Here is a 72,089-nt window from a genome sequence, read left to right as displayed (position 1 = left end):
TCCAACCGTCTAAGCAAGTGAATGAGGTAGATATTTCTGCTCTTTAACAACAAATTTCTTGTTTAACTACTCTTGTTCGTCAATTAGCTGTAAACAATATGCAAACTATAAAAGTATGTGGAATTTGCTCGGTAGTTCGGCACCAAACTGATGCCTTCCCAACTCTTCAAGAAGAACCTATTGAACAAGTCAACATGGCTGGAGGTTTTCCTGGACAACCTCAAGGTAAGTATGATCTGAGGGATCACCTGAATCTTAGCTATGGGAACCCATAAGGGAACGAGTTTGTTCAGAATTGTCCCAATTTTCAGGAATATAGACAACCATTTCCTTCAATACAACAGTCAGCCCAAAGCTCTAGCTCAGGTATGAATCTAGAAGATATTGTTAAATCTCTTGCTACTAACACTTTACAGTTCCAACAAGAAACACAACTATTCCAACAATAGACAAGAGCTAGTATTCAAGAAACAAAGGCTAGTATTCAAAACTTGGAAAGACAAATGGGCCAACTAGCAACTACGGGTTGTCGGTTGGAAGCATAGAGTTCTGACAAATTACCCTCTCAAACGATTATTAATCCAAAAGAGAATGTAAGTGCAATTAGTGTTGAAAGTATGTCGCTGGAAAAGAATGTTGATTTAAACAAGGAAATAACTGCAGGACTCATTGCCAACAATGAAGAGAAGTCCCAAGGTAAGCTTTCATCTTTTTCTGATTATGAACCAGCACCCCCATTTCCTCGAGCTCTTTTAGAACCAATAAGAGGAAACTCAAATAATGATCTGTATGAGACCTTTCGTGAATGTGAGGCTAATAAACCATTTTTAGATTCTATGGAAAAAGTCCCTCGCTATGCAAATTTTCTAAAAGAGGTACGCACCATGAAAAAGAAACGAAATAATAAAGGAGTTGAGGAAGTGAAAGTGCATGAGAATGTCTCTATGGCTAGTCAAGGCAATCTTCCTGAAAAGTGTAAAGATCCAGGTATGTTTACTATCCCATGCATGATAAGTGGTGTTAAACTTGAAAATGCTATGTTAGATTTAGGAGCTTCTATTAATGTGATGCCATATCATGTGTATGCTTCTTTAAATCTTGGACCCCTGAATAAATCTAGTATAGTAATTCAATTGGCTGAAGGATCTACTACATATCCTAGGGGTGTGGTTGAAGATTTGCTTGTTAAAGTTAATAATTTGGTTTTTCCTGCTGATTTTTATGTGCTTGATATGGAAAATAATAATAAAATTTCTCATATTTTGTTAGGAAGGCCATTCTTAAAAACTGCAAAAACTAAAATTGATATTCACAGTGGTATGCTTACGATGGAGTCTAATGGTAGACTTGTGACTTTTAGTATTTATAATACCATGAAATCTCCTGGTGATGATAATTTTGAAATTTTTGTTGATTCTTTAAAACTTGTTAAATTTGATGAAATTGCTTCTATTGAAAATAAAGAAGAACCAAATAATAAATCATCTTTGAGTCCTAATCTGCATGAAGGGACTGTTTCTTTGAATACTCATAATCATCGAAGGTACTCAAAAAGACGATGGAAATTTAAAGAAATATCATAAGTCGAGCCACCGACGATAAACGAAGGCGCTGCTTGGGAGGCAACCTAAGGTGTGTTTGTTTCATTCTTTTTCTTTTATTCCCTTTTCTCATTCAATATCCCTTTTTCTGTGTTTTTTTATTCAACATTGGGGACAATGTTGATAATATGTGTGGGGGAGGGGATTTATTATTTGTTTGCTTGTCAAAATTTTAAAAAAAAAATTTACTAGTATTTTATGCAAAATAAGTATTATTTTGAAAAATTACTATATTTTCCTTTCTTGAAATTCATAACATGATTGAATAAATAGTTTGGCAAGTTGTGATTAGTTTGTTAGCATTTTCTGTTTGACATGTAGTGGCTAGATTAAGTAAGCAATAAACCTCTGAGTGTTTTGAGCCATTGACTGACACTTCGGTCTTATTTTCTTTCTATTGTGTGATTTTTCCATAATTTTGTTTTTCTAGAACTTGCCTTGATTCTCTTTTAAAGCTAATTAGACCATGCATGATTCAAGGGTGATTAAGGCCATTATTTGATTTTGAGCATCACTAGCCAAATAACCGGTTTGTCCTATGATTTATTTCCCCTTGTTAACCACTTTGAGCTTTATGGCCATTCTTTTCTTTACTTTGAACCACATTACAAGCCTTTTATATCTAAAAATAATGTCTTCACCCAACTGAATAACTAGCGGAGCAAATTTTGAATTATTCTTGTAATCTTTGTGAGGTTGTGAAGAATAAGTGTGGGGGAGATCACTTACTTTTTTTAATATGATTGAGAGTGAGGTGGGTTGTATCCTCATTGTTAATTTGTTGTTGGTCTTCTATGAAAAAGAAAACGAAGACAGTTCATGATTCAAAAAAAAAAAAAGTACTGAAATTGAAAAAAATGAAGAAATGGGAGAAACAATGAATATATGTTGAAAAAAAAAATGTTGCTGAAGATTTATATGAAAAATGATAAAGAATCAGTAGTTTCTTTTGAGTATGAAGTTACCTCTAAATAAATGAAGCAAGGGGAATTTCTGGTAATATTGAAGAAGTCCTTATTTTTGAGAATGATAGTTGAAGTGTCAATGAGAAATGCTTTGAAAGGAGACTGAGGGTGTTGAGCAAGCATCTTGGATTGTTTTTATTTATTTGCTCTACTAGTTTGAAAGCTTTTGTTTAAACTACTTTCCTAAAATGTTCCCTACCTTAACCCTAGCCCCATTACAACCTGTGAAAAGTCCTTATGATTTGTGTCATGCATGATTCTTGTAGTGGTGATTGAGAAGATATGCAAGCCTATGGTAGAACAATTTTATAGGAATGAACTTGAGTGAATTTATACCCATCAAAAACTTGAGTGATGAGTGATATTCCTGTGAGGGCTTACTTATTTAGTTATCTCAATTTTCAGACAGGAATGCTAACTTATTAATTGCAGGGTGCTTGAAATTGTTGTTCATGATATGTTATGAGTTTCAGGAGCTTTTTTTAATTTACTTCGCAAATAATATTTTTGCTTGGGGACAAGCAAACGTTTTAGTGTGGGGGTACTTGATAGGCACATTTTACACTCATATTTTAGGTACATCTTTATAATAATTTTGCATTAGTTATTTAATATTATTGTTGGTCCCAAAAGGGTGGCGAGAAGTCTAGAGGGGGGGGGTGAATAGACTTCTCTAACTTTTTAAAAACTTTCGCAAAACACACAAGGCAAATAACACTTTAATTATATCAACTCTAAGTAACAAGCATCATCAAGATAAACAACTTAGAGTGTGCAGCGGAATAGGTAGCGGTATAGTGTTATGCTTAATAGTGTGGTGCTCAAAGAGAGATTCTAAACATGCAATACGTTAGAAACACTTAATATGGTTCAAATATAATGTACGCAAAGTTTGGCTCGCATGCAAACGTGGGAACTATCAATCCCAGACATATAAAGATAAGCGATAAATCGTAATCGGGTTAGTTCGCAGTTAGAATAAGCATGCACAAAATATATGAGCAGTAAGTAAATGTAGAGAGAGATTTATAGTGGTTCAGAGGTGGTGTAATCCTCCTAGTCCACTCTTCTCCTTTTCACTTCAAGGAGGAAATTCACTTTTCTTCGATCACCCAGATACAATAGTGAATTAAGTGTCCAGCGACACTTCTCCGAGTGCTTCGCACAAAGCTACACTCCTCCAAGGTTTTTCGCAAGCTCCTCTTGTTACTCCGCCTTCCCGAGTACTTCGCACCAAGCTGTACTCCTACACCACGAGAACTACGCACAAAGCTACGTCCTCCAAGGGTTTTCACAAGCTCCTCTTGTTACTCTGCCCTTCACCACGAGTGCTACGCACAAAGCTACACTCAACCAGGGTTTTTCACTCTCTCTAGTTACTCCGCCCTCTTTCTACACTCAGTAGAGAAATCTACAAAGAGATGAAATTTTTCTCTCACTCAGACTTGAATTTAATCGTGTATAGCTCAATATATGACTTGATGATTGATTGGGTATTCTTTGAGTTTGTATACTACTCTTGTTCGTGATTTAAGTCATTTTGGTCTTCAAGTCTGCTTGGGCATTTTATAGCCAAAGAAATCTATTTTGCCCGTTGATCAACTTTCGATCTTGATCGTCCATTTTGAATTGTAGTTGATCTGATAATTTTGTCAACTTGATCTGCAATTGTAGGTAGATGTCATTTCTCCTTTTTGTCAGATGATTTGAATAAATTGCCCGTTGCCGTGTCTTGAATTTTGTAGCCTCCAAAATTTGAATAAGTTCGGCGCGGCGTGCTTGATTTTCTTCTCCTTCATAAATGCTCTGACATGTCAAGTTGATCAAATAATTTATCTGCTGATTCTTGCTTGAGTATAAAATAATTTCTCCGCGAATCAGCCTCCTTTTAGCGTCTCCGGTTCCACCGTAAAAACTTGATGTTCAGATGAAAATATATCAGATATTTTCTCCTTCATGATCCTTGTAAAATAATATACTGGAACCTCTATAAAAACTTCACTATTGTTCATGGTGAGATGCTCTGTTTCGAATTTCTAGCTTGGTTCACCATACTTGGTGTGTTTCTCCATATGGTGCATGGCTTTTGTGAGACTTGTGCATTTTACTTAGTCTCCATATTCTTAGCTAGTCTCTATTTTAGAGAGTCTCTTTTTCAAGCTAGTCTCCATACGGTTTTGTATACTTTGAGCAAGTCTCTCATACTTCTCCAAGCTAGTCTCACATATGATTATACGGTCCAAGCTAGTCTCCCATACGGTCTTCGTATACATTGAGCTAGTCTCTCATACGGTTATACGGTCCAAGCTAGTCTCTCATACGGTGGAGTTAGTCTCTCATACGGTCCAAGCTAGTCTCCAAAGCAAGCTTAAAAATTGCTTCACTTGAGATTCGAACTAAGGATCACTTAGCTTAGCTCACACGTGTTTCTTCCAACTCCTCTAGCATGGTTCTTGGTGACTTCTTCGCAACATAATTATGTTAAGCTATAATCCCGCTTAACATCGAAAATCAAAATATGATTTTCCAGACTTGTACATGGGTTGCATGATATGGGTGCACCATACTCCGTAGACTCAAACTGACTCAAATAGAATAAAAATGGGGACTACTTGATTTTTCAAAAATACATTCGGCTCATCAAAATTTACAATATATTCCTAACAATTTCCCCCTTTTTGATTATGCCGAAACTTATACCCATGTCATTTTGGCTTTGTCAATTTTGAAAAATAATTTCTTTTTAATCAATTTTATTTCGACTAGCCAATTGACGGGTTTAACAAAAATTGTGACTTAGAGATTTTAATTTTGGACAATCCTAAACGTATATTGAGACTATAACGCGGGGTTACGTATTGATTTTTATCTTTTAATTTTTCTTCCCCCTTTCAATTTTATTTTCTCAATTTGTACGTCTCACATGTAATTCCTAAGTCCAATTTTAAAATCTTGTGACATAAACACAAAATAAATAAATTAACTAAGACTCACTTAGTATGGTACGAATTAATATCATCATGCAATTTAAACCCATTTTAGCTTAGCATATATAAGATGTCAAAAGAAGTGTGCTAGCTAAAATATTTTTGTACACCAAAAATTTGAAACTGCCTTTCGAATTGTTACCTCCTTTTCAGCTTGTCATTGATGAACTCTCTTAGCTTCTTGAAATCATTCTCCAGCCCTTTGTTTTGATACGGTGCGGTCACTTGCCCGGTGATGTAGTTGCCATAAGCCTCTCTTATATTATCTCCTTTCAACACTCCGGCTTCATGCCAAAAGATGCATTCGTCAAGTGTTCGGCCATCACTCATTTGGTCACTTCGGTGTCCGAACTCCGTTTGAAGCTCTTGCAATTTTTGTATCCTTGTTGCAATTGGCTTCGGCATTTGCGGCATTGGAGCAATCGGCCTTGGTGGCAACACATCATGAGAAGTAGAACTTTGGCTTGGACAAGTTCCCTTGAGGTAATCAATCATACTCACACGGCTTGGAGCTCTTGGTGTTGTTGGCCGAATTAGCTCAACCAATGGTCCTCTTGGAGCTCGGGGTTGCGCATATGCTTGTGACACAAAATGACGTACCAATCCTTCCCCCTTTTCGGCAGCATCCATGAAACGTTGAAACCTCTTTGTGGAAGAATCTTGCCTTTCACGCACTCCCTCTAGAAGATCCATGTGAATACGCGATTGCATGAGTAAACCTTGTACTTGTTGCTCCAAAAGTTTGAGCCGCGACATAGTATCGGACCCATGCTTTCCCATGTCATTGAACAACTTCATCACATCTTTCTTCAATTCATCTTTGGCCGTGTCAATTTCGGTTTTTAATAGGCCTTGCCTATTAAACAATTGTTGAGCACGTTCCACCATCTCCTTGTGATAATCATCAAGCTTTGTATCCATTGTGTCCATCTTTGTTCTCAATCCACCCGAAGACTCTTGTACAATTGCCTTAACATCTCCAACAATTTCTTCTCTTAAGGCTTGAATATTTATCAATGGCTCATGTTGTACGGGTGCATTTGGAATTGGCAAAGGGTGTGCAAAATCATCTTGTGGTGTGGTGATCATTGTGTCGGCAAGATTTGCTTCGGCTTCTTCGGTGTTGTAGCAAATCATCAATGTGTTTCGGATCCTTGGATGATCTTGTTGATCATAAAACTCATAGGAAGGAGGCAAGGTTGGCAAATTTCTTGTTTCATCCAAGTTCAAAGAGATCCCTTGACTTGGTGCATTCCCTTCCTCAAGAATGGATCCCGTAACCTCCGTTTCGGGATGTGGAAAATAGGACTCAAAGCTTAAATCTTCATTCATATTTGCAGCTCCAAAATTCGCAGGATATGGATCAAATCCTAGGGGCCGTACATCATCACTTCTCACCAAGGATCTCTCTCCGGGTCCTCTTCGGGTATCTACTAAAGACATAGCGGTGGCACGGCGAATATGATTCGGATAAAATTCTCCTAAAGGCTCCTCGGTTGTGGCTTCAACCATCACTCCCTTTTCGGTTCTCTTCTTCCTAGCAAGCTTAGTTAAAAAGCAAGATTTAATCACCGAAAGCCGGGTAGCCTTTGCAAGATCTCTTGTGCTCAACCAACTCAACACAAATTCTTCATTTTCCAAAGTATTTGGCCCTATTGTTTTGGCCAACACACTATGGGTTCCCAATCTCCATGATCTCCAATCTAGTGTTCTTTTAAACTCCTCCAAGAGTACACTATCCGCTCCAATTGGAGATGTCTCATCATCACTTCCAACTTCAACAACATCATTCACAACAACATTCTCCTCAACTCTATTTTCTTCAACAAAACCGTGACTTTCAAGAATGGGGTGGTTCGGGTGGTTCGGGTTTTGGGTGGGTAAGGGTGTAGAGCTTGGGTGGCTATGTTGTTCCTCATTGGATCTCACGGCGGGAGAATTCGAACCTTCATTACTCGGCTCACGGATAAATTGTCTTAGATTTAGGAAAGGGTTGGGTGTTTTTCTCTTTCGGGTGGGTTTAGGTAGGCTTGAGGGTAAGGAGGGATTTTTAGGCTCATTTGAGTTGGGTGGCCGAAACAAGTAGCTATGGTTGGTAATGTGTTTGGCTTTTGTAAGGGTTACATTCTTGGTTCTCAAAATCTCACCAACGGCAAACCCGTAACCAATCTCTTGTTGGAACCATCCATCAACTAAAGGTTTGGCCTTCCTTATAGATTCACACAACCTCCCAAACATGAAAGCTCCCCAATCCACACAAACATTGTTCAAGAGAATATCCATAATCATCAATTTCTCCTTAGACAATCTATCACGGCAATGATAACGTGATTCTACACATTTATGAATAATATCCAACAACAATCCATAATCCTTCTTCAAGTCTCTTTTAACACCATTAACCTTCGGAGATAGCGGTGCGTTTGCATTGCGTACCTCGGCCCATATGGCATTGACATCATGCACATAATTTTCAACTCTCAAATTCGATTCAACAAGGTTAAACATCCTCCGAAAATCACCGAGATTAATTTCTACATCAACACCTTTGATCATAGAAATAATAGAGCCATTCTCTATTCTAGCATTCATATATAGTTCGGTCACTTCATCCTTATAGAAACCAACATATCTAAAAGTGCAAAAATTTAACAACCCACTAGATTCGAGAGAGTTGATAATTTTTACCCCAATAGATTTGTTCTCCACATGCTTGTTGAAGTCGTTGACATCAAGAATCATCCCGCTTAGCACACGGCTCGACCTTCTTGATCCTCCGGTTGTGAAAGATTCCATCTCCACTTGATGAGCATCCATTTGAGTAGAAAGGAATTTTTAGGAAATTTTTTGGGTGCAAAGGTGGATATTTCGGCAGTGAGGTCCGAAAATAAGGTAAGGAGGGATGGGTTTTTGTGTAGAGAGGTTATTTGGGTAGGATTTTGGGTTTGGGTGATGGGTTTTTTTGTGTAGAAGATTTTAGAGTAGAGAAATTAGAGTGGGTATTTGAGCAATGGTGAAATTTTGGCTTCTCCTTGTGCTTGAATTCCGGCCGGCGAGAGGAAAGATGGAGAAGAGTTTGAGTTCTTCTTGATTTTCTCTTTCTACCCGTTAGGAATGAGGGTGAAAGGGTGTGAAAATACTCTTTTGCCCTCTAGTGGGTAGAGAGAGAGTCTTGATCTCCTTGAGGATAAATTCGACCTTCCACATGATTTAAATTTGCCAGCTCAGATTTTTATACTTCATTTGTGAGTACATGGCGCCAAAAATTGTGCTTCAAATAACCACCAACCTGGAGCAAATCAGATAAAAAATATCTCGAAAATAATCTGTTAGTCCAATAAATATGCTCCAGATAAATAAAATTAATTCAATTTCATATTTCAATAAAGCTGATTTTCTGAAAAGGTTATCTGATAAAAATTGAACTGATCTCACAGATACCTAATATCTGTAAAATTACAAGTTCCCAAATTGGTTGACTTTTGCAATTGGGCCAACATTTTTGACTTTTGAAAACCAAAGCTTATGGGCATAACATTTCATCAGAATAAGCTTTCTTTAACACAAACCCAATTAGGCATCTAAAATTCCCCCTTAATTATATACTTAACATAATTAACCCAAAATAAAAGAAAATTCCCCCTAAATTGCATACTAATTTCAAATAGGCAAATTAGGCAAATAAATTACACAAATTAAATATTTCAAAAACAAGACAAATTAAATAAACGTACATAACATACAAATAAATCACAAAATTTAGGTACGTAGATTCCGTAAGATAAAATTATAACACATTTAGGTACATACAAATTATACGAAAACATGTACACAATTAAGCATATATCTTACGTACATGCCAAAACAAATTAAAACACATAAGACACATAAATTACATGCACAGAACGTATCAAAATTAACAAAAATTAAGAGTTTAGAAATTGCTTAGCTCATTTCGATCATTCCCATTTCATGCCTTAGAGTAGCAAAACGAGATTCACACAATGGCTTTGTGAGAATATCGGCAATTTGATTCTCCGTGGGAATATGATCGATTGTCAAATCCTTCTTTTCGACGTGATCGCGGATAAAATGGTGTCGAACATCAATATGCTTGGTTCGCGAATGAAGCACTGGATTTTGGGTTATGGCGATTGCACTTGTATTATCGCATAAAATGCTAACATTTTCGCACTTAATCCCATAGTCCAATAATTGTTGCTTCATCCACAAGATTTGTGCACAACAACTCCCAGCTGCAATATATTCGGCTTCTGCAGTGCTCGTAGCTATGGAGTTTTGCTTTTTGCTGAACCAAGAGACCAATCTTCCCCCTAAGAACTGGCATGTCCCTGAGGTACTTTTTCGGTCTATTTTACAACCTGCAAAATCTGCATCTGAATAACCCGTTAGTGTAAAATCTCCTTCTTTGGGATACCATAATCCCACATTGATTGTTCCTTTGAGATATCGGATTATCTTCTTGGTTGCAATTAGATGACTTTCTTTGGGCTTTGATTGGAATCTTGCACATACGCCAACCGAGTAGGATATGTCTGGTCTGCTCGCGGTTAAGTATAGTAACGATCCAATCATCCCTCGATACATCGTTTGCTCGACATCTTTTCCTTCATCATCTTTATCCAATTTTTGAGATGTGCTCATGGAAATTTTGACTGAGGATTTTCCATCTATGCCAAATTTCTTGATAAGATCTCTTGTGTACTTGGCTTGATTGATGAAAATTCCTTCTTCAAGTTGCTTGACTTGTAATCCCAAAAAGTAATTTAATTCTCCCATCATACTCATCTCGAACCTATTCTGCATGAGCTTAGAAAATTTCTCACATAAAGATTTATCAGTACTTCCAAAGATAATATCATCAACATAAATTTGTACTAATAAAATGTGATTATTTTCTTGAATTCTAAAGAGGGTTTTATCGACTAGACCTTTGGTGAATCCACAACTAATTAAGAACAATGATAAGGTGTCGTACCAAGCTCGCGGAGCTTGTTTTAACCCATACAATGCCTTCTTTAATTTGTAGACTTGATCACCAACGTCTTTTACCTCAAAACCGGGTGGTTGTTCGACGTAAACTTCTTCTTCAAGTAAGCCATTAAGAAATGCGCTCTTTACGTCCATTTGATATACCACGAAATTCTTGTGTGCTGCGTATGCTAGGAATATCCGAATTGCTTCGAGTCGTGCGACGGGGGCGAATGTCTCATCAAAATCAATTCCTTCTTCTTGTGAGTACCCCTTCGCAACTAATCTTGCTTTATTCCTACAATGACGCTGTCTTTGTTTGCTTTGTTCCTAAAGACCCATTTAGTGCCAATTACATTTTGGTGCGTTGGTCTCAGAACAAGTTTCCATACGTCGTTGCGCTTGAATTGATCTAATTCTTCTTGCATGGCATCTATCCAACTTGGATCGGCTAATGCTTCATTAATTTCTTTTGGCTCCAGTTGTAATAGAAAGCATGAGAACATTGCATCTTGTTGTTGATTCCTAGTAGATGATCGTGTTTTCACTCCGTCACTTGGATTTCCAATGACTAAGTCATGTGTGTGACTTCTTAGCCATTTTCGATTTGGTTGGAAACTTGTTGGATTCTCAGAGTTTCCTTCTTGTTGTGATTCCACTTGGTGTGACACCACTTGTTGTATATTATTGACGGGTGCTTCTTCGGGTTCAACTACTGGAGTTTCTTCTTGTGCAATTTCGGGTGCAACAGGCATGCGTGACATTTCGGGTTCCTCATTGTATATTGCCTCAAATTGGTGAATACCCATGTCACTTGATTCTTCTACTTCCTGCAACACATCATCTTCGACCAACTCATTAGAATTATTCAAATCACAATTACCTTCACCATTTTGCCATTTTTGTCGTGATTCTCGTTGAACACAACATGAATTGATTCTTCTACCACCATTGTTGATTTGTTGAATATTCTGTACGCTTTGCTGGTGGATGAATATCCCAAAAATATTCCTTCGTTCGCACGTTCGTCAAAAGTCTTTAATTGAGACTTTCCATTAACAAGTACAAAACATTTACAACCAAATGTATGAAAATAGGTGAGATTGGGTTTTCTCCCTTTCCATAATTCATATGGTGTTTTGTTATAGGACTTGTGGATTAGACTTCGATTTTGAGTATAACACGCCGTGTTGATAGCTTCTGCCCAAAATCTCTTTGGTAGTTCAGCGGCCGTTATCATGACTCGTGCGGCTTCTTTGAGTGTTCGATTTCTTCTTTCGGCTACACCATTTTGTTGTGGCGTTCGTGCGGCAGATAATTGATGTAAAATTCCTTGTGAATTGCAATAAGATTGAATTACTCTGTTCACGAACTCTGTTCCTCGATCGGTTCGTATTGTTGCAATCTTCATGTCTTTTTCGACTTGCAGTAGCTTCAATAGCTCTGGCAACTTTGATAAGACTTCATCCTTTTTCTTGATGAATATTGTCCACGTGTACCTAGAAAAATCATCAACAACAACCAAAGTATATTTCTTACCACTTATACTTACTGGGTCTACTGGACCAAATAAATCCATGTGCAGTAGACTTAAGGGTCTTGATGTTAACTCTTGAGCTTTGACTTTGAATGATGCTTTGATTTGTTTTCCTTTCTGGCATGCATCACAAATTTGATTTTTCTTGAACACAATGTTGGGTAGTCCCTCGACTATATTATTTCTTGCAAGCTTGTTGATGGTTTTGAAATTCAAATGATTTAGCCTTCTGTGCCATTCCCAACAAACTTCATTCGAATTATTTGCCATCAAGCATACGGATTCCTTCGTTGTACTCCAATCCACAACATACATGTTTTTCTTTCTTGATCCGGCGAGTACGACTTCGTTCGTAGATTCATCCTTGACTTGACATTTGCCTTTGTGAAATTCTACGAGATATCCTTTGTCGCAAAATTGACTTGTACTAAACAAGTTGAATTTTAATCCTTCGACATAAGATACGGCATCAATTCGTAGACCATTTTTCACAATTGCGCCGGTTCCTTTTGTCATTCCATATCGATCGTTTCCACCGAACACTACTTTTGGTCCTTCGATACTTTTGAACTCAACTAGACTAGTTTTATTGCCGGTCATGTGTCGAGAGCAACCGCTATCGAAATACCAAACTTCCTGCAAGAAAGATTAATTATTTTTAGGTACCCATGCTTGATTGGGTCCTGTTGTGTTAGTAATTTTTGGCATCCAAATCCACCTAGATCCCACTGATCCAAGAATAGGTGATCTGTAACCATTAAAAACATTATAATCATAACGCACTTTCGAATAATGATTCGGTGCGGGTTGGGAAGCTGATAGTTGCTTGACTCTATGAAACAAATTAAATCTGGACTTGGTCCATGGTTTATGTTCAAGCGACCAATCTTCTTCTGAGGGATATAATCTCCCAGCCCCAATTCTCGGAATTCTTCCCATATTCGTATGAGGTTTTATTGCACTAGACTCGTTGGTTCTCCTTTGAGATACAAATTTTTGCCTTTTAAAATTTTGTTGTCTTGCCAAAATGTCACTGTGTTGTTTCGGCCTAGCAACAACTTTCTGGGCATTAATTTTGTTTCCAACTCCTTGTCTCATTGTGCTATGTTGACTTTTTACAAATTTTACCACTGGAACTTTATTGATTAAAGTAGTGGTTGAATTAGTCAACTTTTGAGGGGTTTTAGAACATGATGGATCGTAGCCAAGTCCGGCTTTATCTCCAGCGGGTTTTTGCATGTTTACCATTTTATCCATTATTTTGGATGAATGCGTAAATGATGCAATAACTTCCTGAAGGTTATGTTCTCTAACCTCTCTAGCTTTGCACTCTTCTTGAAGTCGAATATTTTCGGCTTTCAATTTACTCATTTCATTTAGAGCATTTTGCAATTTTTGCGCCATTTCTTCCTTTTCAAGAATTAATGAATTATTGCGCTCTTTGATTTGAGTATGAGTGGCCATGACTTTTTGACAATCTTCCATAAGACTTTGAAATGATTCTTGAGTCTAGAAAGAAGTGTCAACTGTACTAAAAGAACTAAAAGAGCTAGAAGATACCTCTTCGTCGATTTCATGCGCCATATAGCATTCCTCATGTTCGGATGTCTTGCCCACTAGGCATAGTAGCGCCGTATCTTCTTGTGATGAATCACTCTCGTCACTAGATGATTCTTCGGATTCACTTGCTTCTAACGGATCGCTTATTAGTGCCTTCCGTTTGCCCTTTTTGAATTTCTTCTCTTTGGATTTGTATTCCACTTGTGGAGAAGTATTCAAATTTTTGTCCGCCTTGGGGTGTGGACATTCAGCCATAAAATGTCCAGGCTTTCTACAATTATAACACACGTTTGTGTTATCTTCGACCGGTTCCCTTCTTGATCTTCTATTTTCTCGAAAGAAATTTCCTTGTGGTGATCCTTTGTTCTTTCGCATGAACTTCTTGAATTTCCTAACAAATAAAGAAAATTGTTCGTCAGATAAAAAATCATTATTTGCAACTGACCTTGATGTTGAAGGTTGTTCGGCCATCAATGCGGATGTTCGTTCATCACGTTCTTCCTCGACTCGTGTCTTCATTTCGAACTCATACGCCTTAAGATCACTAAAGAGTTTATCCGTAGATAATGTCCTTAGATCTCTATGATCGCGCATTGCGGTCACCTTCATATCCCAATTTGTAGGTAGTCCGCGTAACACTTTGAGCGATATTTCTTTCTGGGTAATGGTCTTTCCAAGATCACTTATTTCACCAAGAATCTTGACTAAGCGTGCTTCCATGTCGGTAATACTTTCGTTAGAAAGCATTTTGAAATCTTCAAATCTTTTCATGGCGATGGTTAGCTTGTTGTCTTTTTCTTGTTCGTCGCCTTCACCGATGCTTATGAGCGTATCCCATATTTGCTTTGCCGTAGTGCACTTTCGAATCTTTGGGAATATGGTGTCATCGACCGCTTTGAATAAAATATCTTTGGCAATGTTGTCCAAATTATTTCTCCCTCTATCTTCCTTTGTCCACTCCATTTTTGGCTTTGGAATATATCGTGCAGCATCTGGATCTCGTGGAGTAGCAGTATTGGCTTCCATAATTTGGATAGGACCATTTGCGATGACTTCCCACATTTCATCATTTAACGCAGATAAGTGCACCTGCATACGTATTTTCCAATCACCAAATTTATCAAGTGAAAAAAGCAAATTTTGAGCAAGATCCATATCTCTCTTCATTTTGAAGATTTTGAGATCTATCTAGCAGTCAAAATTGACTCAAATAGACAACCACTCTGATACCACTTGTTGGTCCCGAAAGGGTCGCGAGAAGTCTAGAAGGGGGGGGGGGGGGGTGAATAGACTTCTCTAACTTTTTAAAAACTTTCGCAAAACACACAAGGCAAATAACACTTTAATTATATCAACTCTAAGTAACAAGCATCATCAAGATAAACAACTTAGAGTGTGCAGCGGAATAGGTAGCGGTATAGTGTTATGCTTAATAGTGTGGTGCTCAAAGAGAGATTCTAAACATGCAATACGTTAGAAACACTTAATATGGTTCAAATATAATGTACGCAAAGTTTGGCTCGCATGCAAACGTGGGAACTATCAAACCCAGACATATAAAGATAAGCGATAAATCGTAATCGGGTTAGTTTGCAGTTAGAATAAGCGTGCACAAAATATATGAGCAGTAAGTAAATGTAGAGAGAGATTTATAGTGGTTCAGAGGTGGTGTAATCCTCCTAGTCCACTCTTCTCCTTTTCACTTCAAGGAGGAAATTCACTTTTCTTCGATCACCCAGATACAATAGTGAATTAAGTGTCCAGTGACACTTCTCCGAGTGCTTCGCACAAAGCTACACTCCTCCAAGGTTTTTCGCAAGCTCCCCTTGTTACTCCGCCTTCCCGAGTACTTCGCACCAAGCTGTACTCCTACACCACGAGAACTACGCACAAAGCTACGTCCTCCAAGGGTTTTCACAAGCTCCTCTTGTTACTCTGCCCTTCACCACGAGTGCTACGCACAAAGCTACACTCAACCAGGGTTTTTCACTCTCTCTAGTTACTCCGCCGTCTTTCTACACTCAGTAGAGAAATCTACAAAGAGATGAAATTTTTCTCTCACTCAGACTTGAATTTAATCGTGTATAGCTCAATATATGACTTGATGATTGATTGGGTATTCTTTGAGTTTGTATACTACTCTTGTTCGTGATTCAAGTCATTTTGGTCTTCAAGTCTGCTTGGGCATTTTATAGCCAAAGAAAGCTATTTTGCCCGTTGATCAACTTTCGATCTTGATCGTCCATTTTGAATTGTAGTTGATCTGATAATTTTGTCAACTTGATCTGCAATTGTAGGTAGATGTCATTTCTCCTTTTTGTCAGATGATTTGAATAAATTGCCCGTTGCCGTGTCTTGAATTTTGTAGCCTCCAAAATTTGAATAAGTTCGGCGCGGCGTGCTTGATTTTCTTCTCCTTCATAAATGCTCTGACATGTCAAGTTGATCAAATAATTTATCTGCTGATTCTTGCTTGAGTATAAAATAATTTCTCCGCGAATCAGCCTCCTTTGAGCGTCTCCGGTTCCACCGTAAAAACTTGATGTTCAGATGAAAATATATCAGATATTTTCTCCTTCATGATCCTTGTAAAATAATATACTGGAACCTCTGTAAAAACTTCACTGTTGTTCATGGTGAGATGCTCTGTTTCGAATTTCTAGCTTGGTTCACCATACTTGGTGTGTTTCTCCATATGGTGCATGGCTTTTGTGAGACTTGTGCATTTTACTTAGTCTCCATATTCTTAGCTAGTCTCCATTTAGCTAGTCTCCATATTAGCTAATCTCCATTTTAGCTAGTCTCCATTTTAAGCTAGTCTCCATTCCAAGCTAGTCTCCATTCTAGCTAGTCTCTTTTTCAAGCTAGGAGTAGTCTCCTAGTCTCCATTTTAGCTAGTCTCTATTTTAGAGAGTCTCTTTTTCAAGCTAGTCTCCCATACGATTATACGGTCCAAGCTAGTCTCCCATACGGTCTTCGTATACATTGAGCTAGTCTCTCATACGGTTATACGGTCCAAGCTAGTCTCCCATACGAGACAAGCTAGTCTCCAATACAGTGAAGCTAGTCTCTCATACGGTGGAGTTAGTCTCCAAAGCAAGCTTAAAAATTGCTTCACTTGAGATTCAAACTAAGGATCACTTGGCTTAGGTCACACGCATTTCTTCCAACTCCTCTAGCATGGTTCTTGGTGACTTCTCCGCAACATAATTATGTTAAGCTATAATCCCGCTTAACATCGAAAATCAAAATATGATTTTCCAGACTTGTACATGGGTTGCATGATATGGGTGCACCATACTCCGTAGACTCAAACTGACTCAAATAGAATAAAAATGGGGACTATTTGATTTTTCAAAAATACATTCGGCTCATCAAAATTTACAATATATTCCTAACAATTATATTATAATTAATTCTTTTTATATACAATATATAATATATATAATAAATAATATATAAAACACCAATATATATATATTAGCCTACGTACTAGTTTACATATGCATTCTAAATATATATATTACAAAACTTTATACGGCAAAATATAATATTACATATGCATGCATGAAATTAAAACCATTCAAAACTTTATGTTTGAATTATTCTTTCCTTTGTACAGGAGTGCGGATATCATGCGGAGGAGTGCTTCAACGGCAAAAAAAAAAAAAAAAAAAAACGAAAATGAATGGTGGAGATTTTTAGAGTTTATTTTTAGGAGTAGTTAAATAGTGTAGGTTTTTTATTGTAAAATGTTCATTCTTTCCCTCTCGATTATTCTTTAAAGCTGTTATCAATGTCCAATCGTTGCTAATTTCTTTAGCTTGGTTTAGTGAATTGAATCCCCGGAATTGATTATGCTGTAAGATTATTTATTTATTTTGGTATATAATTTTTATGCATTTGAGTATTAAATATTCTTCTAAGTTATTTGATATAATTATTTGATATATTAGATAATGTTGTGCTAAAAATTATTATAATATTCAGTAGCAACTGAGGTTAATTATTGACGGCTTAGTGATAATTGGTTTCAGGAAGAATATTTTTCTAAATTAAATGCAACCGCTTGTGCTTGTGTTATTTAGTTTGTCGGTTTTCCTAGTTCCTATTGCTGCTATTAAATTAAATCTATAGCGCTTGTCTTAGGTTATTTAGTAGTTAGGGGTAATTAAACCGCATGTGCTTTAGTTACCTACAACTAAGGGAAAACGGAAATGAAATAATTTCACGACAAATATTCAATTGCATATTAATTACCTTTTGAATCAATGATCATTGTTAAATTCCAGTGGTGGATCTTTTCTAACCAAGGTTTTCTATTATAATTGCTTTCAATATATTATTTTCATTGCTCTATTCGTTCATTTACATTTCTTGTTTATTTAAATTCTCTTTTATTTAATCTTTATTCTCGTCATATTCCAAACCCCCCTACCTTTAATTTGAACACAAAAGTTAAACTAGTTACTCCTCGTGGGATCGATCCTTACTCCCGCTACTACGTTTGTAAGGTTTTAATTTGTGAACCTACGACAGATCGCCAAATTTTGGCGCCGTTGCCGGGGAGTTTTTCTTGTTTATTTTGTGTTTATCTATTTATTTACATGTTTTTTTTCTTTCCTTTTCTTATTCATTTGTCCCAAAAAAAATCAAAAAAATTTCTTTTCTTTCATTACTTTTACATAATTGTTGCACTATCTTTAACGGTTTATGCCTATAACTCGATCTGGTAATCAGGAAATCTTACCGTACAATCCCGAAATTGAAAGAACTGTACGCAGGTTGAGGAAAGAAGCTTTGAGGAAATTGGAGTTTAGTGATCTGGCTACCGATCCCCAACCTTCCGCCAATTCTAATTTAGAAGAGGAACCCATGCCTCAAAATCAGACTTTAAAAGAGCTTTGAGCTCCGAATTTAGATCAGCAACTTTTATAAATCACTTTTCCTGCTTTGGATGCTAATGTACAATTTGAATTAAAATCTGGATTAATTCATCTTTTGCCTTCTTTTCATGGACTTGCAGGTGAAGATCCTCACAAACACTTAAAGGAATTCCATGTGGTGTGTTCAAGTATGAAACCCACTGGGGTTACTCAGGAACAAATCAAGTTGAAAGCCTTTCCCTTTTCGTTAAAAGATTCAGCGAAAGATTGGCTATACTATCTACCCTCAGGGAGCATCACCACATGGAATACCTTGAAGACACTATTCCTTGAATGCAGTTCAAGGAATAATAAGTAAAGAAGGCAGTTCATCATTTCAATTGCTGACTCTTTCTCATTTTCTCATAAATTTTCAGCAATATTTTTTTCTTTCAAACATATATGCTCCATTTATCCCTTTTTTGAATTTTCCATACTTTTTTTTAAATGATGAACTGCCTTCATTTTTTCTTTTCCATAAAAGACCAAAACCACATTGGCAACGAAGATACAACCCACCTCACTCTCAATCATGTCAACAAAACAAACGGTCTCCCTAACACTTATTCTTCACGACCTCACATAGATTACAAGAATAATTCAAAATTTGCTCCACTAGTTATTCAGCTGTGTCAAGGCGTTATTTTTAGATATAAAAGGATTGTAATGTGGATCAACATAAAGAAAAGAATGGTCATAAAGCTCGAAGTGGGCTAACAAAGTAAAATAAATCATAGGACAAACCGGTTATTTGGCTAGTGAGGCTCAAAATCAAATAATGGCCTTAATCACACTTGAATCATGCATGGTCAAATTAGCTTTAAAAGAGAATGAAGGCAAGTTCTAGAGAAACAACATTATGGAAGAAATCGCACAATAGAAAGAAAATAGACCGAAGTGTCAGTCAATGGCTCAAAACACTCACAAGTTTATTGCTTACTTAATATAGTCACTACATATCAAACAGGAAATGCTAACAAACTAATCACAACTTGCCAAACTATTTATTCAATCATGTTATGAATTTCAAGAAAGGAAAATATAATAATTTTTCAAAATAATACTTATTTAGCATAAAATACTAGTAAAATATTTATTGAATATTTTTTTTTGAAAATTTTGACATAAGCAAACAAATAATAAAACTAAATACCCTCCCCCACACTTATTATCAACATTGTCCTCAATGTTTAATAAAAAAACACAGAAAAAGGGTTATTGAATGAGAAAAGGGAATAAAAGAAAAAGAATGGAACAAACACACCTTAGGTTGCCTCCTAAGCAGCGCCTTTGTTTATCATCATTGGCTCAACTTATGATATTTCTTTAAATTTCCATCGCCTTTTTGAGTACCTTCGATGATTATGAGTATTCAAAGAAACAGTCCCTTCATGCAGATTATTACTTAAAGATGATTTATTATTTTTTTCTTTTTCAATCGAAACAATTTCATCGAACTTGACAAACTTCAAAGATTCAACAAAAATTGCAAAATTATCATCACTAGGAGATTTCATGGTACCATAAATATTAAAAATCACAGGTTTACCATTAGACTCCATTGTAAACAGACCACTATGAATATCAATTTTAGTTTTTGTAGTTTTTAAGAATGGCCTTCCTAACAAAATATGAGAAATTTTATTATTATTTTTCATATCAAGCACATAAAAATCAGCAGGAAAAACCAAGTTATTAACTTCAACAAGCAAATCCTCCATCACACCCCTAGGATATGTAGTAGATCCACCAGCCAATTGAATTATTATACTAGATTTATTCAGGGGTCCAAGATTTAGAGAATTATAAACAGAATATGGCATGACATTAATAGAAGCTCCTAAATCTAACATAGCATTTCCAAATTTTACCCCACTTATAATGCATGGAATAGTAAACATACCTGGGTCTTTGCACTTTTCAGGAAGATTGCTATGACTAGCCATAGAGACATTCTTTTGCACTATCACTTCCTCAATTTTTTCATTATTTTGTTTCTTTTTCATAGTGCATACCTCTTTTAGAAAATTTGCATAGCGAGGTGCTTTTTCCATAGAATCTAAAAAAGGTTTATTAGCCTCACATTCACGAAATGTCTCATATAAATCATTATTTGAGTGTCCTCTTATTGGTTCTAAAAGATCTTGAGGAAACGGGGGTACTGGTTCATAATCAGCAAAAAAGGAAAGCTTACCTTGGGACTTCTCTTTATTGTTGGCAATAATTCCTGCACTTATTTCCTTGTTTAAATCAACATTCCTTTCCAGCGCCATACTTTCAACACCAATTGCACTTACATTCTCTTTTGGATTAAGCATCGTTTGAGAGGGTAGTTTGCCAGAACTCTGTGCTTCCACTCGACTTACCGTAGTTGCAAGTTGGCCCATTTGCCTTTCCAAGTTTTGAATACAAGCCTTTGTTTCTTGAATACTAGCTCTTGTCTCTTGTTGGAATAGTTGTGTTTCTTGTTCAAACTGCAAAGTGTTAGTAGCAAGAGATTTAACAATATCTTCTAGATTCATACCTGAGCTAGAGCTTTGGGCTGGCTTTTGTCTTGAAGGAAATGGTTGTCTATACTGCTGAAAATTGGAACGATTCTGAACAAACTGGTTCCCTTGTGAGTTCCCAGAGCTAAGGTTTGGGTGACCCCTCCATCCAGGATTATATGTATTTGAAAATGGATCATACTTACCTTGAGGTTGTCCAGGAAAACCTCCAGCCATGTTGACTTGTTCAATAGGTTCTTCTTAAAGAGTTGGGCAGGCATCAGTTTGGTGCCCAACTACCGAGCAAATTCCACATGCTTTTACAGTTTGCATATTGCCTACTGCTAATTGACGAACAAGAGTAGTTAAAACAGAAATTTGTTGTTCAAGAGCAGAAATATTTACTTCATTTACTTGGTTAGACGGTTGAACAAGTCTATTGCCAAATTGTTGAGAATTTGCAGCCATGTTTGCAATTAGAGTTCTTGCAGCGTCTGGTGTCTTGTAAACTAAAGCACCACCGCTTGCTGCATCAATCATGCTTCTATCCATTGGAAAAAGTCCTTCATAAAAGTATTGAATGAGTAATTGATCACTAAGTTGATGATGTGGCCAACTTGCACAAAGCTTCTTGAAACGCTCCCAATATTCATAAAATGACTCTCCATTGTTTGGCCTTATACCACAGATTTCCATTCTAATGTTGACCGCCCTTGAAGCTGGGAAATACTTTTCAAGGAACGCTGTCTTCAGGTTATTCCATGTGGTGATGCTCCCATAAGGTAGATAGTATAGCCAATCCTTCGCTGAGTCTTTCAAAGAAAAGGGGATGGCTCTCAACTTGATTTGTTCTTCAGTAACCCTTGTGGGTTTCATACTTGAACACACCACATGGAATTCCTTTAAGTGTTTGTGGGGATCTTCACCTGCAAGTCCATGAAAAGAAGGCAAAAGATGAATCAATCCAGATTTTAATTCAAATTGGACATTAGCATCCAGAGCGGGAAAAGTGATGCATAAAGGTTGCTGATCTAAATTCGGAGCTCCAAGCTCTTTTAAAGTACGATTTTGCGCCATGGGTTTCTCTTCTAGATTAGAATTCTCAAAAGTATAGAATTCTTCCTCAATATTACAAGAACTTCCCCTTGCTTCATTTCTTTAGAGGTAACTTCAGACTCAGAACAAACTGCTGATTCTTTCTCACTTTTCTCATAAATTCTCGATAACTTTTTTTCAAAATATATTCATCATTCCTTTCATTTTTTTTCAATCTTTCGTACGTCTTTTTTTTTTTTTTCAAATACTCATGAATTGCCTTTATTTTCGTAGAAGACCAAAAACAAATTGACAATGAAGATACAACCCGCCTCACTCTCAAAACAAATGGTCTCGTCCACACTTATTCTTCACAAACTCACGTAGATTACAAAAAAAATAATCCAAAATTTGCTCCACTAGTTATTCAGCTGGGCAAAGGCATTATTTTTAGATATAAAAGGCTTGTAATGTGGTTCAAGATAAAGAAAAGAATGGCCGTAAATCTCAAAGTGGGTTAACAAAGGAATAAATCATAAGACAAACCGGTTATTTGGCTAGTGAGGCTCAAAATCAAATAATGGCCTTAATCACACTCGAATCATGCATGGTCTAATTAGCTTTAAAAGAGAATCAAGGCAAGTTCTAGAGAAACAAAATTATGGAAGAAATCACACAATAGAAAGAAAATAAGACCGAAGTGTCAGTCAATGGCTCAAAACACTCACAAGTTTATTGCTTACTTAATATAGCCACTACATATCAAACAGGAAATGCTAACAAACTAATCACAACTTGCCAAACTATTTATTCAATCATGTTATGAATTCCAAGAAAGGAAAAATATAATAATTCTTCAAAATAATACTTATTTTGCATAAAATACTAGTAAAATATTTTTTTTAAAAGTTTTTTGTTTAAATTTTGACATAAGCAAGCAAATAATAAAACTAAAAATTTTGACATAAGCAAACAAATAATAAAACTAAATCCCCTCCCCCACACTTATTATCAACATTGTCCCCAATGTTGAATAAAAAAGCACAGAAAAAGGGTTATTGAATGAGAATATGGAATAAAAGAAAAAGAATGGAACAAACACACCTTAGGTTGCCTCCCAAGTAGCACCTTTGTTTATCGTCGTTGGCTCGACTTATGATATTTTTTTAAATTTCCATCGTCTTTTTGAGTACCTTCGATGATTATGAGTATTCAAAGAAACAGTCCCTTCATGCAGATTAGTACTCAAAGATGATTTCTTATTTTTATCTTTTTCATTTTCATTAGAAGCAATTTCATCAAATTTAACAAACTTCAAAGAATCAACAAAAATTGTAAAATTATCATCACTGGGAGATTTTATGGTATCATAAATATTAAAATTCACAAATTTACCATTAAACTACATAGTAAGCATACCACTATGAATATCAATTTTTGTTTTTGCAATTTTTAAGAATGGCCTTCCTAACAATATATGATTATTATTTTCCATATCAAGCACATAAAAATCAGCAGGAAAAACCAAGTTATTAACTTCAACAATCAAATCCTCAATCACACCCATAGGATCTGTAGTAGAACCATCAGCCAATTGAATGATTACACTAGTTTTGTTTAGGGGTCCAAGATTTAAAGAATTATAAACAGAATATGGCATGACATTAATAGAAGCGCATAAATCTAACATAGCATTTTCAAATTTCACACCACTTATCACGCACGGAATAGTAAACATACCTGGGTCTTTGCACTTTTTTGGAAGATGGCTTTGACTAGCCATTGAGGCAGTCTCTTGCACTTTCACGTCCTCAATTCTTTCATTATTTTGTTTCTTTTTCATATTGCGTACATCTTTTAGAAAATTTGCATATCGAGGTACTTTTTCCATAGAATCTAAAAATGTTTTATTAGCCTCACATTCACGAAATGTTTCATACAGATCTTTATTTGAGTTTCCTCTTATTGGTTATAAAAGAGCTTGAGGAAATGGGGGTACTGGTTCATAATTAGAAAAAGATGAAAGCTTACCTTGAGACTTCTCTTTATTGTTGGCAATGTTTCCTACACTTGTTTCCTTGTCTAAATCAACATTCTTTTCCAGCGACATACTTCTCACAGTAATTTCACTTACATTCTCTTTAGGATTAACAATCGTTTGAGAGGGTAATTTGCCAGAACTCTGTGCTTCCACGCGACTTACCGTAGTTGCTAGTTGGCCCATTTGTCTTTCCAAGTTTTGAATACTAGTCTTTGTTTCTTGAATACTAGCTCTTGTCTCTTGTTGGAATAGTTGTGTTTCTTGTTGAAACTGCAAAGTGTTAGTAGCAAGAGATTTAACAATATCTTCTAGATTCATACCTGAGCTAGAGCTTTGGGCTGGCTGTTGTCTTGAAGGAAATGGTTGTCTATACAGCTGAAAATTGGAACGACTCTGAACAAACTGGTTCCCTTGTGAGTTCCCATAGCTAAGGTTTGGGTGACCCCTCCATCCAGGATTATAGGTATTGGAAAATGGATCATACTTACCTTGAGGTTGTCCAGGAAAACCTCCAGCCATGTTGACTTGTTCAATAGGTTCTTCTTGAAGAGTTGGGCAGGCATCAGTTTGGTGCCCAACTACCGAGCAAATTCCACATGCTTTTACAGTTTGCATATTGCCTACTGCTAATTGACGAACAAGAGTAGTTAAAACAGAAATTTGTTGTTCAAGAGCAGAAACATTTACCTCATTTACTTGCTTAGACGGTTGAACAAGTCTATTGCCAAATTGTTGAGAATTTGCAGCCATGTTTGCAATTAGAGTTCTTGCAGCGTCTGGTGTCTTGTCAACTAAAGCACCACCGCTTGCGGCATCAATCATGCTTCTATCCATTGGAAAAAGTCCTTCATAAAAGTATTGAATGAGTAATTGATCACTAATTTGATGATGTGGGCAACTTGCACAAAGCTTCTTGAAACGCTCCCAATATTCATACAATGACTCTCCATTGGTTTGCCTTATACCATAGATTTCCTTTATAATGTTGGCCGCCCTTGAAGCTGGGAAATACTTTTCAAGGAACGCTGTCTTCAGGTTATTCCATGTGGTGATGCTCCAAGAAGGTAGATAGTATAGCCAATCCTTCGCTGAGTCTTTCAAAGAAAAGGGGAAGGCTCTCAACTTGATTTGTTCTTCAGTAACCCCTGTGGGTTTCATACTTGAACACACCACATGGAATTCCTTTAAGTGTTTGTGGGGATCTTCACCTGCAAGTCCATGAAAAGAAGGCAAAAGATGAATCAATCCAGATTTTAATTCAAATTGGATATTAGCATCCAGAGCGGGAAAAGTGATGCGTAAAGGTTGTTGATCCAAATTCGGAGCTCTAAGCTCTTTTAAAGTACGATTTTGCACCATGGGTTTCTCTTCTAGATTAGAATTGGTGGAATCGGTAGCCAGATCACTAATCTCCAATTTTCTCAATGCATCTTTCTTCCACCTGCGTATAGTTCTTTCAATTTCCGTATAGTACGGCAAGATTTTTTGATTAGCAGATCGAGTTATAGGAATTAAAAAAAAAAAAAAAGAAAATATATTGCAGCATTTATGTAAAAGTAACGAAAGAAAAGATTTTTAAAAATTTTTTTTTTTGGGAGAAATGAAAAACAAATAAACAAATAAAGAAAAATAATTAAATGAACACAAAATAAGCTAGAAAATCTCCCCGGCAATTTTCTAGCTTATTTTGTGTTTATTTATTAATTTATTTGTTTATTTGTTTTTTCTCGTTAATTTGTCCCCAAAAAAATTCTTTTCTTTCATTACTTTTACATAAATGCTGCAATATATTTTCTCTTTTTTTTATGCCTATAACTCGATCTGCTAATAAAAAAATCTTGTCGTACTATGTGGAAATTGAAAGAACTATACGTAGGTGGAGGAAAAAAGCTTTGAGAAAATTGGAGTTTAGTGATCTGGTTACCGATTCTACCAATTCTAATCTAGAAGAGAAACTCATGGCGCAAAATCGTACTATAAAAGAGCTTGGACCTCCAAATTTAGATCAGCAACCCTTATGCATCGCTTTTCCTGCTCTGGATGCTAATATACAAATCGAATTAAAATCTGGGTTAATTCATCTTTTGCCTTCTTTTCATGGACTTGCAGGTGAAGATCAGCACAAACAATTAAAGGAATTCCATGTGGTGTGTACGAGTATGAAACCCACAGGGGTTACTGAAGAACAAATCAAGTTGAGAGCCTTTCCCTTTTCGTTGAAAGATTCAACGAAGGATTGGCTATACTACCTACCTTCGGGGAGCATCACCACATGGAATAACCTGAAGACAGCGTTCCTTGAAAAATATTTCTCAGCTTCAAGAGCGGCCAACATTAGAAAGGAAATATTTGGTATAAGGCAAAACAATGGAGAGTCATTGTATGAATATTGGGAGCGTTTCAAAAAGCTTTGCGCAAGCTGCCCACACCATCAAATTGGTGATCAATTACTCATTCAATACTTTTATGAAGGACTTTTTCTAATTGATAAGAGAATGATTGATGCTGCAAGCGGTGGTGCTTTAGTTGACAAGACACCGGACGCCGCAAGAACCCTAATTGCAAACATGGCTGCAAATTCTCAACAATTTGGCAATAGACTTGTCCAACCGTCTAAGCAAGTGAATGAGGTAAATATTTCTGCTCTTAAACAACAAATTTCTGGTTTAACTACCCTTGTTCGTCAATTAGCAGTAGGCAATATGCAAACCGTAAAAGCATGTGGAATTTGCTCGGTAGTTGGGCACCAAACTGATGCTTGCCCAACTCTTCAAGAAGAACCTATTGAACATGTTAATATGGCTGGAGGTTTTCCTGGACAACCTCAAGGTAAGTATGATCCATTTTCTAATAAATATAATCCTGGATGGAGAGATCACCCGAACCTTAGCTATGGGAACTCACAAGGCAACCAGATTATTCAGAATTGTCCCAATTCTCAGCAGTATAGACAACCATTTCCTTCAAGACATCAGCCAGCCCAAAGCTCTAGCTCAGGTATGAATCTAGAAGATATTGTTAAATCTCTTGCTACTAACACTTTGCAGTTTCAACAAGAAACACAATTATTCCAACAAGAGACAAGAGCTAGTATTCAAGAAACAAAGGCTAGTATTCAAAACTTGGAAAGACAAATGGGCCAACTAGCAACTACGGTAAGTCGAGTGGAAGCACAGAGTTCTGGCAAATTACCCTCTCAAACGATTGTTAATCCTAAAGAGAATGTAAGTGCAATTAGTGTTGAAAGTATGTCGCTGGAAATGAATGTTGATTTAGACAAGAAAATAAGTGTAGGTAACATTGCCAATAATAAAGAGAAGTCCCAAGGTAAGCTTTCTTCTTTTTCTGATTATGAACCAGTACCCCCATTTCCTCAAGCTCTTTTAGAACCAATAAGAGGAAACTCAAATAATAATCTGTATGAGACCTTTCGTGAATGTGAGGCTAATAAACCATTTTTAGATTCTATGGAAAAAGTACCTCGCTATGGAAATTTTCTAAAAGAGGTACGCACTTTGAAAAAGAAACAAAATAAAGAAAGTGTTGAGGAAGTGAAAGTGCAAGCGAATGTCTCTATGGCTAGTCAAAGCAATCTTCCTGAGAAATGCAAAGATCCAGGTATGTTTACTATTCCGTGCATGATAAGTGGTGTGAAACTTGAAAAAGCTATGTTAGATTTAGGCGCTTCAATTAATGTCATGCCATATTCTGTTTATACTTCTTTAAAGCTTGGACCCCTGAATAAAACTAATGTTGTAGTTCAATTGGCTGATGGATCTACTACATTTCCTAGGGGTGTGATTGAGGATTTGATTGTTTACGTTAGTAACTTGGTTTTACCAGCTGATTTTTACGTGCTTGATATGGAAAATAATAATAAAATTTATCATATTTTGTTAGGAAGGCCATTCTTAAAAACTGCAAAAACAAAAATTAATATTCATAGCGGTATGCTTACTATGGAGTCTAATGGTAAACTTGTGAATTTTAATATTTATGATACCGTGAAATCTCCTAGTGATGATAATTTTGCAATTTTTGTTGATTCTTTGAAGTTTGTTAAATTTGATGAAATTGCTTCTAATGAAAATGAAAAAGATAAAACTAATAAATCATCTTTGCGTACTAATCTGCATGAAGGGACCGTTTCTTTGAATACTCATAATCATCGAAGGTACTCAAAAAGACGATGGAAATTAAAAGAAATATCATAAGTCGAGCCAACGACGATAAACAAAGGTGCTGCTTGGAGGCAACCTAAGGTGTGTTTGTTCCATTCTTTTTCTTTTATTCCCTTTTCTCATTCAATAACCCTTTTTCTGTGCTTTTTTTTTTTCAACATTGGGGACAATGTTGATAATAAGTGTGGGGGAGGGGATTTATTATTTGTTTGCTTGTCAAAATTTAAAAAAAAAAAATTCAATAAATATTTTACAAGTATTTTATGCAAAATAAATATTATTTCAAAAAATTATTCTATTTTTCCTTTCTTGAAATTCATATCATGATTGAATAAATGGTTTAGCAAATTGTGGGTAGTTTGTTAGCATTTCCTGTTTGATATGTAGTGGCTATATTAAGTAAGCAATAAACTGTGAGGTTTTGAGCAATTGACTGACACCTCGGTCTTCTTTTTTTTCTATTGTGTGATTTTTTCCATAATTTTGTATCTCTAGAACTTGCCTTGATTCTCTTTAAAAGCTAATTAGACCATGCATGATTCAAGTGTGATTAAGGCCATTATTTGATTTTGAGCCTCACTAGCCAAATAACTGGTTTGTCCTATGATTTATTTCCCCTTGTTAACCACTTTGAGCTTTATGGCCATTTTCTTTCTTTACTTTGAACCATATTACAAACCTTTTATATCCAGAAATAATTCCTTCACCCAGCTGAATAACTAGTGGAGCAAATTTTGAATTATTCTTGTAATCAGCGTGAGGTTGTGAAGAATAAGTATGGGGGAGATCACTTACTTTTGTTAATATGATTGAGAGTGAGGCGGTTGTATCTTCGTTACCAATTTGGTTTTGTCTTCTATGAAAAAGAAAACGAAGACAGTTCATGATTCCAAAAAAAAAAAAAAGAAAAAAAAATTCTGAGCCAGGACCAAACTCTTCTTTTGAGTATGATTGATGTTGCTGAAAATTTATATGAAAAATGAGAAAGAATCAGCAGTTTCTTCTGAGTCTGAAGTTACCTCTATATAAATGAAGCAAGGGGAAATTCTGGTAATATTGAGGTGGAATTCTATATTTCTGAGAATGATAATTGGGTTGAAATGTCAATAGGAAATGCTTTGAATGAAAAACTGAGGGTGTTGAGCAAGGGTGTTGGATTCTTTGTATTTATTTGCTCATCTGGTTTGAAGGTTCTGTTTAAGCTACTTTCTTAAAATGTTCCCTACCCTAACCCTAGCCCCATTACAACCTGTGAAAAGACCTTATGATTTGTGTCGTGCATGACTCTTGTAGTGGTGATTGAGAAGATATGCAAGCCTATGGTAGAGCAATTTTATAGGAATGAACTTGAGCGAAATCTATACCCATCAAACACTTGAGTGATGAGTGATATTCCTGTGAGGGCTTACTTATTTAGTTTTCTTCATTTTCAAATAGGAATACTAACTTATTAATGGCAGGGTGCTTCAAATTGTTGTTCATGATGTGTTATGAGTTTCAAGAATTTTATTTTTAATTTACTTCGCAAATAATATTTTTGCTTGGGGACAAGCAAATGTCTTAGTGTGGGGGAATTCTAAATTTGGCGAGCTGTCGTAGGCTCCCAAATTAAATCCTTACAAACGTAGTAGCGGGAGTAAGGATCGATCCCACGAGGAGTAACTAGTTTAACTTTTGTGCTCAAATTAAGGGTATGGGGGGTTTGGTATGAAAATGATAATCAAAGTAAATAAACAAATAAAGCATTGAAAATAATATATTGAAAACACTTATAATAAAAAACCTTGGTTAGTAAAGATCCACCACCGGAATATAACACTAATCATTGATTCATAAAGTAATTAATATGCAATTGAATATTTGTCGTGAAATTATTTCATTTCCGTTTTCCCTTAGTTGTAGGTAACTAAAGCACACGCGGTTTAATTACCCCTAACTACTAAATAACCTAAGACAAGCGCTATAGATTTAATTTAATAGCAGCAATAGGAACTAGGAAAACCGACAAACTAAATAACACAAGCACAAGCGGTTGCATTTAATTTAGAAAAATATTCTTCCTGAAACCAATTATCACTAAGTCATCAATAATTAACCTCAGTTGCTACTGAATATTAGAATAATTTGTAGCACAGCATTATCTAATATAGCAAATTATTATATCAAATAACTTAGAAGAATATTTAATACTCAAATGCATAAAAATTATATACTAAAATAAATAAATAATCTTACAGCATAATCAATTCCGGGGCTTCAATTCACTAAACCAAGTTAAAGAAATTAGCAACAAATGGACATTGATAACAACTTTAAAGAATAATCGAGAGGGGAAGAATGAACGTTGAACAAATGAAATTCTTTTACTATTTATACAATTCTTGATTTATTTTGCACCATCAATTTTCCTACTCTTTCGCCAAGTGAAGAGGTCATCCGCTCTGCCGCATGAATCGGTCGATGATGTTTGCGCTGTTGACGACGAAGTGTTTTCCTATTTATTTTTGTTTCGCCAAATGTGCTGTACGAAACACATTAAAACATAAATATTTGTTTTGTCTTGTTGTTGTGCTAAGCATTGGACAGTTGGCCATAATGTAATTAGGAAAATAAAATTAAGAAATTAGGCTCAAAACTTACTATTAACTAAATATTATTATAAAATACTTATTTAACTAATTAATTAATTAAATTCTAAAATGAAATAATTATTAAATAATTATAAATAACTAATATAAAAATATTATAAAAATATACAGAAAATAGGAGTGTAAAATATGCTTATCACATGGCGATGGTTAGCTTGTTGTCCTTTTCTTGTTCGTCGCCTTCACCGATACTAATGAGAGTATCCCATATCTCTTTTGCCGTAGTACACTTTCGAATCTTTAGGAATATGGTGTCATCGACCGCTTTGAACAAAATATCCTTGGCAATGTTGTCCAAGTTATTTCGTCCTCTATCTTCACTAGTCCACTCCATTTTTGTGCGGCAGCGGTGTTAACTTCCATGATCTGGATAGGACCGGTAGTGATGACTTCCTACATTTCATCATTTAAAGCAGATAAGTGCACCTGCATACGTAAGTGAGAAAAGCAAATTTTGAGATAGAACCATATCTCTCTTCACCTAGCAGTGAAGAATGACTCAAAATAGACAACTGCTGTGATACCACTTGTTGGTCCCGAAAGGGTGGCATAAACAAGTTAAACAACTTAGAGTGTGCATAGCGGAATATGTAGCGGCAAAGTGTTATGCTCGGTTGTGTCGTGCTCAAAGAGAGATTCTATATATGCAACACGTTAGAAACACTTGATATAGATTAAGGATGATGTATGTAAAATTTCACTTGCATGCAAACGTGAGAACTATCAAGCCTAGAGAGATAAAGATACGCGATAAATCGTAAAAGGTTAGTTCACAGGTGATAATAGCATGCACGAAATATAATGAGCAGTAAGTAAAGAGAGAGAAAGATTTATAGTGGTTCAGAGATGGTGCCTAGTCCACTCTTCTCCTTTCACTTCAAGGAGGAAATTCACTATTCTTCGATCACCCAGATACAATAGTGAATAAGTGTCCAGTGACACTTCTCCAAGTGCTTCGCACAAAGCTACACTCCACCAAGGTTTTTCGCAAGCTCCTCTTGTTATTCCGTCTTCCCGAGTACTTCGCACCAAGCTGTACTCCTACACCACAAGAACTACGCACAAAGCTACGCTCTCACCGAGTTTTCACAAGCTCCTCTTGTTACTCTTCCCTTTACAATCGAGTGCTACGCACAAAGCTACACTCAAACTGTGTTTTTCACTCTCTCTAGTTACTCTACCGCTTTTCTACGCTCAGTAGAAGATTTACAATGAAATACTATGGTTTCTCTCTCAGACTTGAATATAATTCTATGAAGCTTTGTTTCCCCCTTTTTCGGCTAATTAGAAATATTGTTTGTATTTCTTGCTTGTATGTTTTAATCAATCAGCCGTATATATAATCCCTCCACTTGTCTTCAAGTCTGTTTGGACAATTTATAGCAAAAGATAGCAATTTGTCTGTTGATCAACTTTCGATCTCGATCGTCCATTTTGAATTGTAGTTGATCAAATAATTGTATCAACTTGATCTACAAAGTCATTTCGCCATCTGGCAGAAGATTTGAATAATCTTGCGTTGCTCTTCATTAATCTGACAAAACTTTTCTTAGAATGTGTAGCCTCCAAATTTGAATTAATCTCAGGCTTGTAATTTATCTGTTGACTTCTTCTTCTTCCTTCGCAAAACTGGCGAGTTGTCAAAAAGACAGAATTTTATAAGACAAAAATGTTGCTTCAGGTGAGAATCAAACCATGTATCACTTAGTTCCTTTGCAAAGCTCATTCCGACTCAATTAGTTCGGCTTTTGATACATATCATGACTTATATTCCTTTTGTCTCATCTCTTCACATGGGCTCCATAGCCCTTCTAAAACATATCATGTTGTGACGTCATCACCCGATAACAAAAATATCATGTTATCAAAACTTTGGCTTCATGTCTTGGCCTGATATTTCTTCCTGTTAATATTTACTTCATGTCTTGGCTTAAGTGATATTATTTCCCAATATCATGGCTTGATTAATATTTATAAGTGATATTATTTCCCAATATCACAGCTTGATTAATATTTACTTCATGTCTTGGCTTAAGTGATATTATTTCCCAATATCACGGCTTGATAGAACTTTATTATTTCCCAATATCACTTCCTGTCTACCTCATCGTGATAGCACTTCACCATAACTTGTTTAAGCTTATTTAGACCAAAATGCTCTCAATAGGAATCAAACCATAAATCATCAGGTATCAAGTATGCTTCAACAAGTCTTCTTCCATCTCATCTATCTTAACCTTTAATGACTTGAATGCTTCATTAATGTGTTAAGCTATGATCCCGCTTTGTTTTATTTTTCCATCAATAAGGCTTTCACGTAGGCTCATGGCAGGGGTGCACCATACTTTGTGAACCAGGACTGACTCAAATAAAAGAAAATTGGGGTCTACAAAATACATTTGGCTCATCAAAACTTATACAATATATTACTAATAGCTTTAGAAAGGCTCTTGTATAAATAGTGGTGCAAACCCACTTCCCAAATCAATGTGGGACAAAAGCTCATTCTTTTTCCCTTCATTTTTCCAACTCAAATGGGTCTATTTTGAGAATCAATATCTCATTCACCCATTATCCATTTTGAGCGTACAATATATCAATCTCTTCGTCTCACTACGAAGAAGCCGAATCCACTTTCACCCGACCCAAATCGGAAGTCGACCCCAAAAATAATTATATCACAAAATAGCCACTTATAATGTCATTTTATGCCATTTTAAGCTTTTTTTTCCAACAATCCCCCACAAGAATAAAAAATTGATTTTCAGGGTATTTTGAAATCGGAAACAACTGTGTTCAATGGTTGATTCCTACATAGGTTAGGTAGGGGTTACCGCACCCTTTGAACCTTCCCTTGTGAAGATATGTCTACTCTACTAGTTGTACGGTAGAACGCGATGTCTTTGAACCGACTGTCATGTGTGTAGTCGATGACATATCTCACATAGGAACCTCCCAATCATGCTTTGTTATCATGATTGTGCCCACTTTGGTCATGGGTCACCATTCCTAGTTCTGCGATAGTTTCTAATGAATTGTGCCCATCAATTCTCCTCTTAAGCGACCCCCACTTCACTCTTACATAGGTGATTCTTTCCCGAGTATCCCTCATACTCACACATGTCAACCGGCATTCAAATCATTAAAGCATCAATATGCTAGCCACGTGCGAGGGTCACTGTTTTAACTAGGAGTGGTAGGGAGTCCGAGACCCTCACAGTAACACGCTCCATTCCATAATTTTGTTGTCCCATTGAACCTAGGTGCTAGCTAGGTTGGGTATCCACTATAGAACTTTTTAGTCCAAGGGCTTTAGACCCATTCCTCTTGTCAACTTCTCCACAACTTCTTTACCTAACCCTTTAGTTAGCGGATGCCCTATTTTGTCTTTTGACTTTACGTAGTCAATCGAGACAATACTAGTTGTGAGAAGTTGTCTAATGGTATTATGTCTATGACTCACATGTCTAGACTTACCAGTATACATATGACTCTGTACTCTCACAATTGTAGCTTGACTATCGCAACGCACACATATTGTTGGTACATGTCTTTCCCAATTAGGAATACCCTCTAGAAAATGGCATAGCCATTCAGCCTATTCACAATCTTTGTCCAAGGATATCAGCTCAGATTCCATCACGGATCTAGCTATCACGGTTTGCTTAGAAGATTTCCATGCAACGACTGCACTGGCTAGTGTAAACACGTAACCACTCGTGGACTTAGAGTCCTTAATATCAGATATCAAGTTAGCGTCGCAATACCCTTCAAGTACATCGTGATATCTCCCGTAGTACAGTCCAAGATCACGAGTATACCTCAAGTATCTCATAACCTTCACCATTGCCTTCCAGTGCATAGCACCAGGGTTACTCGTATATCTGCTGAGTTTACTAACCGCAAAGGCAATATCTGGCCTAGTAAAGCTCATAAGATACATCAAACTACCAATAACCCGAGCATATTCTATTTGAGAAATACACTCTCCGTGGTTCTTGGTTAGATGAACGTTTGTATCAATTGGTGTCCTAGCTAATTGATCATCATCCTTCTTAAATTTTGCAAGGATTTTGTCAATATAATGTGTTTGGCTCAACACAAGACCATTAAGTCTTCTAATTATTCTAATCCCGAGGATTAAATCAGCCAAACCCATATCCTTCATGTCAAATCTTGTATTTAACATGTTTTTGGTAGACTTGATCATCTGATCGTTACTACCGACGATGAGCATTTCATCTACGTATAAACAAAGAATGACATAGCCATCTATCATGCGAATGGAGTTTCTTCTCACCACGGGAGAATACATGTCGAAGTAATCAAGGCCCTAGCGTTTCCTGTAACCATCCAGTTTCATCTTCCTTTTCACCCAATTTATTACAACCTATACCACATACCTAAATAATAACCAATGCCAAACATCCAACATATAAAAAGCGAATCACAAAAAACGTACTACATCCATATCATTAACCCGATCAGGCTCTAGAGACCTATACTTAGAAGCAATATTGTTAACCACCACTGCAATTGTAACACCCCGTGTTACGACCCCTAAAACCAAATTAATTAATTAATTACTCACCCTAAAAAGAGAATTAAAATCCATTAATTAACTAAAAAGGGGCCCACCATAGTCCATGAACCCTTATCCCTAAAACCAACCCCTTAGTCCTATTAGGAATGGAAGTGGCAAGCCCATACCATTTAGACCCTAATTAGGACTCTTAGGTATATAAATAGGGACATAAGAGGCACCTAGAACCCACACCACAATAAACTCGCACCACACAAGAATTCCCAAGAATTCCCATAGGAGAAATCAAGAAAGAAGAAATCTTAAAGAAAGACCCTTCATAGCCAAGGAAATTAATTAAGGCTAAGAGGTAACCCATGTCTCAACAAAAACTATTTTCCTTGCTATATTCTCTTTCTTTGGTTCCCTCTATATGCTTGTGTCTTGATGAATTCCTTTATGATATTCGTAATATTATCTTGTTGATTGATGTGATGATTTCATGTGTGATCTTGATGTTAAAAAGAGGTTCTTGATATGTATGTGATGATTCTTGAGGAATCTTGATGATTCTTGATGATAAAGATAAAATATGATTTTGATTATTTGGATGGGATTAGAGCCCTAGGTTGGGTTGGGAATTTGTATTATGATGTTCTTGGTTTATACTTGGGAGGGAATTCGCATGTTCGGGCGTTATTTATGTTTAGAAGTCATGTTAAGATGTGTTCAATATGATTCTTACTTTTGATCCATTAATTGCATACGTAGTGTCGTTATTTACGTTTAAAAGTGTCTAAGCATGGTTTCGGGTTACCCAAAGGATCCCGGGACGCGTATTTGATGAAAAGAGTCAGTGGGGGGTAGGTGGGGGTAGGGGTACCCGCCACCTACCCGCTGCTCGAGAATTACCGCTAGGCAGCCGGCAGCCGGCGGGCAGACGCCTGACCGCCGGCCACTCGCTGCCCGGAAGATCATCGCCGGTGGGTGACCCCCACCCACCGGCTACCCGCTGGTCCGTTACCCACCCCGGGTCCTCGGCTTCCCCGTTTGATGTTCCCCATTCCCCGTGGTGTCCCAACGGACCCCGTTTGTCGTGCTTGAGTCTAGTTTGATGTTTCGGGTGCCATTCGTATGATAAAAGAGTCTTAGGAAATGCATGCTAGTGAATCGGTAACCCGTTGGCCTAGGAGAAGAATGCATGAACCCCTTAGGACTACTCTTAGTATGTGAATGATCACACGTAAGTTTATTTATACACCTCCCCCTTCCCAATGTGATTTTATGTGCTACGATGTGTTATGTGATGCATGATTCCCCAATTTGGATGCAATCAAATTGGCTATACGGGCAGTTGGATGGGTTGAGAACCATACCAACTGTTGACCAGGCCGGTTGCGATCGGTCAGGTATAAAAATATTATATAGGGCTGCGGTCCACTGTTTGGTTGCGATCAAACGTTTTACATGAGCTGCGGTTCATTTCCTTGGCTGCGGTCAGTGATTCACTTCTTGGGCTACAGCCCACGGGCCTCGTGTGCGGATGGTCCACCGACTGGACGCGCCAGCGGTGTGTAGGGCCACCAGCCTGAGGAAGACCATAGCCCACCAAATGAGTGATCAGGCGGTGTGTAAGGCTATGGTTGGCTACGATCCACCGAGTGAAGGGCCAGCGGTGTGTAGGGTCGTAGTCTCCGAGGATATTCACCCACCGACTGAGTCCCTCAGCGGTGTGTAGGGCTTGATCTGCTACGATCCACCGACTGTGCTCGTCAACGGTGTGTAGGGTCGTAGTCCCCAAAAGAGGATCGCAGTCCACCGTCACACTTCATGCTGCGGTATGAGGTAGGGTGCTGCGGGGCCATGTTAGTACTATACGCACTAACCGTCATGTTCGGGGCATGAGATTGGTCCCGTGGCGCCACCAAGGTGTGCTTGTGTGATTTGAATGATGATTTGAATGATGATGTGGAAAGTAAACTGTGACCTTAGATACATGTTCTTTATGATGTTGTCTCTGTATAACTGTGATGTTATCACATCTTTGCTTGTTTTTATAGTTATTTTGAATCATCTCAGTATTTAAGTTCTTTAATTTTGCTTATTTAATACATATTTTCCTTTCTATTATCATTTAATTATGGTTCACACTTGTTTTGAATCTTTTACGGTGTTTGTTAGTGTTTTTGAACCATTGTAGGTTAATTCTATGAGCAAGGGAAGTTCAAGGATGAGTTTGGAGCAATTTTGGACAAGTTCGGGACCCAGAGGAATCGACGCGTCGAGCCTTGGGCTCGACGCGTCGAAAATTTCCAGTAGCATCACAAAACTGAGCCAAAGAGGCTCGACGCGTTGAGCCTTAATTCGACGCGTCGAGAATGACGCGACATGCAAAGTGATTAGCGGCTGCAATGTTTCCCAATTCAACTTGAATTCCAAATTCCAATTCCAACTTCAATTCTTTATTTAAAATATAGGAATTATAAGTTGAGTCCAATTTTGTACAAGATTCCTATTTCATCTCAACTTTGTACCCACTATAAAATCCCTCCTTCCTCAACCCTAATGACAGACAGGGACCGAGAGAATTCAGAGATTCTTGGAGACAAGAAGGAGAGAAATCAAGAGCCACAAGTTGTCTTGGAAAGCAATAAGAAGACTAGGGAGATTTGGGAAAATCGTCTGGTTAATTCTTGTACTCTTTTGATGATTTGTAATTCTTTATTTATATTTGCTATGTATAATTTAGTCATGCTTGGCTAAATTCTTTAGAGATTCTTGGGTAAAAGTGTTTATGAACCTATGTGCCTGAGCTCTCAGTTTCTTTAAAATATTATTATTTGGGTTTAATACTTGTGTTGCAATCGTGATAATGTTGTTTGATGCTTGTAATTAATGGCCATAGTTACTAGCTTCATAGCCATGCTTGTGTCACCAATGGGAGTTGGGGCATAAATTAGGGCACACACGATTGCACCTAATGGTTGGTCATTGGGAAAGGGGAACTTATTAGGGGAAGTTTATTCTAGATTATTGCTCATTGGGAGATGGTAGTAATTAGGAATAATTGAATGCTGATCTTGATCTTATTGGGTGTTTAAGCCATGGGAGTGGAAATTCACTAGGAATAGAGATTACGGGAGTAATTCGATTCCACTTTGCATTCCCACACAAATCTTAATTCCAAACTAAATATTGCAAACGATAATTGGCACTAGGTGATTAAATACTTGAATCCCATGAATCTCAACTTCTCTCTAATTGTTTTCAAAATCCTGAACCTCTGTTTTATTTTATTTATTTTATGCCAATCAATCATCTAAGTAATTGTTAGGATTAGCTCTAATGAATAAGTTAGTAACTAGTGCTTGATACAACCACTTCCCTGTGGATCGATGACTCGTACTCCGAGAATTATTTGTTTGCAAATATACTACGCATCAAATTGGCGCCGTTGCCGGGGAAGTGGCGTTTCTAGTATTAACATTAGTGAAATCCTTATTCTAGGAGACTAGTCCATTTTTTTATTTATTTTATTTTATTTTATTTTGCTAACCCATAACAAGTTCATTGTTTTGAGTGTGATTTAGTTTATGGATAGATATGCATTCCAAGGAACCATGCCACCGTTTTACCCTCCTTCTCAAGGTTATGAGATGAGTTGGAATATGAATCGAGAATATGGAGGAATGGAACAACAATTCCCTTTCTCAAATTTTGCCAACTCTAGTCAAGGATATTATCAAGAAAGTTCATATCAAACATCACAACCCCAATGGTGCTCATTTTGTGGTGGGAATCACTTTGTGGAAAATTGTTACATGCTCAACCCCACCAACCATATCCATCAACAATCTACTCAAGGATTTTGTGCCAACATGAGTCAAGCTACTTATCAAAGATGCACACCACCTACTCCACAACCCTCACGGTGCATGATATGTGGTGGATCTCATGAGGCGGAAAATTGCTTTATCATGGATCCCAATTACAAGTATCAAGGGCGAGCTCGAGAGTTGCCGTACCAAGAGTTTCAACAAGATTGTGAATCACTTGACCAAATAATTGAGATGAAGTCCAAAGAGACCAAGTTAATGCAATTGTGCTCGAAATATCTGGAGTTACAAGATCACATGAATGCTCAACTTGATCGCATGAATGCTCGACTCGATCACATGATGGCTCGACAACAAGATTTGACAATTCAAGAGCCACTTCAAGATTCATTTAATGGAGAGGTTCTAGAAGAGTTGCTCTTGTCAAATGAAGGTCATGAAGTTGAGAGAAATAAAAAAGATGATGAGGATCTTAGAGAGGGAGGGAGATGAAGAAATATTTGATAAATGCATTGAGATGGAGACACCAAGCTGGGAGGAAAATGTAGAGTTGCAAGGTAATGATGGCAAGGAACATATAGAGAGTTGCCCATTAGATGAGGAAGTTCTTAATGGAGAACATGATTTGAATGAGGATGTCTCACCAATGGAGAACACTTCCCTTGGAGAGAACTTCAGAGAAATTTTGAATTTGGGAGACATTGGAGTTCTTAAGGATAATGGCACACATTTGCCTATCTATATATCCAATGATTCCCAATACTTGCTGGTTCATGTGAATGATCCGAGACTCTCATTACTTGTTGAACAAAAGAGTGTTGAAAAAGAAGGAAAAGAGAATGGAGGCATAATTCTTGATTCGGGCAAATGTGGTTCCTTACATGATGACGTGAAGGGTTTGAGCTTAAGAGAGTTTATAAATGGACACCACTTGAAGAAATACTTGGAAGAGAAAGTTGATGGAAAGAAGGGGATTTTTCTTCTCCAATCACTTGATGGCTAGAAAGGTAACGTCGAGCTGACGACGTTAAACTTAGCGCTTCATGGGAGGCACCCCATGTTATCTTTTATTTATTTCATATTTATTGCTTTCTAGTTTAATTTTATTGCTTTCTAGATTCGTTTTATTAAGTTTTATTGCTTTCTAGTTCGTGATTATTAGTTTTCTCTTTTCTCTTGTTCTCCTTTTCTTTTATGTTGCATCAGGGACGATGCAAAGTTTTAAGTGTGAGGGGGAGGAATCATTAATTTGGGGATATTTCTAAATTTTTAAAATTTTTAAATTTTTAAAATTTTTGCTTTTGCTTGGATGACTCATATGCTATTTTTGGTGAATAAGTTACTTGTCTTAGCATGCAGTTACAATTATTCTCTCTTGTTGGTTTGTGGTTTGTTTTAGTGGTTCTTGCTACATCTCAATTTGTGATGGATGATTTGAGGTGTAACACATATTTGATCTATTCCCTTGCCAATAGCTTTGTTAACCACTTAATAATTGGATTAATTCTTGATCTTGTGTTTTGCATTGCTAGTGAAGGCTTATGTGAGATTCCGGTCATGGGTGTTTTGCTAGAACTTGCCTCATTACTCCCTAAGTGATGTCTAAGTTTTGCATGTTTTGAAGTGATTTAGGCCATTTTTGTTTAGCCATAGCCTTTAAACCTGTTCCTATATATATTTTATCCTTCGTATCCCCAATGTGCCTTTTGTTTGTTCAAATAAGTGCTAAGCACTTATCCCCTCTTCGTGATTATTTTTCTTTGATTTACCCCATTATTATAACCCTTAGCCCGTGGCCAAATATTTCCCTTCCACCCTTGAGAGAATGAAACTTTTATCTTTATCTTTTCCGTAAGAAGAGTTTTATGGAGTTGTGCTACGAAAAAAAAAAAAAAGCAAGCAGCTAGTGTTACAAATGCTCAAGTGTGGAGGTCATGAAAGTTTGGATTAAAATTATCTTGCTATATCCAAAAGAAGTCCAAAGACAAAGAAAAGAATGAAAAAAAAAAAAAAAAAAAAAAAAGATTGAAAGTTTTTGAGTTTGGATCCCCACTTTACCAAAGAGTTGCTAAGTTCTTAAAAGAAATTTGCTCCTTGGAATTATGATTATCTCATCTCTTCCAAATTTTGAAAAGTTTAGATAAATTGTGACATTCTCTCTTTTTGATTAATTTTTCCATACCACTTCTTTGTTAGCTATCACCTGTAGCCCCGTTACAAGCTAAAGAAAGTCATATTTGATCTTAGCATGAATTCTTATATTTGATCTAGGGGAGTACGAAGGGCAAGCCTATGGGATCTCATTCATGAGCCGTGTCTTGCATAATCTCAGCTGAGTATTTGTCCACACTTGATCTTCACATACTTTAAATTCTTGGTGCTCGGTTATTGGTTTGAAAATGGGTCTTTTATGTGTCAAACTAATTTGATTCTTGAAGCTTGTTGTTTTGTAGCAAGTGGGTTGGTGGTTTGAAAGGTCGTGCAAGAGAGAGCATGAGTAATTCGTATGTTTTGACTTGTGATTTTATTCCTTAGTTTTGCTTGAGGACAAGCAAAAGCTTAAGTGTGAGGGGGAAAAGAAGTCCAAAGACAAAGAAAAGAATGAAAAAATATATATATATTGAAAGTTTTTGAGTTTGGATCCCCACTTTACCAAAGAGTTGCTAAGTTCTTAAAAGAAATTTGCTCCTTGGAATTATGATTATCTCATCTCTTCCAAATTTTGAAAAGTTTAGATAAATTGTGACATTCTCTCTTTTTGATTAATTTTTCCATACCACTTCTTTGTTAGCTATCACCTGTAGCCCCGTTACAAGCTAAATAAAGTCATATTTGATCTTAGCATGAATTCTTATATTTGATCTAGGGGAGTACGAAGGGCAAGCCTATGGGATCTCATTCGTGAACCGTGTCTTATATAATCTCAGCTGAGTATTTGTCCACACTTGATCTTCACATACTTTAAATTCTTGGTGCTCGGTTATTGGTTTGAAAATGGGTCTTTTATGTGCCAAACTAATTTGATTCTTGAAGCTTGTTGTTTTGTAGCAAGTGGGTTGGTGGTTTGAAAGGTCGTGCAAGAGAGAGCATGAGTAATTTGTATGTTTTGACTTGTGATTTTATTCCTTAGTTTTGCTTGAGGACAAGCAAAAGCTTAAGTGTGAGGGGGAAAAGAAGTCCAAAGACAAAGAAAAGAATGAAAAAATATATATATATTGAAAGTTTTTGAGTTTGGATCCCCACTTTACCAAAGAGTTGCTAAGTTCTTAAAAGAAATTTGCTCCTTGGAATTATGATTATCTCATCTCTTCCAAATTTTGAAAAGTTTAGATAAATTGTGACATTCTCTCTTTTTGATTAATTTTTCCATACCACTTCTTTGTTAGCTATCACCTGTAGCCCCGTTACAAGCTAAATAAAGTCATATTTGATCTTAGCATGAATTCTTATATTTGATCTAGGGGAGTACGAAGGGCAAGCCTATGGGATCTCATTCATGAACCGTGTCTTATATAATCTCAGCTGAGTATTTGTCCACACTTGATCTTCACATACTTTAAATTCTTGGTGCTCGGTTATTGGTTTGAAAATGGGTCTTTTATGTGCCAAACTAATTTGATTCTTGAAGCTTGTTGTTTTGTAGCAAGTGGGTTGGTGGTTTGAAAGGTCGTGCAAGAGAGAGCATGAGTAATTTGTATGTTTTGACTTGTGATTTTATTCCTTAGTTTTGCTTGAGGACAAGCAAAAGCTTAAGTGTGAGGGGGAAAAGAAGTCCAAAGACAAAGAAAAGAATGAAAAAATATATATATATTGAAAGTTTTTGAGTTTGGATCCCCACTTTACCAAAGAGTTGCTAAGTTCTTAAAAGAAATTTGCTCCTTGGAATTATGATTATCTCATCTCTTCCAAATTTTGAAAAGTTTAGATAAATTGTGACATTCTCTCTTTTTGATTAATTTTTCCATACCACTTCTTTGTTAGCTATCACCCGTAGCCCCGTTAGAAGCTAAATAAAGTCCTATTTGATCTTAGCATGAATTCTTATATTTGATCTAGGGGAGAATGAATGGCAAGCCTATGGGATCTCATTCATGAGCCGTGTCTTGCATAATCTCAGCTGAGTATTTGTCCACACTTGATCTTCACATACTTTAAATTCTTGGTGCTCGGTTATTGGTTTGAAAATGGGTCTTTTATGTGCCAAACTAATTTGATTCTTGAAGCTTGTTGTTTTGTAGCAAGTGGGTTGGTGGTTTGAAAGGTTGCGCAAGAGAGAACATGAGTAATTTGTATGTTTTGACTTGTGATTTTATTCCTTAGTTTTGCTTGAGGACAAGCAAAAGCTTAAGTGTGAGGGGGTGATGTTATCACATCTTTGCTTGTTTTTATAGTTATTTTGAATCATCTCAGTATTTAAGTTCTTTAATTTTGCTTATTTAATACATATTTTCATTGCTATTATCATTTAATTATGGTTCACACTTGTTTTGAATGTTTTACAGTGTTTGTTAATGTTTTTGAACCATTGTAGGTTAATTCTATGAGCAAGGGAAGTTCAAGGATGTGTTTGGAGCAATTTTGGACAAGTCCGGGACCCAGAGGACTCGACGCGTCGAAAATTTCCAGTAGCATCACAAAACTGAGCCAAAGAGGCTCGACGCGTCGAACCTTAATTCGATGCGTCGAGAATGACGCGACATGCAAAGTGATTAGCGGCTGCAATGTTTCCCAATTCAACTTGAATTCCAAATTCCAATTCCAACTTCAATTCTCTATTTAAAATATAGGAATTATAAGTTGAGTCCAATTTTGTACAAGATTCCTATTTCATCTCAACTTTGTACCCACTATAAAATCCCTCCTTCCTCAACCCTAATGACTGACAGGGACCGAGAGAATTCAGAGATTCTTGGAGACAAGAAGGAGAGAAATCAAGAGCCACAAGTTGTCTTGGAAAGCAAGAAGAAGACTAGGGAGATTTGGGAAAATCGTCTGGTTAATTCTTGTACTCTTTTGATGATTTGTAATTCTTTATTTATATTTGCTATGTATAATTTAGTCATGCTTGGCTAAATTCTTTAGATATTCTTGGGTAAAAGTGTTTATGAACCTATGTGCCTGAGCCCTCAGTTTCTTTAAAATATTATTTTTTGGGTTTAATACTTGTGTTGCAATCGTGATAATGTTGTTTGATGCTTGTAATTAATGGCCATAGTTACTAGCTTCATAGTCATGCTTGTGTCACCAATGGGAGTTGGGGCATAAATTAGGGCACACACGATTGCAGCTAATGGTTGGTCCTTGGGAAAGGGGAACTTATTAGGGGAAGTTTATTCTAGATTATTGCTCATCGAGAGATGGTAGTAATTAGGAATAATTGAATGCTGATCTTTGATCTTATTGGGTGTATAAGCCATGGGAGTGGAAATTCACTAGGAATAGAGATTACGGGAGTAATTCGATTCCACTTTGCATTCCCACACAAATCTTAATTCCAAACTAAATATTGCAAACGATAATTGGCACTAGGTGATTAAATACTTGAATCCCATGAATCTCAACTTCTCTCTAATTGTTTTCAAAATCCTGAACCTCTGTTTTATTTTATTTATTTTATGCCAATCAATCATCTAAGTAATTGTTAGGATTAGCTCTAATGAATAAGTTAGTAACTAGTGCTTGATACAACCACTTCCCTGTGGATCGATAACTCGTACTCCGAGAATTATTTGTTTGCAAATACACTACGCATCAAACTGTTTATCATGATTGAATGTGCTTATCCCTATTTGCCGAGTCTATTCCTGATTTTAAAGCTAGAGTCACCTAAGTATATCTCTTCCTGCTTCAAAATGGCTTTCCTACCTATATATATATATATATATATATATATATATATATATATATATATATATATATATATATATATATACCTATATTGTATTTCAACGTGTTGGAGTGGGTTACCAGCATCATTCGCTGAACAGATATACTTGGCTTTTAGGCACGGATGAGTAGACACCGGAGCGCGCTAGAGATCCGGAGCGTAGATTAGTTAGTTTTCCTTTCGGCCTGCGTGCCATGATTATGTATTGACATTGCTTTGAGGTTGTTTAGTTAGTTTAACCTGCGCATCTGAGTTTTCCAGCTCAGATGTGGCATAGCACCCCGCACTCTTATGTTGATTTTGAGATTTAATGAGATTTCACCTTTATTGTATAAGCTTTAAAAAGTTTCAAAATTTCGGGGCGCTACAACAATCGTATCCGAACACCTTGCATGTAGCCCAGCCACCCTCCCCTCCCCCCCCCCCCAAATCTTTGGTTCAGGAAAGGCTAAAAGACGATACACCATCTAAGTCACCGCGCTCTGAAATTTCCTACAAATCAACATCTAGATTACGCAGACGGGGCTGAATAGAAGGAAACATTTGTCGACAAAGCTCCCCCTCAACTACCCGACCATGTACCATCCTAAACAACTCAGACAAACTACCAATAGATCTTGCGAAAACATCAATCTCCTCAGCAACGAAAAATTCAAAAGTCTTGAGAAGCACAGAAAATAGCACATATATTAGAATGCAAACTGTGTGCACACCCATTAAAAAAAGGGCGCATGAACACCAAGCATGCGTGAATGCAATGCCGAACAAAAAGAAACACATGCACAATCAAAAATAAGCGTGTGCAGGCAAAGAGAGTATGTGTGCACCGCCACGCAACAACAGAATAATGTACATATTCGCATAAAACCGTGTGCACGTAAGCCAAAAGTGTGTGCGCAGCCATTAAAAACATACGAAAATATGCATAATTATAGTAACACCGTGTGCATTGCCATTAACACTGTCAACCGGAAACAGGATTTACAGACAATAGCACAAACAAGGGACATGGTAAAAAATAAACCAACATAGAACAATAAAAAAGAATAGAGGTTACCTTCGGGCCATATTCAGGACGAGGAAAATGAGTATAATCATCCTCACCCTCAGCATTAGGAGGCTCAATCACTCCACCACCAAACCCACCACCACTTGTCTCCACACACTCTCTAGCCGAAAATAATTCAGAAGTCCACCCCCGGAATGCAGGCACCAGCCGTGGGACAGAACGCTCAAGAGGCAAAACATGGTCAACATAAAACAGCTGAAATAGAAACACACAAAATTAAACAGAATGGAGATAAAAAAAAAAAAGTAAAAATTCACTTAAAAGGAAATATTTGCATACTGCAACAAACTTTGTAGGCCCCACAAAGAATTTATGCCGCCCGGATTTCCAAGCATCCTGCTTGTCCACCAACGAATCAAGAAGAAGCCTGCACCAATTTAAATCACGGATACGTGGAACATCGTCAAAATATTGGAAGTACATCTGATTCGCATAATCGTTGCTTATGTAAGACACCAATGTGGAGACCACCAACATAGAGAAATGTCTCTTGAACCAAACGCCACCATCCACCTCGCCATTAACCTTATATGCAATTTGGGACTCAGTCACCATATGACTGACCTTCTTAAACAATACCGTCTAATGTTTCAGCTGGTTACCAATTTGAAGCCTGTCCAACTTCACCTTCTCGATCTCACCACGCGGAAGCCCCAACACCAACTCAACATCACGCTCATTCATAGACAAAGATCATCCACCACCCAAGTCAAACGTCCTCGTCTGTCTATCAAAATTAGTAAACACCCAATGCAATAGACAAGGAGAATACTCAGACACCTTGAAATACAGTAGGGGACCAAATCCCAAACTTCAAATATCGTCCTTTTATTACGTTGACAAATCCTTAAGCGCATCAACAAGGACAGTAGCATGTAGATTCCTCTTCAGAAGACGCCTCACCACCACACTCCTTTTTAGACGATGAATCATCACCAGGGGCATCATCGGGGGCATTCCACAGCGGGTCTTGTTCCAACCTTGCCAGGAAAGTCAAAGGTGGCGAAACGAAGTCATCATCGCTCACACGACTTTGAGCCCCACTTGGAGCACACCGCGACACCTTGAATTTCTTACCTGGAAAGGAAAACAACAATAACATCCACACTTTTGCGCACCCAACGAAAACGAAAAAAACAAAGAGACCCACACCATCCTACTAAACGAAATTGAAGAGCAAACAACAATACCAAACCATGCATACACCAAGCCCTCAATGCAAAAAGATTGAGAAACCGACAACACATATAGTGGTAACCACGCGCGCACACAAATAGAGAAAACAATGCACACCTTTGAACATACGTAACAACAACCCTCAATTCACTTTTAATTACATGGCTAACATTTTACGGAGTAATAACTACACGGAAAAATGGCTCAGTATAATAGTGTCATTAGTGAAATCCTTTAATTTGCACAAAAATGGGAAGTCAAAACAAAATGCACACACCCACATAAACGAAAATAAAGGCATAAAGGCCGAGCATAGAACTAGGACACACAGTGCCCACACCTCTCACGCATAACATAGGAGGATCTAGATACCAAAAAAAGCAAAACATAAAGTGATTAAGTAACCAAAAACACCCCAAATCATCACCCCCTGCAAACCCTCTGCCCCACAACCCACGACGGATTTTAAAAAGAAAAAACAAACACCCTACGAAGTGCTAAACTGTTAAACAAAAAGGTGCATTTAAACCAATATATTCCTATGTTCTAAGTCCAATAATACCATTTCTTCTTCTCAATCCCCGAACCCCCCAAAACCTTGAGCACGAACGTTACCAATCTCCTACAATGAAACACACGCCCAATTTATTATAACTCATACCAAAAACTTAAATAATAACCAACACCCGCACACACACTCTCACACACAATAAGTATTTTTAAAATTGCCGTGCACATATTAAGTTAACTATGAGCACATCCTATCCAAACTATATTTAGAATATGGTTATGAAAAAAAAAAACCAAGGACCAAACCTTAGGCGGTGTAGTATACTCTGGACACACTGACGTAGGGCAAACACCCGAGCCTGAACCCACCACCTCAACAACAGACGCGTTACCTTGATCACCATCATTGACCACATTAGCCACAATCCCCAAACCCCCCAAACCACCATCTTGAGCAGGCTCATTACCAATCTCCTACAACGAAACACACACCCAATTTATTACAACCCATACTAAATACCTAAATAATAACCAATGTCAAACATCCAACGTATAAAAAGGGAATCAAAAAAAGATTACCGCATCCATATCATTAACCTGATCAGTCTCAAGAGACCTATACTTAGAAGCAATATTGTTAACCACCAGAGCAATCGTATCCAAACACCTAGCATGCAGCCCAACCTCCCCAAAATCGTGGGTTAAGCCAAGGCTAAAAGATGACACACCATCCAAGTCACCGCGCTCTGAAATTGCCTGCAATCTACATCTAGATTACGCAGATGTGGCTGAATAGAAGTATACATTTGTCGACAAAAGCTCCCCCTCCACAACCCGACCACGTACCATCCTAAATAACTCAGAAAAACTACCAATTGATCTTGCAAAAATTGCAATCTACTCAGCAACAACAGATTCAAAAGTCTAGAGAAACACAAAAAATAGAACATATATTAGAATGCAAACCGTGTGCCCACCCATTAAAAAAAAGGGTGCAAGAACACCAAACATGCGTGAATGCAATGCGGAACAAAAAGAAACACATGCAAAATTAAGAATAAGTGTGTGCACCGCCACGCAACAACAAAATAATGTACATATTTGCATAAAACCGTGTGTAAGTAAGCCAAAAGTGTGTGCACAACCATTAAAAACATAGAAAAATATGCAGAATTATAGTAACACCGTGTGCATCGCCATTAACACTGTCAACCGGAAATAGAAACTACAGACATTAGCACAAACAAGGTACAGGGTAAAAAAAAAAAACCAACACAGAACAATAGATAAGAATAGAGGTTACCTTCGAGCCATATTCAGAACGAGGAAAATGAGTATAATCATCCTCGCCCTCAGCATTAAAAGGCTAAATCACCCCACCACCAAACCCACCACCACTTATCTCCACACACTCTCGAGCCGAAAGCAATTCAGATGTCCACCCCCTTAATGCAGGCACCAACCGTGGGACAGAACGCTCAAAAGACAAAACACAGACAACATAAAACAGCTAAAACAAAAACACACCAAATTAAATAGAAAGGTGACAAAAAAAGGTTAAAAGGTCACTAAAAAGAAAATATTTGCATAACGCAACAAACTCCGCAGGCCGCAAAAGCATTTATGCCGCCCGGATTTTCAAGCATCTTGTGTGTCCACCAACGAATTAAGAAGAAGCTTGTGTAACACCCCCAAAACATGACCTATATAAAAAGGCCTTAACACATGCAGATCATACAACAACACATTAGCACAGCGGAAGATAAAACGGTAACTGGATAAAAGGAATCCAAACAGGGTGTTATGCCACGTCTACCAACCACGGTAAACGCTACGGCGGTCAAATCTGCAATGTGTATACATCTATCCCAAAGACATCAATCTAAAACAGCATTGGCACACATGCCACAAAACAAGGACAAAGGTACTAAGTTACCGGCCACTAGACATCGCGCTCGTCTAGACATCACCTAAAAGAACACAAAAATAAACATTGGGACGACAACACTCTCAACAAACAACACGGGAACACATCCCAAGACCACAAGAACAACACGACTCACAAAAGAGTCAAGGCATGATCTATCATCACTCAATAGATCAAAACCCGACAAGCACAACGCCAAAGAATAAGACTTACACACCCGGCAACACATGCCAAGGCAACACATGCCTCCGTAACTACACATGTCACAAGAGAAGAACACACAACACCGGCTACAATAGCCCTCGCAACATCACCCATCACGAGTTGGTATGCCTGCCTTATGCCCTGTTCCAACCTTATGGCTACACCCAACCTTGTTTCTTCTTTCCAACCATTACCTCCAAGACCCCTGTACTACTTAGTCCAACCTTTTCCCTCCGCGACCTTCGTCCCCCACCAACGACCACCAACGAGACCACCAATTTCATAGTACACGAGGTACCGTACACACACACGGCAACACATGCCTTCCCAAGAAATACGTGGACCCATCACTCAGGCCACAACTCCATAATCACGCCACGGCCACCACGAGGACCGCTGCAATACCTTGGTGACTAGTGTCCCCATACCACTAATCGTGCAATCCAGGTAAAGGCACACACACCACACCTCAACAGGAATCAATCAATGGATTACAACGAAGGTATGAAACATACTCAATCAAGGAAAGGATCACAGTCCAACAACAACAACGATGAATAACACAAGTTATCATCAACCAATCGGAAGGTACAAACAACACACATGCTAGCATTTAGACACCAAACTAGCATGCTTATCAACGGGGAAACCAAAGATAGTTCCGAGGAACACACAAGACACATCACGGTTCAACGAAACACAATGTTGAACACTTAGCACGATTCAAGACACCAAAGTCCTACATGGATACCTACCATATAGTTCTAGACATACGAAACATCAAGAAGACACTCAAATAGTTCCACAAAAGAACATCGGGAAAGCAAAAGACCAAATACCGAGTCAAAAAGATCAGGGGAACAAATCCCCCAACAACCACAACATGTACCCCGCGGGTGGACCCACGGGTAGGCCCCTACCCGTGGTCCTGCCCGCGGGTACCAACCCCCACAAGCCACGTTCCCGCGGGTGGGGCGACGGGTAGGGCTCTGTCCGCCGTTCCGCCCGCGGGTACATCCCTGTGCCCAAAATAATCCCTTCGGGGATTTTCAACTCCAAGCTCAAATTCAAGTCCAAAACATGCCAAATCTCACCCAATACAACAAAATGACTTGAATCAAAGGAAATGCTAAGCAATGGCACACAAGAACCCTAAACACAAGCTCTAGATATGCATTTTCACAAGACAAATGCATAAACACTCACATTTCATAGCAAAACACATGTAGAATCCAAGAAATCATATATAGGTAAGCAAAATAGGTTTTGTAGAGCATGGGCTGCCTCTTGTAGACTAAAAGACTTCACTTTACACCTCAACAAGCTCCCCACAAGGCTCACTTTCCAAACCCACTTCAAGAACAAACCAAAAGATCATAAAGATCCTACTTTTAAGAAAAAGACATCTAAGATGGAACCAAAAACACAAGATGGACTTAGATCTTACCCACCTAGATGCCCAAATAGGTGAAAGGTTGATTCTTGGAAGAAAATCTTGAAATCTTGGCAAGGTCTCAACTTAGCTTGAAGGAAAAGCTAACTCACCTTTCTAGAGAGAAGGTAGAGCTAATATTTTAGAAAGTGTAAGGGGTGAAATGAAGATGTCTTCTAGGTTAGGTTACATTACTAACACTTGGTGAAAGGTCAAGAATACCCTTAATAACTTTAGAAAGTGTAAGGAACAAGGGAACTCCCTTCAAAGCTGAAGGTACAACTTGACTTTGGAGTTGACTAGTCAACTACTAGTCCCCAACTATTAAATTTCAGGATTTTAGAAATTAATTATTCAATTGAAATATGATTAATTACTCAATTAATCCATGAATCGAATTTGGATTTTTGGGGTGTCACATCCTCTCCCCCTTCATAGAAGCTTCGTCCCCGAAGCTTGGGTACGACGAATTAAACCAAACGGTGATAGGAACAACATTGCGACAAGAGGTTCAATATTAAGCTCTTTGGTCAAAACTCAAAAGGTTTCACAAGAATTCCAAACAAGAGGGAAGGCTTATATCAAATCAAGAATTGGCAAGAGTTTACAAAGGTTGAATTGAGCATCACGAACTCTAGATTTAACACCCACACCGACTGCTAGACAACAACCAAGAACTAGACAACCAACTCCAAACACCAACTTCTAAGCTAGCTAACAACAAGGCAACAAGCAAAGTAAGCAAACACACAAGGCAAACAACAAACTACCACCAAGCTAACAACGGCAAAAAGGAAACGGAATTACCACAACAGTAGCTAGAACTCCTCACTCTCCAACTCCTCGGCCTCTTCAGACTCCTCGGCCTCCTCAGACTCCTCCTCATCTTCGTCTCTGCAGCTCGAACTGGCCTCAACCTGGTCTAGCCTCTGATGCACGGCAACGAACTGCATCTTCATAAAGGCGAAACCCTCCTCGATCAAACGATTCTGCTGGCGAAGCAAGGCGACAACGCGCTCCTCGTGCGCCATGGCATCCTGCTCCCTCTTCGTGCGAGCTTCCCTTCTTCTCCGGTTCTCTTCACTATCCGAATCACTTTCTTCAGCTTCGGCAGCTTCCAGTGCTCCCACCACATCCTCACGATCGGCTTCATCCTCGGCTTTCTCACCACCTCCCAAACTCTGAACGGCGAGGCTCAACTTCCCGGCATGAATGCCAAGCTCAGCTCTTTCTTCGGTTGCTTTCCTTGCAACTTCCTCCAGCGTGATGTACTCACCATCATCCATCTGAAACAGATTACAACTCCGAAGGTTGGCGGCATCCAACACCATCTTTCCCACAGCCTTCGGGAGACAACCATCCACACTGACACCCTTCCTAACCGAGATCCAACTCAACACCATCCCGTACGGTAAGCTCTTCCGATTGTGATCCCGGCAGAACACCATGTGTTGCAACATCAAAGCTGGCAAGTTGAACTTAACCATATTCTTGAGACAAAAGGCAAAGGTGCACTCCAACTTTCCCAACAAACTGCTTTTGTTGTTATTAGGCAACAAACAATCCGATACCAACATTACCAAAATCCTTTGCTCCGCAGACAACCACTTCTTCTCCGGCCTAGAGGCTTGAGTGAAACCACTCGTACCGCCCAACAAATAGCTCAAGTAGTCACGATACCCCATCGTATCCGTACTAATCTAAGCATGACCACTGTACTGAGCCATTCCGTTAGCAGACAAACTCAGAAGCTGAGCTAGCCTCTTCTCAGAAAGCACCAACTTTACACCTCTCACTTTAGAAGTGATCTCAAGCTTATCACCTTCCCTTGTCACAACCATGTGACGATAAAACTCTTTAACCAGACTCGGGTAAGTCTCGGCCCTTATGGCGAGAAACCCATCAAACAAACCTTGGAATCTAAGCATATCCAACAAGGCACTAGGAAAAGATTCCGAGTCAAAAGCTTTACCTTCAAGAACAAGGTAGTGGGCATCTACCCATTCCGCTTTCCTAGCCAAACTTGATCTTCTAGGCACGGCAAGAGATGACGTAAAGCTCAACAAACAAAGCCCACAACTTCTTCTTTACACTCACGCTGCCTCTCTCTCTCTCTCTCTCGAGCGGCTGCTCACGGCGACGCGACGCACAGCAGGTCGGCGGTGGCGGCTCCGGCGAACAGCAACGGCGGTGGTTTGGCAGTGGCTCGGCGACGGTGGGGCGACGGGCAGGTGGTGGTGGCGGTGAAGCTACGGGTTGGGGGTGGGGTTTAGGTGATCTCACGGGTAGAGAAGAGAGGAAGAAAAGAGAATGTGGGAATTTAGGGATTTGGGAGAAATTGGGGAAAAAGATGATTTAATTTGGGGATTTTGGGTGAAGTGGGAATTTGTGGTTTAGATGGGATTAAAATTAGATAAGTTCTAAGAAAGACAATTGGCTTAAGTGGTTTAGAGGTTGGGTTGGCAAAGAATAGGCTCGGGTTCGAAACTCTAGGGTTATAATTTAAATATTAGGCTTGGCTTTTAAGCTACACAAGGAAAGGTTTTTGGTATGAATTTTGCTATTTCCAAATTCAAAGAATACTTGGAAAGTTTAGGGAGTTCACAAGGAATTGTTGTAAGAACAACCAAGTATAAGGATTGTAGAATTGGCCCAAATCACAAAACATTACAAGGATGGATTGCTAACTTCACAACGAAGCTTATATACCAAACTAAAGAAAACACTTAACAAGAAGAGTTTACACTAAACCCCAAAAGAATTGCTATCAAGGAAAAACATGCCAAGGATTGCCAAGCAAAAGACAACTACGAAACACAAGATAACACTCAATACAACAACGAACACGATGATCACAGAAAAACAAGGATAGGCTAGAGGAAAGGGGTTACCTGCCAACTCATCCTCCATCAAGCCCTCCGACTCAGCCTGTGAACGCGCCATCACAAAGACCCTTCCAGGTGGCCTAGCTCCGACTGCTCCGCGACCCGAACTCCCTCCCGAAGCTCCTCCGACTCCCGGGGGTGGCGGCAACGCTCTCTGACCGACAAGCTGGGGACACTCCGCGACTTTGTGACCACGATCCCTACATCGGAAACACCTAAACGCCTGGCCATGATAATCTTGGCCCGCGTGCACCTTCCCACATCTACGGCAAACAACCGACTTAGCTTGATCCCGGTGCTCCATTCTGATAGGTCCTTGAGAAGTAGATGACACGTTCTTAGCCTGGAAACTCGGTCTTGGCTTCTTAAAGGTAGAAGAACCTCCGCCCTCGGTCCTCTTCCTAGCTTGCTCGAACGATCCTCTCTGAAGCTGCTGCACGCGATACAGATCGGCGGCACACACATATGCGTCCTTAAGAGAGCTCGGCCTACTCACAGTCAAAGCTTTTTGCGCCTCATAGTTCAGACCGGCCACGAATTTCTCGACTTTAGCGAGCTCTGAAGGCACAAGTATCCTCGCAAAACGTGCCAACTCCAAGAACCTCTTGTGGTATTCAACCACAGACATAGATCCTTGCTGCAGGTGGAGGAACTCTTCATACATGGCGGCACGCACATGTGCTGCGTAGAACCTCTCGCGCATTCTGTCCTTGAGCGCGATCCAACTGAACTCGGATTCTTCAAGAAGAGCCGGACCTTCATGGACCAACCACAAATTCGCTTCTTGGCAAAAGTAGAACGTTGCCAGTTCTACTCTTCACTCTTCGGGGCAACCCACAACGGTGAAGATCTTGTCAAACACCCGTAGCCAGTCTTCCAAGACTACCGGGTCTTCCTCGCCGGCAAAGATTGGCGGCCGATGTCCCGACACCAAACGACCTACATCACGGTGCCCAGCAGGAGGAGGAGGCGGCACAGCATGATTGTTGTTCAACAAAGCTTCACTGAGCGTCTGCATGGTCTAAGTCAGCTGGTGAAGGTTCTGAGCGAGCTGCTCGTTGTCGGGGTCTCCGGGGTGCGGGCTCGGGGACGAGGAGGCATCGCAACTTCTACAGCAACAACACGGTTACCAAAAGATAGCAAACAAGCAAAGAACTTGGCAACACACAGCTCACCGCGCAACCTAGAGTCCTAAGCCTAACACTTAGCTTCTTAAGGTCGCTTAGAGGTCTCAAACCACACTTAGCCACTTAGAAAGCCTAGACTTAACTCTTCCTAGGTTCAAACCTAGGCTCTGATACCAACTGTAACACCCCACAAACATGACCTATATAAAAAGTCCTTAACACATGCAGATCACACAACAACACATTAGCACAGCGGAAGATAAAACGATAACTGGATAAAAGGAATCCAAACGGGGTGTAATGCCACGTCTACCAACCACGGTAAACGCTACGGCGGTCAAATCTTCAATGTGTATACATCTATCCCAAAGACATCAGTCTAAAACTACATTGCACACAGGCCACAAAACAAGGATAAAGGTACTAAGCTACCGGCCACTAGACATCGCGCTCGTCTAGACATCACCTGAAAGAACACAAAGATAAACATTGGGATGACGCCCGGTCAGCGATAATGCTGGTAACCCACCAATACCGTTAAGTATCATACATAGATATGGTATATATACAAAAACCATTTTTGAAACGGAATACATATATATATAAGTCAAAACCAAGATCAATAGCCAACATAAGAGTCAACACTCTCAACAAACAACACGGGAACACATCCCAAGACCACAAGAACAACACGACTCACAAAAGAGTCAAGGCATGATCTATCATCACTTAATAGATCAAAACCCGACAAGCACAACGCCAAAGAATAAGACTTACACACCCGGCAACACATGCCTCCGTGACTACACACGTCACAAGAGAAGAACACACAGCACCGGCTACAATATCCCTCGCAACATCACCCATCACGAGTTGGTATGCCTGCCTTATGCCCTATTCCAACCTTATGGCTACCCACAACCTTGTTTCTTCTTTCCAACCATTGCCTCCAGGACCCCTGTACTTTTTAGTCCAACCTTTTCCCTCCGGGACCGTCGTCCCCCACCAACGACCACCAACGAGACCACCAATTTCATAGTACACGAGGTACCGTACACACACACGGCAACACATGCCTTCCCAAGAAATACGTGGACCCATCACTTAGGCCACAACTCCATAATCACGTCACGGCCACCACGAGGACCGCTGCAATACCTTGGTGACTAGTGTCCCATACCACTAATCGTGCAATCCTGGTAAAGCCGCACACACCACACCTCAACAGGAATCAATCAACGGATTACAACGAAGGTATGAAACATACGCAATCAAGGAATGGATCACAGTCCAACAACAACAACGATGAATAACACAAGTTATCATCAACCAATCGGAAGGTACAAACAACACACATGCTAGCATTTAGACACCAAACTAGCATGCTTATCAACGGGGAAACCAAAGATAGTTCCGAGGAACACACAAGACACATCACGGTTCAACGAAACACAATGTTGAACACTTAGCACGATTCAAGACACCAAAGTCCTACATGGATACCTACCATATAGTTCTAGACATACGAAACATCAAGAAGACACTCAAATAGTTCCACAAAAGAACATCGGGAAGTCAAAAGACCAAATTCCGAGTCAAAAGGATCACGGGGAACAAATCCCCCAACAACCACAACATGTACCCCGCGGGTGGACCCACGGGTAGGCCCTTACCCGTGGTCCTGCCCGCGGGTATCAACACCCACAAGCCACGTTCCCACGGGTGGGGCTACGGGTAGGGCTCTGCCCGCCGTTCCGCCCGCGGGTACATCCCTGTGCCCAAAATAATCCCTTCGGGGATTTTCAACTCCAAGCTCAAATTCAAGTCCAAAACATGCCAAATCTCACCCAATACAACAAAATCACTTGAATCAAAGGAAAAGCCAAGCAATGGCACACAAGACAAATGCATAAACACTCACATTTCATAGCAAAACACATGTAGAATCCAAGAAATCACATATAGGTAAGCAAAATAGGTTTTGTAGAGCATGGGTTACCTCTTGTAGACTAAAAGACTTCACTTTACACCTCAACAAGCTCCCCACAAGGCTCACTTTCCAAACCCACTTCAAGAACAAACCAAAAGATCCTAGGGATCCTACTTTTAAGAAAAAGACATCTAAGATGGAACCAAAAACACAAGATGGACTTAGATCTTATCCTCCTAGATGCCCAAATAGGTGAAAGGTTGAATCTTGGAAGCAAATCTTGAAGTCTTGGCAAGGTCTCAACTTAGCTTGAAGGAAAAGCTACTCACCTTTCTAGAGAGAAGGTAGAGCTAATATTTTAGAAAGTGTAAGGGGTGAAATGAAGATGTCTTCGAGGTTAGGTTAAAATACTAACACTTGGTGAAAGGTCAAGAATAACCTTACTAACTTTAGAAAGTGTTAGGAACAAGGGAACTCCCTTCAAAGCTCAAGGTACAACTTGACTTTGGAATTGACTAGTCAAATACTAGTCCCCAACTATTAAATTTCAGGATTTTAGAAATTAATTATTCAATTGAAATAGGATTAATTACTCAATTAATCTATGAATCGAATTTGGATTTTTGGGGTGTCACAGCTTGCACCAATTTAAATCACGGATACGTGGAACATCATAAAAACAGTGGAAGAACATCTGATTCGTATAACCGTTGGTCACGCAAAACACCAATGTGGAGACCACCAACATAGAGAAAAGTCTATTGAACCAGACGCCACCATCCACCTCGCCAATAACCTTATCTGCAATCTAGGACGCAGTCATCGTATGTCTGGCCTTCTCAAATAATCCCCTCCAATGTTTCAACAGGTTACAATCTGAAGCCTGTCCTGCTTCACCATCTCGATCTCACCAAGCGAAAACCCCAACACCAACTCAACATCACGCACATTCAGAGACAAAGAACTTCCACCATCCAAGTCAAACGTCCTCGTCTGCGCATCAAAATTAGTTAACAGACAATCCAACAGACAATGAGGACACTCAGACACCTTGAAATCCAATAGGGGCACAAATCCTAAACTTCTAATATCGTCCTTTTGTTGCGTCGACAAGTCCTTAAGCGCATCAACAAGGAGAGTAGCCTACGCCCGAAACTTAACAGTAGGAAAATCATATTCCTCTTCAAAAGACGCCTCACCACCACACTCCTCTTCAGATGATGAATCATCACCAGGGGCATCATCGGGGTTATTCCACAGCGGATCTTGTTCCAACCTCGTCAGGAACGTCAAAGGTTGTGAAACGAAGTCATCATCGCTCATACCACTTTGAGTCCCACCTAGAGCACACCGCGACGCCTTGAATTTCATACTTGGAAAAGAAAACAACAATAACATCCACACTTTTGCGCACACAATGAAAACCAAAAAAAAAGAAAGACTCACACCTTCCTACTAAACGAAATTGAAGAGCAAACATCAAGAGCAAACCATGCACACACTAAGCCTTCAATGCAACAAGATTAAGAACCCGGCAACACATATAGTGGTAACCACGCGCGCAGACAAACAGAGCAAACAATGCTCACCTTTGAACATATGTAACAGCAACCCTCAATTCACTTTTAATTACATGCCTAACATTTTACGGAGTAATAACTACATGGAAAAACGGCTAAGTACAATAGTCTCATTAGTGAAATCCTTTAATTTGCACAGCAATTGGAAGTCAAAACAAAATGCACACACTCACATAAACGTAAATAAAGGCAAAAAGGCCGAGCACACAACCAGGACACACAGTGGCCACACCTCTCGCACATAATATAGGAGGATTGAGATGCCAAAAATAGAACAACATAAATTGATTGAGTAACCAAAAACACCCCAAATCATCACCCCAAGCAAACCCTTAGCCTCACAACACACGTCAGATTTTAAATACAAAAAAAAAAAAAAAAAAACACCCTACGCAGTATTGAACTCTCAAACAAAAAGGTGCATTTAAACCAATATATTCTTATGTTCAAAGTCCAATAATACCATTTCTTCTTCTTCTTTATTTTTTTTTAAAAAAACATAAAAAAAAAAAAATGAACAACATTAGCAGAACAAACAAAGTTGATAGGAATATTTTTGTAAGTTTTGATGAGCCAAATGTTCTTTAGATCCCCTTAGTTTTAGGTCTTTTAATACAAGCATCATAAATCAGAATATCGAATCAAAAGGAATCTACCATAGGAAGAACAAAATTAATTTGAGAAATTAATTTTGGTCCTACGAGTATTCATCCGAGAAAGAAGCATAAAGGAATGGCGTTGCAAGGAATGACCGGATGAGCCTAACGGCGAAATGGTAGAAGTCCTTACTAAAAATGATCACACCCAAGATCCAAGGACTTATTTTTTACAAGTCAATTTTTCGGACAAGCACAATGTTCCTCAAAGGAGCACAATGTTACCAAAAGAGCACGATGCGGACAAGCACAATGTGTGCTAACAAGCACAATGTATGCTAACAAGCACAATGTGTGCTAAGGAGCACAATGTGTGCCAAGGAGCACGATGTGTGCTACGGAGCACAATGTATCAAAGGAGCACAATGTATCAAAAGGAGCGCAATGTTCATGTCAAAGGAGCACAATGTTCAAGTCAAAGGAGCACAATGTGGCAAAGAAGCAAGATGTTCAGAATATGAATAAATTCGAAGGAATTTATTTTGGATCAGCCCACATGCCACAAGAATCCAAAATTGCTGAAGATAATTGATCAGAACGGAAAAAATATTTATGAAGATATGAATATAAAAACTTATCCTAGAAATAAATTCTATCAGATGAATTTATTTCAAAGATTCGTTGGATATTCAAATTGACAACTAAAGTAATATTTTAAGAAACAACTAGAAAATCATGTTGTGTTAAAATATTATTTTGTCAGGCAAGTTGACAAATCAAATCAAAATTGAAGATCTACTATTGTCAACAATATCAGGCTATGAAGATTCGAAATTCAAAATATCAAATTATCCCACTCCAACGGATATATTTGATTGCTTATAAAAAGCCATGAAGACTTGAAGATACAAGCAGATGTGAACAAGATAGATCAAGAGATAGAAATTAAAGTGCAAAATTCAAAAGTGCAAGTGCTCAAATATTCTTAGAGACTTAGTCTGAATAGTCTCAAATCTAGTTGGAGAGAGATACAATTACCATTGTATTTGTAATTGTAAAAAGAGTATAGCTGTGTGCAAAATACTCTAGTGAGTGTAGCTGTGTGCAAAACACTCGTAGTTGCTAAGTGTATCTGTCTGCAAAACACTTAGTTGGCGTTGAGTATAGCTGTGTGCGAAATACTCGGAGTTGAGTGTAGCTGTGTGCGAGACACTCGGAGTTGGGTGTAGCTGTGTGCAAGATATCCGGAAGAAGTGCTTGTGTAGCACTTATTCACTATTGTAACTGTGTGTGGAAAATAGTGAATTACTCCTAGAAGTGAACGGAGTAAAGTGGACTAGGAAGATTACGCCACTTCCGAACCACTATAAATTGTTTCTCTCATTTACATACCGCACTTACATAATTTGCTCTATTTATCTATCTTATCCGACTAACCCGTTTACTATTCACAGTTAATCTTAATCATCCGGGTTTAGTGTATTTTCACTTATGCATGTGACTCAAACTTCTCAAGCTTAAATATTGGAATATTCTAAGCAAGTTTGACGTGTTGCATGTAACATTTGGTCGACGTGACACGATATTTATTTACAATCTTGAATATTATTATTATTATATATTGAGTGCACCATCTCCTTTATATATTAAAGATATCTCTGCGACTTTACATATCATCCGTACCCTTCTTACATGCGCATTTAAATTATTGGTTGGGCATAACTCTTTACATACTATTATTCTGCTGTGCAGTTCAAACTTACTCTATTTTACTTGTTACTTAGAGTTGAAGTTACCAAAGAGTTATTTATTTTGAAAAAGCTTGAAAGTCTATTCACCCCCCCCCCCAGACTTTCACCACCCTATCGGGACCAACAATTGGTATCAGTGTGGTTGTCTATTCGAGTCAATTTTGACTGCTAGACAGATCTCGAAAAATCAAGATGATGAAAAGAGATATGGCACTTGCCCAAAACCTATTGTTTTCCTTAGAGAAATTTGATGATTGGAAAATTCGCATGTAGGTACATCTATCCGCGTTACATGATGAAATGTGGGAAGTGGTTACGAGTGGTCCTATTGAGATTTTACAAGTCAATACTTCATCCGTACAAACAAGTGACACTCCACAATACATTCCAAAACCGAAAGCGGAATGGTCTCGTGAAGATAGAACAAGAAATAACTTGGACAATATTGCTAAGGATATTTTGTTTAAATCTATCGATGACACGATATTTCCAAAAGTCCGAAAATGTCAATCCGCGAAGGAAGTCTGGGAAACGCTCATTCAAATTGGTGAAAGAGACGAACAAGAAAAGGATAATAAGCTCACCATAGCATTAAAGAAATTCGAGGATTTCAAAATGCTAAACGGCGAGAATATTAACAACATGGAAACAAGATTTGCCAAAATCTTAGGAGAGATTAATGACCTTGGAAAAGATATTAATAAAAAAGAAATCTCACTCAAAATTCTACGTGGCCTACCATCTACATGGGACATGAAGGTCACGGCCATGAGAGATCATAGGGATCTAAAAACCCTATCAACCGATAAGCTCTTTAGTGATCTAAAAGCTTATGAATTTGAGATGAAATCAAAATTAGAGGAAGATCATGAAGAAAAGAACAACGCGCTTATAGCCGAGCAACCATCAACTTCAAGGTTAGTACAAAATGTTGAATTATTGCCTAATAATCAATTTGCTCTCTTTGTCAAGAAATTTAGGAAATTCATGAAGAGAAGTAACTACAAGAAAAATCCACAAGGGAAATCGTGGAATGCAACAAAGAATTCAAAGAAAGAAATAGTTGAGGAAGACTCGAATTTGTGCTACAACTGTAGAAAGCCTGGACACTTTGCAGCAAGTTGTCCACACCCCAAGGTAAGTAAAAGTCAATATACAAATGTCTCTAACTCTCAACAGGAAGAATTCAAGCCCAAAAGATAAAAGGTTCACAAAGGAGAGAAGAAAAGCACTTATTAGTGACCCACTTGAGATAAGTGAGTCAGAAGAATCTTCAAGTGATGAAAGTGACACCTCAAAGGATGACAATGCAATGTTTTGCATGAGCATCTCCAACAACTCACCCTACGAGGACATGTGTCTTATGGCAAATGGAAGTGAAGAAAATGAGGTAACATCTAACTCTTATGATTTTGTCAATTCTTCATTTTCTAGAGAGTCCTTCTTTCACTTAATGGAAGAATGTCAAACCGTAATGGACACTCACTCTCAACTCAAAGTGCGCAATTGTCTTTTGATTCTCGAAAAAGATCAAATAAATGAAAAATTGCAAAATGCTCTACTTGAAGTGAAAGACTTGAAAGATAAAATTATTTGTCTTCAAGAAGAGTGTAAATCAAGGGAAGTGAGAGAACACAACCTTAGAGATGTTATAGCAACATTTACACATTCATCCAAAATAATGGACAAAATGGTAAATATGCAAAAACCCTCAAGTGATAAAACCGGACTCGGTTATGATCCATCGTGTTCTCAAGCCTCCAAAAATTTGGCCAGTTCTACTACTACTTTAAATAATAAAGTCCAAGTGGTAAAATTTGTAAAAGGTCAAGAAAGCACAGTGAGACAAGGAATTGGTCACCAAACTAATGTCAAAATTAATGCTGTTAGGCCGAAGCCTCAAAGAAACAATATTTCGCCTAAACAGTACGCAAAAAGACAAAAGTTTGTTCCTAAATGGAAATACACCAATGAGTCTAGTGCACAAAGCCCTCATAGGAGAATGGGAAGGAATCCAAGAATTGAGGCAGGGAGATTTTATCCCTCCAAACAAGATTGGTTTGATAACATTAAACCATGGACCAAGTCCAGATTTAATGTCTATCATAGGCTCAAACAATCTACCTCCCACGTGCCAAAAAATCGAGTAAATTTTCAAAAACCGGCACAAAAATTGTTTTCAAAAATTAAATATGATTATAATGTGTTTAATGGTTACCAATCACCTAGACTTAGATCAGTAAGTACAAGGTGGATTTGGGTACCAAAAATGACTAACACCCAAGGACCCAAGTCAAGTTGGGTACCTAAAAATGTGTAATTTATTTGCAGAAAGTTTGGTACTTCGATAGTGGATGCTCTAGACACATGACTGGAAATAAATCTAGTCTTGTGAATCTTAAAAATATCGAAGGACCAAAAGTCGTATTCGGTGGAAATGAACGATACGGCATAACAAAAGGAATTGGTACAATATTTCGAAATGGTTTGAAAATCGAAGATGTATCCTTTGTTGAAGGTCTAAAATTCAACTTGTTAAGTACAAGTCAATTTTGTGACAAAGGATATCTAGTAGAGTTCTTCAAAGACAAGTGCCAAGTGAAGAATGATTCCTCGGGAGAAGTCGTGCTTGAAGGAATAAGGAAGAAAAATATGTATGTTGTGGATTGGAACACAACAAAAGAATTAGTGTGTCTACTAGCAAACAACTCACACGTGACAAGTTGGGAATGGCATAAGAAGTTGAATCATCTAAACTTCAAGATTATCAACAAGCTAACAAGAAACAAACTAGTTGAAGGTCTACCCGACATTGTTTACAAGAAAGATCAAATATGTGATGCTTGCCAAATAGGAAAGCAAATCAAGTCATCTTTCAAATCTAAACCCCAAGAATCTTCAACAAGACCGCTAAGTCTACTATACATGGATCTATTTGGCCCAGTAGACCCAGTAAGTCTAAGTGGTAAGAAATATACACTAGTTGTTGTTGATGATTTTTCCAGGTACACATGGACGATATTTCTCAAAAAGAAAAATGAAGTAGAGCAAAAGTTGCCAGAACTACTCAAGCTACTACGAAACGAGAAAGACTTGAAAATTGCAAAAATCCGAACTGATCGTGGAACAGAGTTCGTGAATCAAGTAATTGAAGCCTATTGCAACTCTCAAGGAATTCTACATCAATTATCTGCCGCACGTACACCTCAACAAAATGGTGTAGCCGAAAGAAGAAATAGAACGCTAAAAGAAGCCGCACGAGTGATGATTACGTCCCGCCGAGCTACCTAAAAGATAATGGGCTGAAGCAATCAACACCGCTTGCTACACGCAAAATCGAAGCTTGATACACAAGTCTTACAATAAGACTCCGTACGAATTATGGAAAGGGAGAAAACCTAAACTCAATTACTTTCATACTTTTGGCATCAAATGTTTTATTCTTAATAATGGTAAAACATATCTAAAGACTTTTGATGAGCGTGCAGATGAAGGAATATTTTTGGGATATTCATCTACCAGCAAAGCATTCAGAGTATTGAACAAGAAATCCATGGTGGTAGAAGAATCAATTCATGTTACATTTGATGAAGCTCATAAGAAGGAAACCCAGAGCAACAAAAATGATCAGGAAAGATGTCAAGTTGAAAAATCATTTAATGATACTGACATATCTTTTAAAGATCAAATTGTACAGTGTATGGAGCAATTGGACATTGATTGCAATAGTGAAGGACACGTGGAAGCTAATGAAGATTCACAAGTGAAAAATCAAAATTCTCAAGTTGAAACACAAGTTGGAGAACAATCTGATGAGCAAAATATATCTACCTCCAATTTACCTACTGAACAAGGAAACGTGGAAAGCCCATGCAACCTACAACCTGACTTGAGATGGCTCAAAAATCACCCTCCAGAGCTAGTGATTGGAGATCCACGAGAAGGAGTAAAAACAAGGTCCTCAAATATACATACTTTATTTTCTTGTTTTCTTTCTCAGGTGGAGCCCACAAGCATTGAAGAAGCTCTAAGTGATCCAGATTGGATTAATGCAATGCAAGAAGAGCTTGATCAATTTAAAAGAAGTGACGTATGGGAATTAGTTCCAAGACCTGAAAATTACAATGTAATTGGAACAAAATGGGTCTTTCGGAATAAAGCAAATGAGGATGGAATTGTCATACGAAATAAAGCACGTTTAGTGGCAAAAGGATATTCACAAGAAGAAGGCATAGACTTCGACGAAACGTTTGCACCTGTGGCAAGACTAGAAGCCATCAGAATATTTCTAGCATATGCCGCGTACAAGAATTTCACTGTCTATCAAATGGACGTGAAAAGTGCATTTTTAAACGGCTTACTTGAAGAGGAAGTCTACGTTGAGCAACCTCCTGGTTTCGAGGTAAAAGGTGATATTGATAAGGTCTACAGATTAAAGAAGGCGTTATATGGGTTAAAACAAGCACCGAGAGCTTGGTATGACACCTTATCAACGTTCCTAATTAACTGTGGTTTCACAAAAGGCCTTGTTGATAAAACCTTATTTAGAATTCAAGAAAATGATCACATTTTATTGGTACAAATTTATGTTGATGATATTATCTTTGGTAGTACTAATAAAACTTTATGTGAGAAATTTTCCAAGCTAATGCAGAATAAGTTCGAGATGAGCATGATGGGAGAGTTGAACTACTTTCTTGGCTTACAAGTAAAGCAACTCAACGAAGGAATATTCATCAATCAGGCCAAATACACGAAAGATCTTATAAAGAAATTCGGTCAAGATGGAAAATCCTCAATCAAAATCCCGATGAGCACATCTTTAAGATTAGATAAAGATGATGAAGGCAAGGACGTTGATGAAACAAAATATCGAGGAATGATTGGATCATTACTATACCTCACTGCAAGCCGACCAGATATATCTTATTCAGTGGGAGTATGTGCCAGGTTCCAGTCAAAGCCAAAAGAAAGCCATTTTTTAGCTACCAAGAAAATCATCTGATACCTAAAAGGAACAGTCAATGTGGGATTATGGTATCCCAAAGAAGGAAATTTTACACTAACTGGTTTCTCAGATGCGGATTTTGCAGGATGTAAAATCGATCGAAAAAGTACCTCAGGGACATGCCAGTTCTTAGGGGGAAGATTGGTATCATGGTTTAGCAAAAAGCAAAACTCCATAGCCACGAGTACAACCGAAGCTAAATATATAGCCGCTGGGAGTTGTTGCGCGCAAATTCTTTGGATGAAACAACAACTGAAAGATTATGGCGTGAATTGTGAAAATGTTAACATATTGTGTGACAATACTAGTGCCATAGCCATAACACACAATCCCGTGTTACATTCAAAAACAAAACACATTGATGTGAGACATCATTTTATCCGGGATCATGTCGAAAAGAAGGAATTATCAATTGAATACATCCCGACCGAAAATCAAATAGCTGATATTCTCACAAAGCCTCTGTGTGAATGAAGATTTTCGAAATTAAGACATGAGATGGGCATGATTGAATTGAGCTAAGTTTCTAAACTTTTTTTAAATTAAAAGCTCAAATTTTTCATCTGAAAAATTCGTTACTATCTGATTTATTTAAATCTCTTTCGTGCCTATGTGTCTCACATGCAAATTTGTCACATCCTATATATTTAAGTCTACATTAAATGTTGAAAAAGGCATATATTGCATGCATGTCTAACCGTGTATCTATTTACTTCTTACACAAATAAAAATTATTAAGATTTACACAATCTTACCATTTAAGAGTTGACAAGATGGTATAATGATGGGTTATCTTAAATGTGTACATCTTTTTATGGTAGTTGCTCATAATAAATGGTCTAAAAAGAATTAATTCTTTTTCTTTCTCCCAACTACATAAAAACGTGTATATATATACATGCACATTTTATTTTCGAACAGATTTAGTGCTCTATGAATTTTATTTCAGGTAAAATCAGTCCGAGCATCTAAATTTTTGACGCCACATCAGCAGACAAATTGGATGGAGAGAATATAACCTAAACTAACTATCAGTTAGGTCAAAGGTTGGAAATATTGAAATTTCAAAAATACCCCTCACTTATTAAAAGTCAAACATTCAATTGTGAGGATATTTTTGTAAAAGACACCTCTTTTTCCACCCAACCGGTCGAAGAGCCACCATTACACTCAAAACTCTGAAAACCTTACACCTTCCATAGCCCAAACCTCTCGATCTTCATCTCTTTCAAATCTTCAATCTCTCAATCTCTAAAAATACCAAGCACATTATGGCTGACATTGGAGATTCAAGCTCTCACCCGAATGAAGAACAACTCAATCTCACCAAGCTAGCAGTTGGAATCAAGGCAGGGGGAAGTTTCGACCGTCAAGGATTTCTCAAAGAGGCCAAAAACTCTCAACTAGCACAAAGGACCATCCATGCACTTGAACAAAGCAATCTTATGAGGTTATGTTCTTATTCATACTCAGGTTTTTATGATGAGGATGTAGCAGATTTTTATGTGAATGCCAAGGTTGTTGGATGGACCATTGAATCCACCGTGAATGGAACTCTCATCACCATTGATGAACAAGAGTTGCACACAACTTTTGGACTTCCTATATCTAGTCCAGAACAACCACTGTTGGACTTAGATATACACACATATGATCACACGGAAGTTTGGACAGAAATTCGAAATGAGAATGCTTCTCTCGAACCAAATCTTTCCGGTCAAAAATCTGATTTGAAGTTAGAGTATGAAATGCTAGTCAAAATCTTGTACAAATCTGTTTTATGCAAACTGAATAGTATGGAGGATATATCACCTGTGAGAATTGGATATTTGCATGCTGTGATGAATGATGTTAGGGGTGACTGGAGTAAGCTTATTTTGAGCCGGATTGCACATTTTGTGAAAGGTGCAAAAATTAGGAATGGGAAGTTCAATCATATCCTAGGGTTCGGTTTACTTATTGGTGAAATCATAAAAAGGAAAGGATTACCAATGAGATCAAGGAAACCATTTGGAAGCAACCGGATATTGTTCAAAGATCATGAAGTGTCAACCGAGTTGAATTCCAAAAGGAAGAGGAAACCGAGAGGCATTCCTGCTAGGAAAAGGCCAGTTGCAGAAATTCTTGGTTTATCTTCTCAACCCTCAACTCAATCCCATGAAAACCCTACCTCTAGCCAAAATCCAAACATAAGTCAAAATCCTACCACAAGCCAAAATCCTACCATAAGTCACAATCCCAACACAAGCCAAAGTTTCATGAATCCTTTTTCCCAAATAGCCGAGATGGAAACTATGAGGCATGAGGAGATATATCAAGTTGATGGACTTGATTTGATATTGGTGAATGAATACCGAAGAGTTCTCAATTGGAGAAATTGGAGACTTGGTTCCTATCAAGATTTGATGACAAAAGGACCGAGTATGCAAGAAGAAGAATTATTTTCCTTAAATTGAATTGGAAATTTTGATGTTGGCCATGCAACATTGATGTCTACTGTGAATGGAATATTTGTGAGTAAATTAAAAGCCAAGTTGGCCGAGACTTCTCTTGATGGCACAGTCCAAGGAAATATGCCCACTAAAGATGATTTCCTAGTTGATATTGATGAGTTTGTCACAAGAAATGAAGAAGAAGAAAATGTCACACGTGGTGCACATTTAATGGACAGTGGCTTATATGATGTGAGTGTGTTGAATATCACTGAAATAAGTCAAGATCAAAATGTCATGCAAGTTAGCCACCATACGGAGGAAATTCAATCCATTCATGAAGAAAGTATGCAAGGTGACACACACGTGTTACACACACCGGAAAGAGAAGGGCATCAAGTAGAAAATCAAGCACAATCTCACATGCTTGAAATCAATTCTGCTCAAGAAGGAGCAAGGTGTGTTCCCACAAACCGAGAAGAGCAAGACATTGATGGCACAACCTCAAATGAAAAATTGAAAAATCTGGAGAATGTTGTACTAAGCCTTGTTGACCGAATGGAAAGTATGTTCAAGGCATCTACACTCATGTGGATCATGTTGTCAATACTCAAGGAAGAAAATTCGAAACATCTTTTGATGAAAATCGGAGGAGTCAACAACATTTGATCGACACACACCAAGCACTTGAGAGACAAGTTGGTGGATTGAATGCAAATGTCAAAGGTAACTCAATGAGTTCTACATCCAACTCTCTCAAATCCTCAAAAATTCTGGAAAAGCAAATGAAGCCATTACCGTGAATCAAAGTCAAGGAATTCTCAATGTGGTTCATCAACATGAGAAGCAGATTAGTGATGTCCACACAGATCTCATCTCCATCAACCCCAAAGTGGGCTGCCTTCGAGGTTCATATGAAAAAATTTCCGAATCTATTTCATCTCTTCGTGAATCAGTTTATACACTCATTGATTACGCCAAAAAGGGGGAAGAGAGATTCAGTCATTTTGGAAGGCATGCTTGAAATGATGATGGCTGCCATGGCTACCCGGAATGTTGGTACAAGCAGTAGTAGAGGAGGAGGAGGCAGATCTGCTGGCCAGAAATGTTGCTAGAAAGAGGAGGATTAGAATATTGGTTCGGTGGTGGTGAAGCTGGCAGTCCAGGAGGATCAAGCAGCACAAATACCACTAACCGTTCATTTCATGATATTGTGTGTGCAGGTGGAAATATTGAGCAAATCAATTGGTACAACAAAGCAGCTCTCTATTTGGAATCCACACCAAGAGATGGTAGAGTTGAAATGCCAAAGTTGGCAACTTTGAATGATCTACCGAAGGGAATGAAGAAGAGTGGTCCAAGTGATCAAAATTTGTGGGTTTCGAATGAGAACTTCAGGAGGATCAAAAGCTATGCTAGAGCTTTGATGATCATGGTTCTTAAAGATTACATCAAAGTCAATGATGCCGAGCTTCAAGGAGGAAGGAGTCTAGAAGAGTGCATCATATGGTATGAAGAAGGAATACTGCCCGGGACAACATTATTGAAGCATTCAACTATTATGTGATTGGGCAGGTATGCAACAATTATGCCATTAGTGACAATTTCATTGAAGTCCAAAATCATATAAACCATGTGCTTGAAGAAAGGAGAAAATAGAATCATTAGATGATTTGTATGATTGTCAAAAATGTTTTTGTGTATGGTCCACAAGAACATGAACTCATGATCATGGAACAATTTGAAATGGTTCGAATTATCTATTTATGATGCTATTAAGTTTTTCCTTGTTATTTATTTGTCTTGAAAGGTAACATTTTAGCTTAGAATGTATCAAATCGCATAAATTGGAAAAATTACAAAAATCATTATCATTAAACTCCAAAAATGCGAAATTGGAATATAGTAGCTAAAAATACCTTTCCTAGAGTCAAAATCATCTGTTAAACTCGTCTTGGCTATGTCAAAGTTAATAAAATCTTTTGAAAAATAATTGTTTTTAAAAGACAAGCCAAATGACTGAGTATAGTTTTGGCGTTATCAAAAAGGGGGAAAATTGATAGGAATATTTTTGTAAGTTTTGATGAGCCAAATGTACTTTTAGATCCCCTTACTTTTAGGTCTTTTAGTACAAGCATCATAAATCAGAATATCGAATCAAAAGGAATCTACCATAGGAAGAACAAAAATTAATATGAGAAATTAATTTGGTCCTATGAGTATTCATCCGAGTAAGAAGCATAAAGGAATGGGTTGCAAGGAATGATTGGATGAGTCTAACGGCGAAATGGTAGAAGTCCTTACTCAAAATGATCAACCCAAGATTGATTCCCCCCAAAGGACTTATTTTTTACAAGTCAAGTTTTCGGACAAGCACAATGTTACCAAAAGAGCACGATGCTAACAAGCACAATGTGTGCAAGGAGCACGATGTGTGCTACGGAGCACAAATGTATCAAAAGGAGCGCAATGTTCAAGTCAAAGGAGCACAATGTGGCAAAGAAGCAAGATGTTCAGAATATGAATAAATTCGAAGGAATTTATTTTGGATCAGCCCACATGCCACAAGAATCCAAAATTGCCTGAAGATATTTGATCAGAACGGAAAAAAATTTATGAAGACATGAATATAAAAACTTATCCTAGAAATAAATTCTATCAGATGAATTTATTTCAAAGATTCGTTGGATATTCAAATTGACAACTAAAGTAATATTTTAAGAAACAACTAGAAAATCAAGTTGTGTTAAAATATTATTTTGTCAGGCAAGTTGACAAATCAAATCAAAATTGAAGATCTACTATTGTCAACAATATCAGGCTATGAAGATTCGAAATTCAAAATATCAAATTATCCCACTCCAACGGATATATTTGATTGCCTATAAAAAGCCATGAAGACTTGAAGATACAAGCAGATGTGAACAAGATAGATCAAGAGATAGAAATTAAAGTGCAAAATTCAAAAGTGCAAGTGCTCAAATATTTTTAGAGACTTAGTCTGAATAGTCTCAAATCTAGTTTGGAGAGATACAATTACCTTTGTATTTGTAATTGTAAAAAGAGTATAGTTGTGTGCAAAATACTCTAGTGAGTGTAGCTGTGTGCAAAAACACTTAGTTGGCGTTGAGTATAGCTGTGTGCGAAATACTTGGAGTTGAGTGTAGCTATGTTCGAGACACTCGGAGTTGGGTGTAGCTGTGAGCAAGACATCCGGAAGAAGTGCTTGTGTAGCGCTTATTCACTATTGTAACTGTGT

Source organism: Ipomoea nil, unplaced genomic scaffold, assembly GCF_001879475.1.
Source record: "Ipomoea nil cultivar Tokyo-kokei standard unplaced genomic scaffold, Asagao_1.1 scaffold2368, whole genome shotgun sequence".
Classification (NCBI taxonomy): Eukaryota; Viridiplantae; Streptophyta; class Magnoliopsida; order Solanales; family Convolvulaceae; genus Ipomoea; species Ipomoea nil.
The sequence above is the reverse complement of the archived record's forward strand: the minus strand, read 5'-3'. Positions refer to the sequence as shown.